The sequence below is a fragment of the Somniosus microcephalus genome, chromosome 3 (assembly GCF_052327205.1).
Source record: "Somniosus microcephalus isolate GS21.2 chromosome 3, FLI_Smic_1.0, whole genome shotgun sequence".
Classification (NCBI taxonomy): domain Eukaryota; kingdom Metazoa; phylum Chordata; class Chondrichthyes; order Squaliformes; family Somniosidae; genus Somniosus; species Somniosus microcephalus.
This window is the reverse complement of record NC_140989.1, coordinates 74,912,816-74,984,904: the sequence shown is the minus strand read 5'-3', so window position 1 is coordinate 74,984,904 and position 72,089 is coordinate 74,912,816.

The following is a 72,089-nucleotide window of genomic DNA, read 5'->3' as shown; positions in this document are numbered from 1 at the left end:
TATCCCAGTAAGTGTTTGGCTTTCACCAACTTAAAGGGAAACGTTTTCTGAGCTTTCACCCTTATACTTATCTTCCAAATTCTGCGTGAGATGGTTCTCCTAATCCCTAGTAGCTTCATAGTGAGCACAGAGGAAATGAGATGGCTGACAACATTTTATTTTAGTTGTAGAGGAACTCCAAATCAAGAATATAAAAAAAAGTAAAGGAAAACTGTGTCTCAAAATATTTAAATAAAGAAGCTTTAAATTGGAAACATTTCATATGTTTCTTATTTGTGCTTTCTCCCATTCCCTCCTGCCATGTCTATTGATCCTTTTTTTGGAGAATTTTTCCATGGGCATTAGGTGCCCTCTGTTATCTCACCGAAGTGGCCAATTTTCACGTAAGCCTCGACAGTGAGTGTTGGCAGACTGTTTTACTACAACTGACCTTAATCCTTGATCCTGTCTTTATTCAACATCCACTTGACTCCTTGCAGTAGGGGTGACTGGCTAGCAATTAGGAGCAGGAACCCTGGCTGATTTTTTACTTCCCTGATTTATGTATACTGAGACCAATTGTAACACCCCTCAGAAAACAATTAGGAAGTCAAAGAGGAACTATGAAATTAAATTATCAAGGAACTTAAAACAAAATAGTAAAATATTTTAAAGGCACGTAAATTAAAAAAAAAGGAAGGTCGGGATGGGAATAGGACCACTAAGGGATGGACAGAATAATACCACAGGCAGTGATAGAGAGATGGTAGAAATATTAAATAATTACTTTGCTTCAGAATTTACCTGGGAGATAGAACAGGTAGACATGACATCGGATGATGAGATTATGAATGAGATAACTGCATTTAAAATAAAAAGAGGAGATATGTTAAATAAACTAATCAAACTCAAAGAGGATAAAACCCCTGGTCTGGAAGGATTACATCTGCGCATTTTAAAAGAATCTAGGGAAGAGATAGCAGAGGCATTACTACACATATTTAATAATTCATTAGAACAAGGTGTAGTGCCAGAAGACTGGCGGAGAGCTAACATATAATACCTATATTTAAGAAGGGAGACAGAACATGTCCAGGGAACTATAGACCAGTCAGCTTAACATTGGTGGTAGGAAAAGTAATGGAATCCCTACTGAAGGAGAAAACAGAAGAACATCTAGAAACTAAAAATATAATAATGAATAGTCAGCAAGGATTTCAAAAGGGAAAGTCTTGCTTGACCAACCACATTGAATTTTTTGAAGAGGTAACAGAGAGAGGAAACAAGAGTAATGCAGTAGATATAATTTATCTAGATTTTCAAAAGGCCTTCGATAAGATACCACATAATAGACTAATGAATAAGGTAAGACAATGCAGAGTCAGGAGACAAGTAGTAGAATGGATAGCTAACTGGCTTCAAGACAGAAAGCAGAGAGTAGGGATAAAGGGTAGCTATTCACAGTGGCAGAAGGTGGGTAGTGGTGTTCCACAAGGATCAGTGCTGGGACCACTGTTGTTTACAATTTATATTAACAATTTAGACTTTGGAATCAAAAACACAATTTCTAAATTTGCGTATGACACCGAATTGGGAGGATAGTCAATACTGAGGAGGACTGCAACAAAATACAGGAAGACATTAATAAACTTGCCGAAAGGGTACAATCCTAAATGGGGTGCACGAACAGAGAGACCTGGGGGTATATGTGCACAAATTGTTGAAGGTGGCAGGGCAGGTTGAGAAAGTGGTTAAAAAAGCATACGGGATCCTGGGCTTCATAAATAGAGGTCTAGGGCTGGATTTTGTCAGTGTGGGCGGGCTGGAGCATGTCAGGTGGAAATTGTGCCAGGACCCCAACTCCTAATTGAAGTGCTCAAAAAGTGGGATTTTCCCCTAATTGGCCAATTGATTTCCAGCGTGTGCGAACCCCTGGCCCAATGAGTCTTTTCAGACAGAAAGTTGCCTCCGATAACATCATCAATGCTGCTGGATTTAAGGCCTGCAAGCAGCCTTGCTTATTCTGGAGACTGCAACCTTTATGGTTATTGCTGTCTTCGCCTTCTTCACCAATTATGTCCAGCAGTAGGCCAAAGTGTGCTCCACGCTTCGATGCGCCCTCCCTCCAAGCTCTGGTGGAGGGAGCGAGATCCAGGAAGGAGGTGCTGTTCCCTTCCTCAGGGAGAAAAAAGCCACCACAGCAGACAAATGCTGTGTGGCTGCAAGTGGCCCAGGAGGTCAGCTCCATCTTGCTGAGCCGCAGAACCTGGCTGCAATGCAGGAAGAGGTTTAATGATCTTCTCCGAACAGAAAAAGTGAATATGACTTTCCCATCACCCTCAATCTGATCCCCATCGCCTCTCCTCACCAGCACTCTGCTTTGCCAACCTCTTCCACCACATTCCACTTGACACTTACATGCCTACACCCTTACACATTCCCTCTCTCTCTAAGGTCACATTCACTTAACTATTTGACCATGCAGCCCTCACACTCCCTATCACTGTGATGCCATGACAACAACAACTTCCAACACACAGGGAGGGTCCTTTGTATCCTTCTAAGCATCTATGCTATGGATTCTCTACACTCACTCCTTCATTCTCACTCAAACTCCACTTCTGTCCCTCATTGCAGGAAAAGAGAGCCCACAATAAGAGGGAAAGAGCCATGACTGGAGGAGGGCCACCCTCAGTAGCCCAGCTCACCCGCTGGGAGGAGGCAGCCCTGGAGATCGCCAAAATCAAGGAGGATTCCCAAGTGGGGGGACAGACAGATGGGTGCATCGCAGCAAGCTGGTGACAGAATAGATTGGCATCTCTCTCATTGACATTGCATGAGTCACTGATAATGAATCTGATGCTCTAACAGATTGACTTATGATCATCTGCAGTTTTCAATGTTCATGTAACCTTGACCTCACATCTCTAACTCTTTCCTTTACTCCCCCACAGGACCATCGAGAGCCCCCTTCCCCACTGTCCAGGAGGAAGAGCCCGAGCTTCCAGACTCCTCAGAGGAAGCTGCAACCTCTGAGGGCGCAGCGTCAGCAGAATTCAGAGTACCCAGCACCAGCGCAGACACTCACACCTCGGGGGGACCTTCGCAAGATAGAGTAGTGTTGTCACCTGGTGTATCACAGCTCACAAGTGAGCATCAGCAGATGGTGGAGACAGGGACAGCAGTGGAGAGTCCTAGTCGGAGGGTGCAGGACTCTGCCAGCTCAGCTCAGCTGCATGTCGACCCTCTGCCTCTGGGTCCATCCAGAAGGAGAGCTGTGCTTGAACTCCAGGAACAGATGCAGGAGTCTCTGGCAGGTTTTGTCTCCAGGGTCGCTGCGAGTGTGGAGCGAATGGAGGAGTCCATCGCGAACATGAGCAGAGCCTTTGTGGAGGCATTGGCGCATGAACGCATCACCATGGAAAGGATGGCAACCTCCGTGGAAAGGATGGCTACCTCCGTGGAAAGGCTGGCTACCGTAGAGGAGAGGATGGCTACGGTAGAGGAGAGGAGGGCTATGGCCATGGAGGAGCTTAGTCGCCAGGGTATGGAAAACATGGTAATTGTTCAGAATAGACTGACATCTCTTGAGGAGCGATGGTCAGCTATTGAGCAAACAAACCAGACCTTCATGCAAGTCCTCTGGAGTAGGACTTCCAGTGCAGAAACGGGTCCTCATGGCCCCCCTGCAGTGCAGCAAGGTGCTGTCCAGCCACTTACTAGCTCTGAAGTGGGGCTGACCCATGAGAGGGATGTTGGTGGCATGCAACAAGGAAATGGGGACTCCTCTCCAAGCGCTCACACGACCATGCCACTGCAGAGCCCTCGGTCAGAGCCCGACCAGAGTCCCCACCTGTAGTGTCCGAGTATAAATAATACACGGACTGCAGGAGAACAATAAAACAGGTATTTACTTGAACAGAGGGTAACTTAAGACTGACGTACAGAAGCCTGCTATGGCTTTATAGACAAGAGTGGTCACTGCCGGTACTGCAGTATAGAATCAGTTCTTCTCTTAAAGGCACATACACAACAATTCCTCCCCTTTTAGATAAACAATACATAACATTCATTTAACAACTAAATAATAACTAATTACAATTACAATTTTCTCTGTACTATATACATCAACTGAAATAATCATTTATAAGTTCAGTCTTTGAGGAGGCTTCCTGATCCTGACTGGATAGCGCCTTTCTCGAGTATCCTGTTCTTGCGGCGGAGTTGATTCTGGCTCATTGTCATTGGTTGGCTCGTCAGCTTCCAATACCCCTGCTTCTGAGGTAGACGCAATCTGCACTTTGGGTTGATTACCAGGTGCACCTGCTCGTGGTATGGGTTTGGCTTGTTCCTGTGACTCTAGAATCTGGTCAGCATGGCGTCTCACGATGCTCTCTCCAACGTCCACTGTGTACATTAGTGGTGACTGCTGTGTGCATATCGTTCCTGGCTGCCATTTTTCTGTTCGGTAGTCGCGGGCCAAGACTGGTTGCCCTATCTTGAAGCTCCTGGTTGGCTTCTCATTTATGTGCTGGAATTGCTTATCCTCAACATCTCGTCTTATGTTTGGTTTGAGCAAATCCAGGCGACATCTTAGCCTTCGGTTGAAGAACATTATGGCTGGAGCTTGGTTGGTGACTGCATGTGTCGCATTCCAGTAAGCAAACAAGAAATTATCCACCTTGTGTTGTAGTGGTATGTCGTCATTATGCATTGCCTTTATGGCCTTTTTAAAGGTCTGAACAAACCTCTGAGCCAATCCATTTGTGGCTGGATGATATGGGGCAGATGTGTAATGCTTCACCCCATTATTCCTCAGAAACCTCCGGAAATCCTTGGACACAAACTGTGGCCCATTGTCGGAGCAAATCTGTTCTGGCAAGCCATTCCTGGCGAAGATGGTCCGTAGGACTGCAATAGTTTTCTCCGTGGTGGTGGAGGACATTTTGATGACCTCAGGCCATTTTGAATGGGCGTCCACAGCGATTAGGAACATTGAGTCCATAAATGGACCAGCAAAATCAATGTGTACCCGTTGCCATGGAGATGAGGGCCACTCCCATGGATGTAGCAGGGCTTGTGGTGGAGCGTTTTGGACCTTCTGGCATCCTGTGCATCTCTTGGTCATATCCTCGGTTTCTTTATCGATTCCCGGCCACCACACAAATGCCCTGGCTAGGCTCTTCATTTTTACCCCTCCCAGATGACCCTCATGAAGCTCATTGAGCACTCTATCTCTCAACTTGGGTGGAATTACCACTCGGGATCGACACATCAAGGTCCCCCGGCACACTGACAGCTGTTCTCTCCTTGGCGAGAATGCTGGCAACAGTGAGTCGCCATGTGCTGGCCATCCCTTCACCGTCAAATCATAGACCCGAGTGTGTGTCGGGTCATTTCGGGTTTCCTCCTCTATACTTGAGTTTGTAACAGGTAGACATTCGACTATGGTCGCATGGAATATCTCAACATGGTCCACTGCAGGTGCTTCCTCTACCGTAAGCAACGGTAGGCGCGACAGCCCATCAGCGTTTCCATGCTGTTTTGTACCCTTGTACTCTATGTCGTACTGATGTGCCCCTAGAAAAAGTGACCATCTTTGCAGCCGTTGCGCCGTCATCACCGGAACGCCCTTTTTGGGTTAAAAATGGAGACCAGGGGCTGATGATCAGTCAGTAGGGTGATTTTCTGCCCGTGCAGATAGTGATTGAACTTCTTCACCCCCCACACCAGGCTGAGGGCCTCCCTGTCAATCTGGGCGTAGTTACGCTCGGCTGAGGTTAACGAGCGCGACGCAAAGGATATTGGCCTCTCTGAACCGTCAGGGAATTTGTGTGACAGCACCGCTCCGATGCCGTAGGGAGACGCATCACATGCTACCCGAATCGGTAGTGTTGGATTGTAGTGGGCCAATACTTCTTTTGAAGTGATTAGGCATTTACATTTCTGAAAGGCACGCTTACACTCATCACTCCATTTCCATGTTACTCTAGTTTGCAGTAGGGCGTTCAGTGGGTGCAGAATTGTAGATAAATTCGGCAAGAACTTATGGTAGTAGTTCACCATCCCGAGGAACGACCTCAGTTGCGACACATTTTCCGGTGCTGGAGCCTTGACTACAGCCTCAATCTTGTCCGGCGACTTATGCAACCCTTTCTCATCAATCATGTGGCCACAATACGAGATTTGTCTCCTGAAGAACTCGCATTTGGGGCGGTTGGCTCGTAGCCCATATTCCTGTAATCTCGTGAGCACCTGCTCCAGGTTGGCAAGGTGTTCACTGTCATTTTCGCCCGTAACCAGGATGTCGTCCAAATAACACTGGGTCCCCGGGATCCCTTGCAGGACTTGTTCTATCGCCCTCTGCCAAATAGCCAGGACTGATGCTACCCCGAATACCAGTCGATTGTACTGGTAAAGGCCTTTGTGAGTGTTTATCGTGAGGTATTTCCTAGACGCTACTTCCACCTCCATTTGTAGATATGCTTGGGCCAGATCAATCTTTGTAAAGCGTTTCCCTCCAGATAGTGAGGCGAAAATATCTTCTATCCATGGAAGTGGATATTGCACTGTGTGCAGGACTGGGTTCACAGTTACCTTGAAGTCCCCACAGATGCAAACCTTCTTCGGTTCCCCAGGCGTGCTGCTCAATGATTTCTTCATTACAGGAACGATGGGTGTGGCCCACTCGCTCCAGTCCACCTTGGACAGCACACCCGAATACTCCAGACTCTCCAGCTCTGCTTCAACGGCTGGGCGGATCGCGTAAGGTACCGGTCTGGCCTTAAAAATTTTGGGTTTGCGTTATCTTCGATTTTTATCATTGCCATTACTCCTTTTAGAGTCCCAAGTCCTTGTTGGAACACCTCTTTCGCGTCAGTTAGAATTTTTGACAGTCGTCCAGGTGTGACGTCATCATCCTTTTTATCAGTCACAGTTAGCGCCTGAATGGAATGCCAATCCAATTGTATTTTTTGGATCCATTCACGTCCCAATATTGGAGGTCCTCCATCTGGTAGTATATATAGATACAGTTTCTGTGTTTCCTTGCCGTTGTATTCAACTGGCACCCTTATTTTTCCTCTGGGGTAGACTTTTTGCCCCATGTATGTCTTCAACACAATGGACGTGTCCTTCAAGGGTATGTGTGAGAATAGCCGCTCATAGTCTCGTCGATTCATGACAGTTAGGGCTGATCCTGTGTCCAATTCCATCTTTACTGGGGACCCTGCTATCATGAGGGTGACCCAAATGGTTCGGTGATCCTCCTTTGCGATCACGTTGTGTAACTTTAGACAACTTAGTCTCCTGCTCCCGGAGTCCTTATCACTCTCCTGATCTTCCGAACTACTGTCTGTCAATTTCTTTACTTTCTTGTACTTTTCCTTAATAGTTCTTGTAGTGTTGGTTTTCTTTCCCGACCTGCAGACTCTTGCTATGTGTCCCATTTTCCCACATTGCCTGCATACTTTGTCTTCAACCCAGCAGTCTTTCTGATCATGGGTTGTTCTGCCGCAGCGATAGCCCTTTTCTGCTCCATACGCCATTTCGTTAGCGCTGTATTCATGTGGTTTCTGTTGTATTTCCGCAGCTCCCCGTGCTGCTGCTTCGTAGGATACTGCCACACTGAAAGCCTGTTCTAGCGTCAAGTCCTTTTCCGAAAGTAGTCGTTTCTGGGTTCCTTCACTCTGGAGCCCGCAGACAAACTTATCCCGCAAGGTGTCTGCCAGTCCTGCTCCGAACTGGCAGTGCTTCGATAACTTGCGTAGTTCCGTAAGATAGTCAGCATTGCTCTCATCTTTGTGCTGGTTTCTTTTATGGAACTTGAATCTTTCTGCTATCAGCAGCAGTGTAGGGTTTAGGTGTTCCTGTAAGATATTAACAATCTCTTCAAAACTTTTCTCCATTGGCTTAGATGGGGTAATTAAATTCCGCAATAGGCCGTACGTTCTCGCGCCCATCAAATTTAATAATACCGACGCCTTCTTTCCATCGGCCACCTCATTTGCCTTGCAGTACACTTCAATTCTTTCCACATACGTGGTCCAGTCTTCTACCTCGTTGTCGAAAGCAGTGATACTGCCACTCTTCGGCATCTTGAGTGATTTTAAATGGCACCTCCCGCGCTTTTCCTTCTTCCCCAATGGAATAAAATGGCACCTCCCGCGCTTTTCCTTCTTCCCCAATGTAATAAAATGGCACCTCCCGCGCTTTTCCTTCTTCCCCTTGCTGCCACGCTGCTCCTAGCGTTCTACAGGGTAATGGCGGCGACCCGCGGCTTCGGCGCGTATCACTTTTCCTTCCCCGCGTTCTATACTCTCCACGCTGCCCTGTTCTTGAGCACCGACCGCGCCCTGTGCGCTCCACCCTCTCTCTCTCTCTTCCTCCCGACAACGCTGCACAGCCCCTTTGCAGAGCCGCTCGATCGAGCCCGAGCCCGCCGCAGTCCGGAAGGGTCAGCGCACTACCTGCTACCAGCACGACTTGCTGGAACACCTCGACTGGCGAGCCAGGCCCAGCTCTCCACAGCCTCCCCTGAAACTCTCCGATGGATCCCTGGGCGGTTGCCCGCGGTCGACGCCCGCCGTTCTGACTTCGACCTCCAAGAAGCTTCTCTTCAGGGAAAAGATCCCCGTGAGGTGATGCAGTACTGCAGGTGAGTTCGAACCTGCCCGTCGCCAGTGTAGTGTCCGAGTATAAATAATACACGGACTGCAGGAGAACAATAAAACAGGTATTTACTTGAACAGAGGGTACTAAGACTGAAATACAGAAGCCTGCTATGGCTTTATATACAGGGGTGGTCACTGCCGGTACTGCAGTATAGAATCAGTTCTTCTCTTAAAGGCACATACACAACACCACCCAACTGAGATCGGCATCTCAGCCCCTGCTCAGCCGCTGGAGGAACAGACTGTTGCCGAGCCCCCACAGGTTCACAACCCCAGAGGACGCCCGCCAAAGGTGTCGAGACAGGAGCAGCAAGAAAGTGAGCAAGGGGCCTCCACATCTGCTGACGCCACAGGGGAAGCACCATGTAGGAGCACGCGTAAGAGGAAGATAATGCACAGTAGTCACAAGGGTAGTCACTTGGGTGTAATGTTGTGTTTAATTTTGAGAAGCCATCAGTTGCTTATTGTCATAAAAAATTCTGATGGCAAACTGTTGCAGTTGTGGCGTGTGTCATTTCCACATTGAGGGCTTAGGGCGACTTGCAATTGTCAGTATGGTGGTCAGAGTGAGAGGAATCTGCAGGTTCTTGTCCATTGTCGATGCTCTGGTAAGAAGGTGTGAGGCTAAACTGTTTGATTTTGCAGGCTAAGCAAATCTGACCAACATGAGTGTGTCCCTTGCATCCCGGGTAGCAATATGGTGGCGCTCTGGCACCTTCTGGCCTGTGCATCTTCAGATGGGTGACTAGCAGCTTGGCACTCCTGTTGATTTTCCTGCTGTTGGTGCTGCTGTTGCTCATGGTTCTGCTGCTGCTGCGGCTGGTCTTCATCCGAATCTGATGTCCAGGAGGAAAGGAATTAAATGGTCGCCATGCTTTTGGTATATGCCTCAGTTGAGGAAGCGCTTAGTCAAGGTGGGGAGAGGGGTTTCCAAGGAGGTCACACTGGAGATGGGTGTCAGGCTCCAAACTTCCACAACACTGAGTATGCCTGTTCAAAGTTCCCCCAGACCTGAAATGAAACGACAAAGTTCTGCCACCTGCAAATGATCATCGGTGAAAACTCCTTTGTAATGGTGGAGCTGCAGCTGTTCGTAAGCAATCCACTAGTGAGGCTGCCAGGATTACCTGGCATGTTCCAGGGAAGGCGTGTAGGATGGGGGAAATGTGTTAAAATCGGAAAGGCCTCTCAAAATGGGATTATAGAGACAATTAAGTGGTTGTTAAGGGCCTTAAAGGCCTATCCCGCCTCTTGGAGGCGGGATGGAAAGTGGGTCAGAAAACATGCACTTGGGAAAATTGCTCGGAGGCGGGATGGAGGCGGGAATGGGCCCGCCCGCCAGTTTTGGCGATTTTAACAACTCGCACGCCTCCAAACCCGCCTCCTCAGGGCTGGGAAAATTGAGCCCCTAGAGTACAAAAGCAAGGAAGTTATGATGAACCTTTATAAAACACTGGTTCAGCCTCAACTGGAGCATTGTGTCTAGTTCTGGGCACCGCACTTTAGGACGGATGTGAAGGCCTTAGAGAGGGTGCAGAAAAAATTTACAAGAATGATTCCAGGGATGAGGAACTTCAGTTACATGGATAAACTAGAGAAACTGGGGTTGTTCTCCTTGTAGCAGAGAAGGTTGAGAGGAGATCTGATAGAGGTGTTCAAAATCATGATGGGTCTAGACAGAGTAGAGAAACTGTTCCCATTGGTGGAAGGGTCGAGAACCAGAGGACACAGATTTAAGGTGATTGGCAAAAGAACCAAAGGCGACATGAGGAAAAACTTTTTTACACAGCGAGTGTTTAGGATCTGGAATGTACTGCCTGAAAGGGTGGTGAAGGCAGACTCAACTGTGGCTTTCAAAAGGGAATTGGATAAGTACCTGAAGGAAAAAAAATTGCAGGGCTACGGGGCAAGGGTGGGGGAGTGGGGCTAGCTGAAGTGCTCTTGCAGCGAGCCGGCATGGACTCGATGGGCCAAATGGCCTCCTTCTGTGCTGTAACCATTCTATGATACTAAGAGTATAAGAAAAAAAATGAAAGAGGGGAAACGGTCTTTCAGTACATTAAGTTCATCCATCTAGTATAAAGCTCACCATAGCCTAGCATTCAACTGTATCTTGAGATCCCCTAACTTCTTTAGATCCAGTACCTTAGCTGACTCATACCAAACATTTATTACCCTTTTAGTAAAGAGATTGGCCTGGATATTGCAGCCCTCACCTACCTGAAAATTGGTGCAAGAGTGGTAGAGTGGATGGAAACTGGCCTAGGATCAAGCCCTTCCATCACCCTGCCAACTTTTCTGCACCCCCACCCCTGCCACCAACAGAAGAAACCCTCCCTAGTTGTACCTCGCAGGCTAGTGACTGACTCCTCCAGCAAAACAGACAGATAAAAGATAACATTTTGAGAGATATCCTATAATACCTGTACTTGGGTTCTTTGCTCCACTATCATCCTTCATCAGAAAGCAGGACCAGTGAGATCAAAGTCCCTATGTTCCAAATCCAGCAGCCAGAGAAAGCGATGCAGAAGTCTAGACTTACACTATCTCCCAACCCAAAACTTTCATCACCTAAATGTTTTGCTAAATGCATGTGCTTTAAAAATTATCTCTGAATATTCACCAGTTACATGCAAATAATTTATTTATCAGCACACAACCATCTACTTATTGTTTAAAACGTTATGTTCTGTCATTTTCCATTCAAAAGTCCTATGTCAATGTGTCTATGGATTTTTCCATATTAATTCACATCAGCTAACACTAGCCCTGACCTGGGCTAGTGCTGCTTCTAACTCCTCTTCCACTCTTAAATGCCATTCTGGCCTTGATGGCCTGGTTGGCCGTGAGCTCGATGCCAGTACACACACTGGCCATCAACTACTGCCTTTTCTGGGCCAGCACTGCTGCCCACTCCTGTTTCCCACTGCCTCTGTCTGCTTTACTGCATCCCCCATCCCACTATTCTCCCCGCCGATAGTTGTACTCTAATCTGCCAGCGCATTCTGGGCCAGCGGCAATTTCCCACCACTTTGTTGGCCTTTCCACCTCCCCATCAAAAGTGCAAATTATATAAAGCTCTGCAAGTGCTCAAACAAGAAAACATAATTTTATTAAATTAGAATAGTTATATCCCATATTAAAAGATTCTTCCTTCATACTCCGCCTCCTTATTCTCCCCATAACCCTATACTTCACCCTTCATTCCCCTTACATCCTCTCCCCCTTTCCTGTGCTATCTCCATCCTCCCCTCTCCCTTGTCCTCTCCCCTCCCATCCTTCCCATCCTGTCAACTCTCCTCTTCCCATCCTCTCCCACTTGTCCCTCACTCAGTCCATCCTCCCACTCTTTCTGTCCTTCTGTCCTACCCATCTTTCCATCCTCCCTCTATCCTTCCCTTCTCCCCACTCCATCACTCCTGTGCCCCATCACACCCCCAGCCATCCACTTTCCTCTTTCATTGTCCCCTCTCTCCCCTCTCCTGCCTTGTTAGAATCATAAAAGTTTATAGCACAGAAGGAGGCCATTCGGCCCATCCTGTCTGTGCTGGCCAAAAAAGAGCTATCCAAATTAATCTCACTTTCTAGCTCTTTGTCCGCAGCCTTGTAGGTTACAGCACTTCAAGTGCGTGTCTAAGTACTTTTTAAATGCGATGATGGTTTCTGCCTCTACCATCCTTTCAGGCAGTGAGTTCCAGACCCCCGACACGCTCTGGGTGAAAAAAATCTTCTCAACTCCCCTCTAATCCTTCTACCAATTACATCAAATCTATGCCCCCTGGCTATTGACCTCACTGCTAAGGGAAACAGGTCCTTCCTATCCACTTGATCTGGGACCTTCATAATTTTATACACCTCAATTAAATCTCCCCTCAGCCTATCTGTTCCAAAGAAAACAATCCCAGCCTATACAATCTTTCCTCTTAGCTAAAATTCTCCAGTCCTGGCAACATCTTTGTAAATCTCCTCTGAACCCTCTCTAGTGAAATCACATCTTTCCTGTAATGTGGTGACCAGAACTGTATGCAGTACTCTAGCTGTGGCCTAACTAATGTTTTATACCGTTCTAGCATAACCTCCCTATTCTTATATTTTATGCCTCAGCTAATAAAGGAAAGTATCCCATATGCCGCCTTAACCACCTGTCCTGCTACCTTCCAAGACCTGTGGACATGCACTGCAAGGTCCCTCTGTTCCTCTACACTTCAGTATCCTACCATTTATTGTGTATTCCCTTGCCTTGTTAGCCCCCCCCAAATACATTACCTCACATTTCTACGGATTGAATTCCATTTGCCATTTTCCTGTCCACCTGACTAATCCATTGATATTTTCCTGTAGTCTACAGCTTTCTTCCTCACTATTAACCACAAGGCCAATTTTTGTATCATCTGCAAACTTATTACTCATGCCCCCTACATTGAAGTCTAAATCATTGATATATACCACAAAAAGCAAGGGGCCTAGTACTGAGCCCTGCAGAACCCCACTGGAAACAGCCTTCCAGTCACAAAAGCACCTGTCGACCAGTACACTTTGCTTCCTGCCACTGAGCCAATTTTGGATCCAACTTGCCACTTTCCCTTGGATCCCATGCGCTTTTACTTTTCTGACCAGTCTGCCATGTGGGACCTTGTGAAAAACCTTGCTAAAATCCATGAAGACTACATCAAATGCGTTACCCTCATCAACACTCCTTGTTACCTCATCAAAAAATTCGATCAAGTTAGTCAGAAACGACCTTCCCTTAACAAATCAGTGCTGACTGTCCTTGATTAATCTGTGCCTTTCTAAATGACGATTAAAACTGTCCCACAGAATTTTTTCCAATAATTTGCCCACCACCGAAGTTAAGCTGACTGGCCTGTAATTACTCGGCCTATCCCTCTATCCCTTGTTATCCTCCTTTCCACCATCACTCTCCGTCTGTCCTGTTTCTCTCTCCAGTCCCATCTCTCCACTTTTCTACTTCCTTGACCTGTACCCATGCTCCCTGCTTCTGCCACTCCCACTTGACCCTATTCACCCATCCCCCTCCCCCAGATTCGCTATGCCCATGTTCTGGCATCACTGACTGCTTCCTTTAGCCTCCATCCGACATCTTCCAGTGGCCTTCGATTCTCTCCTCCTTTCTTGCCACCCACACCTGGGAATCAAGTTCTGCTCTGATATCATACTATGCTCGACATTCCCCTCCCCAACCTCTAACCTGCTCTACCTTCCACATTGGCCCCAACTTCCATCCTGTAGACCTCTAATGCCCCCTCCCCACACTATTCTAACTTTGACCTCTTCTGGGCTTCATCTTCATAGTCCTCCATTAGCTCTTGTCCAATTATACCCCACTGTCTAACTCCTCTCCACCTGAGGACTTCCCTGTGTACAATGCCATTCATAAATCAATAAAATAAGTTATTCTTATATATTTGATAGCACAGAGAAAAGTTGTTTTTCTTAACTGCACATTTATCAGATAAATGAAAGGAGCGTGCACAAGGGTTTTTAAATTAAGTACACATTATTGGATTGGTCTTAAGATATTATCAAAAGTATATTAATGTAAACTATACATTGGGCAGAGAATTGAGTGTAGAAAAGCATTAGTCGTTGGAATCAGACTGATTACCTGTAGTTTATCTGTTACAGGGACACGTTTGAACTTAAGCCAGTCAAAGCTTAAACAAACTGTTTCACTAGAAAAATAATGGCCCAGAAATTCGGGTCGGGGGCTTCCCGCGGGTGTGGGCGTGGAATTCCGATCCAGGGCCTGCTCCAACTGCCGGCGTGCAGTGCTTGCGTATCCCAGGGGCGCAGTTAGTTCGATGCGTCCCCTGGGATCACGTGGGCCATGGGGAGCCAATCAGAGCAGGGAATGTCCATTCATAAGTTTGACAGGAAGAGCTGTCAAAACTTATAAATACTACGGGCCCCAAAACATCACTAAATCTTCAAATAAATTTTTTTTTTAAATCACATTTTTTAAAAACTATACATTACACGAAATAACTATTTCAAACAATAATTTAAATTTTTGAAAAAAATAATTTTATTTTCTAACGGGGCTAAAAATAAACTTACCTTGCTTTAAAGTATTTAAAAATAATAAACCTGTGGAAAAAATGTTTTAATTTTAATTAATTCACCACTTACCTTGTAAAAAGCAGGCCTTACGCCTGCTTTTTATATGTGTAACTTCTGGAGACTTACACTCCTGGGAAAACCTGCAAAAAAAACGTAAGTTCGATGCGCACGCGCAGCCTCTCCTGCGCACGCGTTCGAACTCTGAACCCCTTCTTTCAGGGGAACGGAAGTGCCAGTTTCCCGCACATGCGCAGTGCATGCAGCAAACCGGCACTTCCTACGGGTGAGTACCCCGTGCGTACTCACCTGTAGAGACCTGAAGTTCTGGGCCATTGGCATTCTGCATCTATTTCACTGTTAAAATGGATCTCTGCCACTGAATTATTGATTAATTTAATTGTTTACTTTTGTGCAATCAGTCACCTGTAGTTTTTAAAAATCTAAAGAACACAAATTAGGTTTGGAGGAAGAATACCCTTTGGCCCATTTGATCACATTCATGAAAACTCTCAGCCCATTACAGCGTCTAGCTGTTTCTTACATAAGTATTGGCTTCAGCCAAACTTTGTATAAAGTAGTACTTCCTGAAGTCTATCCTAAACTTGTCTTTCAAATTTCTGAATCTGTGCCCCTGGAATATCTGATACTGCAACAAAGATGTGCATTTATATTGTGCTCCTCAGATTAGAAAAACATCCTAGAATTCTTTACAGATTGCCAAATAAAATGAACCTCGAGTGTAAGGGAAATAGATACAATGTGTAAAGTATGTGAGTTGTGCAGTTAATAAATACACAGACTTCAGAAGTAACAAACAAACAGGTCTTTACTATTCGAAGGTCCGGGCGAATCTGCCCCAGAAATCCTGCTACAACACTTATATACTGGTGTGGTCACTATCGGTATTACAGTATACAGAAGCCAAACAAATAGTGCCACACCTAAAGTAGTTCTCTTAAAGGTGAACGGTTACATTCAATAGTTCCCTTAAAGGTAGACGGGTACATACACTACAATCCTCCCTTTTTAGCTTATTACTTACAGAGTCTCCGTTAAACATACATATCTTCAACTTCCTATAAACAAATTACAGATATAATCTCGGTGGAGTCAATGTCATATAAAACAATTTACAGATATAATCTCGGTGGGAACAGTTCACAGGTTCAGTCTCTGCGGAAACAGTTCATAGATTCAGTCTCTGATCTTGACTCGTTCCGAACAACATTTCTTTGGTGTAGCCGGTTCACCTGGCTAGCGTGACTCCTCCATAGCCTTTTTCTTGACGTAACAGCTTGAACTTTCGTCCTGTTGAACCAGCAGTGCGGACTTTTACAACCAACTGGCTGTCTTGACATTTTCCAGTTTTTCAACTAATTTAGCTCCTTTCGTAGTGTCCCGCCTGAGATGGTAGAAGTGCTAATATTTTAGACAGTTATTATCTTCTGCTTCTTCTTTTTCTTTTTTGCCTTTTTGAAACTCTCGGAGCTCCTTTCTCGGCTGCCAGCTGTAGCGCCACCAACTCTCTATGTTCCTTAGACCTTAAGTGCTTCCTCCGGATTTCAGCACTTTGGGAGTTTTCATCACAAGCTGGGCAGACCACATCCTCGTAATATTCAGTGTCACTCAACAGGTCATGGTAATATTCGGGTTCATCCTGAGTTAGGCCAGCGAGAGAGCCTTCTTCTTCCTCCTCACCCGTCTGGACGTTAGCTGACGGTGGTTCCTTCCCTAGACATCTTTCTTGAAAAGACTTCTTCATGCATTCATATTCATCCCGCTCTTCCTGGGTTGTCTGCCATTCCTTCACTACTGACCTCATTTGTGAGTTCAATACCTTCCCTTCCACCGGGGATTGCGGTATCAGGCTATTTAATCCTTCTACTGAAGCAGCTGTTTCAACATTCTTCTGTTCACATTGACGTGATTCAACGAACTCTTCATAGAGTAAACTGTAACACAAAATCTGTGTTGCCACCTCAGTTATTTCCGTAACTTTTGGGAGCTCCGAATTCCTTCCCTTTGCAGATTGAAGCTCGTGTTCCCATTGTGGAGTCTTGTCTCTCAGCATGTGAAGGAGTTGGCTGACCGTTAACTCTTCCACAGGGACTCTGTGGATCAGAGTCTTCACCATTTCATCCACCTTACCCTCCAATGCTTTCACCTTCCTTTCCTCTTGTACTTTGGTTTCAAGCGCTCGAAGAAGTTGCGCCTTGATGCTCCCAAGCTCATGTTCAGAGCCCATTCTTACAGTCTCTGTGTTTCTTACAGTTTCCTTCCCTTCCACTGAAAGGATTCCCAGTTGACTCTGCTCTTCAAGTCGTTGAACCTCGGTCATTGCCGCCTCATATTTGTCTTGGGTTTCCTTCAATATTTTTATGAGTTCTTGGACATCTTGTCTTTCATGTTCTGCCATGTCTTTCACCTCTAAATTCTCATCTATGGATGGAACTTCTACCGATGAGTCTGTCTTGGCCTTGAGCTCATCAAGAATTTCCTGCAGCCTTTGGACTTCTTGCTCATGTTCAACCTTTAGTTGTTCATATGCTTCTACTGAAACTAGCTTTTCGGAGGTTGCCGAGTTAATCCCCTCCAGAATTGTAGCCTGGGCCTGTTCATACTGTTCTTTCCACTTCTCACACTCTGCTTGTAAGGAGTCGTAGAGAAGAACTGGAATAAAATCCCGGCTTCCTGAAGATTCCTCTTCATTTGCTTCTTTCGCAATTTCCTGTTGGAGTTCAGCCAAGGCTGCTATGCTATCTGCCTCTTGAAGTCTCACTGCCATCAAATCTTCTTTATTCTTGCAGTCTATCTCAGTCATTTTCCGTTTATTTTCATTTAACTGAGTGATAAGCTCCTCTTGCAACATGGCCACATTATTCACATCAGGTAAAGAAGCGTTTCTCTTTTCCATGTCCAAGATTTTTTTCTGCATCTCTTTAAGTGCACACTGCGATTCAGCTTCTCTTAACCTTGCCTGCACTAGCTCCGTCTCCAATTGCAGAACAAAATCCTCAGTGTAGCGTGGTTTGCCTTTATGCTGTATCTCTAGATCATGCAAATATTCTAACTCCTGAACATCATAAGGGAGGTGTGATCGGTAATTGGTCACGATGGCTCTATGGTCGCTCTCTGCTTGAGCCAGCAGGTTCTGTTGTCTTTCCAGACTCTCCCATTCGGTGTCATAGAACTTTTTCATTGTTTTCATCTCTTGTACGAGACGGTAACTTAATTGTTCGAATTGTTGTCGTACTTTGAAATAACGTTGAGTTCGAGCTCGGTGTTCTTCCGTAATGCATATGTCTGTGACTTGAACAGACTCAGAATTCTCTGTCTTTATGCACGCCATCGTTTTTCCAACCTTAGTCAGTGAGTTCATGTTAACCTTGTTTTTCATACGTGGGCTGGACTTATCGTCTTCCGGCTCAAAGTCTGAGCTGCTTGTCTGCACCGAGTCCTCACTCGTCATTGCTTGTAGGTAGTGCCATTCCATGTCTATTTTCTTGATCCACTCCCGTCCTAGAAGTGGTGGTCCTCCCTCATGTAGTACATACAAGTTCATTCTTGGGTGTTCTTTACCCCTATCTCTCACCTTGACTCTTATTTTTCCCATGGGGTATACTTTATGCCCCGTGTATGTCTGCAATACGAACTTGGTATATCTTAAGGGTATGTGTGAGAATAGCCGGTGGTAATCCCCTCGATTTATGACTGATACAGCTGATCCAGTGTCCAACTCCATTTTCACTTGGACTCCAGCTATTTTTAGCATGACCCAGATAGTTTGTAGGTCAGCTTCCTTACTCACATGGTGGATACTCAGACTACCCAGCTCCTGGCCGTTTGGATCTGAGTCTGGATTCTGTTCGTCTGAACTCTGCTCAGCCCCCTTGTATACCTTGTTGTACTTTTCTTGTGATGGCTTCCTTTGGTTGTTGGTCTTCTTCCCTGACCGGCATACCTTAGCGATGTGACCCAGTTTGCCACATTTCCTAAATTCTTGGTTCTTAAACCAGCATTGATTCTGGTCGTGTGTTGTCTTCCCACAACGATAGCATTTTGTTGTACTCGAGGTAATTTGGTCCACCCCGAGCGCCGCCGCCTTTAGTTGCATTTCCGCCGTTCCTTTCGTGGCGGCTTCGTGTGATGCGGCTATAAGGACAGCCCTGTCAAGTGCAAGGTCGTTCTCTTTGAGTAGGCGCTTTTGCGTCCCTTCCTTGGACAATCCGCCTACGAACTTGTCTCGCAGTGCCTCTGTCAGATTCCCTCCGAACTGGCAGTATTTCGCTAGCCTGCGCAGTTCGACCAAGTATTCTGCGTTGTTTTCGTCTTTCCGTTGCGTTCTTGCATAGAATTTGAATCGTTCAGCCAACATCAACGGTGTGGGGTTCAAGTGGTCCTTCAGAACAACCACAATCTCTTCGAAAGACTGATCCGCCGGTTTAGCTGGTGCTAGTAAATCCTTCAAGAGCCCGTATGTCTTTGCGCCCATCGAGTTTAACAATGCTATCGCCTTGTCGTCTTCCTCTATTTTGTTGGCTTCACAATAGATCTCGATGCGTTCCACGTACGTGGCCCAGTCTTCTATCTCAGAATTAAAATCATTAATATTCCCTCGCTTAGGCATCTTTCTTCCCTTGGGAGCAGCACCAGTATTTCTTTAAGTATTCTTATTTATTTGTTTGTTTCTAAGATGGCGGTTTTCCCGCGAAATCGGCGGTTTCCCGCTCTTTCCTTCTCTCCCCGCCCACTTCAATGGCGGTATGTCAATCAAGATGGCGGTTTTCCCGCGAAAATGGCGGTTTCCCGCTCTTCCTTTCTTGCCCCGCCCACTTCAATGGCGGTTTCCCGCTTCTGGCGTCTTCTCCGCCTAATGGCGGCTTCCCGCGTTTCTTCCCGGTGGAAGGGGTACGCTTCCCCCACAGCGGACAGGTTCAGCCGCTGGCTGGCTACCGCACAGCTCCTCTTACTCGGCTATGTCTTTTCCTCCCGCCCGCACGGCTCTACCGGCGCTGGGTACACCCCGTTAACGGAGGACAGTTCAGCCGCTGGACTGGCTCTCGCGCAGTCTCTCTCTCTGTACCCGGCTCTGTCGCTCTCTCACCCGCACGTTCGGTGCTACCGGCCCTGGGTACCCCGTTGGTGGAGAACAGCTCAGCCGCTGGACTGGCTCTCGCGCAGTCTCTCACCCCGTTTTCGGCTGTGTCTCTCACCCACTCCCGCACGTTCGGTTTTGCCGGCTCTGAGTACCCCGTTGGTGTAGAACAGCTCAGCCGCTGGACTGGCTCCTCGCAGTCTCTCTCTCCGCACCCGGCTCTCACCCGCACGGTTCCCGTTCGCCTCCCCAGCCCTCTCGCAGACTGGTGTTTCCCTCCCCGGCTGCGGCTGGGTTTCTCTTCCCGAGCCTACTCGCAGGCTCAGCGCTTCGTGGCTGGGGTCGCTGCCCGGAGTGTTCCCCCGATCGCGGTCCGGCTGTCACCCGACGCCGTTGGACCCGACTTTTGGCCGGCACAGCTCCCCCTCGACCGAGGTCGAGTGCTCTGCCCTTATCCTCCGGATACTTCTACACCTTCCCCTACTCACAGTCTCTTTGGCCGCCTTGTTTCTTGCTGGTTGGCTCACTCCGCACCGTGGCAGAAGGGTAGTCAGTGCCTGTTGCTGATACAGCTTTTGTTGTTAGTCTTCCTGCTTTCTGTTGTTGCAGCCTCGTGTTTTCTTTTGGTAGCACGACGAGGGCGGTTGTCTCTTTTTGACGCTCTTCGTTGCTTTTGGTAGTCTTGCCGCAGGGTACGATCGGACTCGTCGCCACTGTAAAGTATGTGGGTTGTGCAGTTAATAAATACACAGACTTCAGAAGTAACAAACAAACAGGTCTTTACTATTCGAAGGTCCGGGCGAATCTGCCCCAGAAATCCTGCTACAACACTTATATACTGGTGTGGTCACTATCGGTATTACAGTATACAGAAACCAAACAAATAGTGCCACACCTAAAGTAGTTCTCTTAAAGGTGAACGGTTACATTCAATAGTTCCCTTAAAGGTAGACGGGTACATACACTACACAATGGAGTTCAAGGATTGAACTAAAAGAGTGGTTGAAGAGAAGTGGTTAGTAGATTATTGAAAGCAGGCAGGGAATTCTGGGTGGGAGTTCTAGATGATGCGCCTGAATGAGCAGCTGTCAATAATGGTGAAGCAAAGAGGATGGCGAATGAAGACTAAACTAATGTTAGAGTAATGAATGGTGAAAGCAAGGGCATAGGCTGAAGGAGGTCACTGAGGTGGGGTGATGCAAGGCCATGGAAGCATTTGAGGATGAGAATTAAAATCTTGAAATTGAGTCATGAGGTCAAGGAGCCTGATAATGATCATGGTAATGGAAGTGCAGGGCTTTGATTGGGTAGCAACACAAGAAGAGCATTCTGAATGAGGTGAAGTTGTTGGAAGATGGAAGCAGGGATATTGGTTAGACATGCATTAGAGAAATCAAGCCTCAAGGTAATGAAGGCATGGATTACAGTCTCAAAGCCAATGGGGAACAGGTGGAAGAAAGCAGCCTTGTTGACAGTTAGGAAGCTAAACTTGGGAATTAGAAACACACCCAGATTCTGCACCAGTTTGCTAAAAACTCATTTACATATTATTCCACTCAAATTAATTTGATTTAATCATGTCCAATGCATGAAATTTAATGCAGTGAAGTGGGAAGTGATACATTTTGGTAGGAAGAATGAGGAGAGGCAATATGAACTAAATGGTACAATTTTAAAGCAGGAACAGAGAGACTTGGAGGTGATGTACACAAATCTTTGAAGGTGGCAGGACAAGTTGAGAAGGCTGTTAAAATAGCATACAGGATTCTTGGTTTTATAAATAGAGTCATAGACTACGAAAGCAAGGAAGTTATGCTAAACCTTTACAAAACACTTTAGGAAGGATGTCAAGGCCTTAGAGAGGGTGCAGAAGAGATTTACTAGAATGGTGAGCGAGGCTCAGTGCCGCCAGCAAAGTCCCTTTATGTGTATGCCATGGAACATAGTGTAGGAATGGTAGTTCCTATCTAAATAATTGCAGTTCGACTCAGTAAATCAAAACCACAAAGTTTAATAACAATGAAGTTAACTAGTAAGCTACAGGAGAAGATGCATACAGGTCTGTTCAGGCTGCGAGGCACTCGAAGACTGCTGGAAGGTTCTGGAAACCGACGTCATGACGTCATCGCGTTCTTCGCGCCACTGGCGGTCACGTGATCGGCGTCATGACGTCATCATGCAGAGTATAGGAAGGTACATACAGTATGGTTAACAAACAGTTTAAAGGTGCAGTACGTGGCTGCACTACAATGCAGTTAAAGAGATTATTCTCAAATGTTCTGAGTCTCTTAGTGGCTCCGCCACAGGTGCCCCCCCAGAATGCTCTTTAACAGACAGTGTCAAACGAACAGGAGGCTTGATAAGCCTGGTCGAGCGGCGGTGAAACTCAGGCAGCGGGAATGGAGCGTTGAAGGACGAGTCGGTTCTTGGCTGCGTCTGGAGCGGCACGACAGGCGTGGAGGAAACGAGAGGTGCTAGTGTAGGCGACGTGGAAACCGATGCAGGCGGTTCACTGGCGGGCTGGTGCCGAGCTGGTCCGGCGGTCAACGGAGGTCGACCACGGCGAGGCAGTTGAGCAGCAACAACTGATTCACTCCGATCGAGATGGGTCGGTTTAAGTCAGTCGATAGAGATGGTATCTGGTTTGCCACCAACGTCCACCGTGAAAAAATTTTCACCCGATGAGATGACACGAAACGGTCCAGCATAAGGTGGTTTTAACAGGCCTCTGTGAGCGTCCTGCCGAATAAAAACATACTCAGAGCTCATGAGCTCTGCCGGGACGTGAGGCCTCTGTAGGTTGTGATTCGAGGTTGGAATAGGCAGGAAATTCTTGGCCACCTCGTGATGCTGGAGGAGCTGCTGAGCCGCAGACCACGATTCCATGTGTGAAGGGATAAAGTCACCTGGTACCCGCAGTGGCTGGCCGTAGACTAACTCGGCCGATGAAGACTGGAGATCATCCTTGGGGGCTGTTCGAAGGCCTAGTAACACCCAAGGGAGCCTGTCCACCCAGTTGGAACCACGCAAGCTGGCCCGGAGTGACGCCTTGAGCGACCGATGGAACCGCTCGCACAGGCCATTCGCTTGCGGATGGTATGCGGTGGTGCGGTGCAGCTTGGCACCCAAACCTTGCACGACTGCTGTCCACAACTCTGACGTAAATTGTGGGCCTCTGTCAGAGGAGATGTCGGATGGTACCCCGAACCGAGTTACCCACGATGAAACGAACGCCCTGGAGACGTCTGATGCAGCAGTAGCACTCAATGGGATCGCCTCTGGCCACCTGGTGGTACAGTCCACTACCGTCAGGAGATGTGTGAAACCTCGCGAAACGGGAAGAGGACCCACTAGGTCCACGTGTACGTGGTCGAAACAGCGTTCTGGCACCGGAAATTCGGCCAGTGGAGCTTTGACATGGCGATTAACTTTTGCTTTTTGACAATCCACGCAATGGTTTGTCCAGTCCCGGACGTCCAAATGCATTCCTTTCCAGACAAATTTACGGGACATTAGCCATTGTGAAGCACGCATCCCTGGGTGCGATAAACCAGAGTATAGGAAGGTACATACAGTATAGTTAACAAACAGTTTAAAGGTGCAGTACGTGGCTGCACTACAATGCAGTTAAAGAGATTATTCTCAAATGTTCTGAGTCTCTTAGTGGTTCCGCCACAATAATCATAGAATGATACAGCACATTTGGCCCGCCGTGCCTGTGCTGGCTCTTTGGTAGAGCTATTCAATTAGTCCCACCACCCTGGTCTTTCCCCATAGCCCTGTAAATTTTTCTCCAAGTATTTATCCAATCCTCTTTTGAAAGTTATTATTGAATCTGCTTCCACCACCCTTTCAGGCAGTGCATTCCAGATCACAATACCTCACTGTGTAAAAACATGTTTCCTCATGTCCTTTGACAATCACCTTAAATTGGTGTCCTCTGGTTACCGATCCTTCTGCCACTTGGAACAGTTTCTCCTTATTTACTCTATCAAAACCGTTCATGATTCTGAACACCTCTATCAAATCTCCTCTTAAACTTAACAACCCCAGCTTCTTTAGTCTCTCTACATAACTGAAGTTCCTCATCCCTGATACCAATCTAGTAAATCTCTTCTGCACCCTCTCTAAGGCCTTGACATCCTTCCTCAAGTGTGGTGCCCAGAACTGAACACAATACTCCAGCTAAGGCCTAACCAGTGCTTTATAAAGCTTTAGCATGACTTCTTTGCTTTTGTACTCTATTCCTCTATTAATAAAGCCAAGGATCCTGTAAGCTTTTTTAACAGCCTTCTCAACTTGTCCTGCCACCTTCAAAGATTTGTGTACATACACCTCCAAGTCTCTCTGTTCCTGCACCTTCTTTAAAATTGTACCATTTAGTTCATCGTGGCCCAAAAATTCGGGTCGGAGGCTTCCCGCGGGTGCAAGCCTCCAACCTGCACTTACCTTGCGCGCCGACCATTGTGCTGTGGGTCCGCGTGGGATTCTGATCCTGGGCCTCCTCCTACTGCCGGCGTGCAGTGCTTGCATATCCTAGGGGCGCAGTTAGTTTGAAGCGTCCCCTGGGATCACGTGGGCCATGGAAAGCCAATGGTAGCAGGGAATGCCCATTCATAAAATTGACAGGAAGAGCTGCCAAAACTATAAATACTATAAGCCCCAAAACATAACTAAAACTTCAAATAATTTTTTTTTTAAATCACATTTTAAAAATAACTATAAATTACATAAATAACTATTTTAAACAATAACTTAAATTTTTGAAAAAATTAATTACATTTTCTAACAGGGCTAAAAATAAACTTACCTTTCTTTAAAGTATTTAAAAATAATAAACCTGTGGAAATGTTTATTTTATTTTAATTAATTCACCACTTGCCTTGTTAAAAGCAGGCCTTGCACCTGCTTTTTAAAAGCATAGCTGCTGGAGACTTATCCTCCCGGAGAAACCTGCAAAAAAAATGTAAGTTCGATGCACACTCTCCGGCGCGCGCGTTCGACCTCTAAACCCCTTCCTTTAAGGGAACGGAAGTTCCAGTTTCCCGCGCATGCGCAGTGCATGCACGAAACCAGCACTTTCATTGGGCCTACAGGTGAGTACCCAGCGCCTACTCACCTGTGGAGGCCCGAATTTCTGGGCCATTGCCTCTCCTCATTCTTCCTACCAAAATGTATCACTTCACACTTCACTGCATTAAATTTCATCTGCCATGTGTCTGCCTATTTCACCAATCTGTCTATGTCCTCCTGAAGTCTCTTACTATCCTCTTCATTGTTTACTACATTTCTGAGTTTCGTGGCACCTGCAAACTTTGAAATTACACTCTGTATAGCCAAGTCCAGGTCATTAATATAAATCAAAAAGAGCAGTGGTCTGTGTTATGTTCATTAATAACTAGACATTCTTATTATGAACACAGCTAGCTTCTAGCTAGTCATTTATTCAGTACACGTTCTCTAGGTACAACATCTGTAGAGATTCAGCATGTGTGCTCCTGTGTGCAGGCAGCCATCTTGACTACTGCCTTGTGGGTAGCCTAGTGCATCGTGGGTAGTGTAGTCTTAAACACATTCAACTAAATATACAGCTCTATACAGATCTACGGCTCCATCTAGTGTACCATTCTAGAATGACATGTTATTGATCATTACAGTCTGAATACTGACCCCTGGGGAATACCACTGTATACTTCCCTCAAGTCTGAAAAACAGCCGTTCACCATTACTCTCTGCTTTCTGTCCCTTAGCCAATTTTGTATCAATGTTGCCACTGTCCCTTTAATTCCATGGGGTTTAATTTTGCTAACAGTCTATTATGTAGTACTTTGTCAAATGCCTTTTGAAAGTCCATACGCACAACATCAACTGCACTACCCTCATCAACCCTCTCCGTTACATCATCTGAGACTTTGATCAAGTTAGTCAAAAATGATTTGCCTTTAACTAATCCATTCTGATTTTCATTTATTAGCCCATACTTTGCCAAATGCCAATTAATTTTGTCCCAGATTATTGTCTCTAAAAGTTTTCCCACCACCAATGTTAAGCTGACTGGCCTATAGTTGCCATGTTTGTCCCTCTCCCCTTTTTTAAACAGGGATGTAACAATTGCAATCCTCCAGTACTGTTGCACCGCCCCCATATCCAAGAAGGATTGGAAGATCATGGCCAGAGCTATCACAATTTGCTTGCTTCCCTCAGTAACCTAGGATGCAGCCCATCTGGTACTTAAAAGTACTTTGAGGACTGCCTACCTTTTAAGTACCTCCCCTTTATCTATTTTCATCCTATCCAATATCGCCACTGCCTTCTCCTTTACAGCTACATTTGCAGCATCCTTTTCTCTAGTGAAGACTGATGCAAAGTACTCATTTAGTACCTCAGCCATGTCCTCTGCCGCCACAAGAATATCTCATTTTTGGTTCCTAATTGACCCCATACTTCCTTTGACTACCCTTTTACCATTTTATGTGTTTATAAAAGATTTTTGGGTTCCCTTTTATGTTAGCCACTAATCTATTCTTACACTCTCTCTTTGCCACTCTTGCTCCCTTTTTAAGATCTCCTCTGTACTTTCTATATTCAGCTTGGTTCTCTACTGTACTATGAAACTTACATTTGTCATAAGCCCCCTCTTTCTGTCTCATTTTAATCTCTATATCTTTAGTCATCCAGGGAACTCTAGCTTTGAGTGCCCTTCCTTTCCCCCTCATGGGAATGTGTGTACTCTGTACACGAACCACCTCCACTCTGAAGACCTCCCAGTGTTCAATTACTGTGTCGACTACCAAATTTTTATTCCAATTCACCTGGGTCAGATCCTTTTTCAACTCACTGAAGTTAGCCCTCCTTCAGTTAAGTATTTTTATGCTTGATTGTACCTTGTCCATTTCCATAACTATTCTAAACCTGATGATATTATGATCACTGTCCCCCAAATGCTCTCCCACTGAAGCATGCTCCACTTGCCTCACTTCATTCCCCAGAACTAGATCCAGCATTGCGTCCTTTCTCATTGGGCTAGAAGCACACTGATCAAGAAAGTTCTCTTGTGCACATTTGAGGAATTCCTCCCCCTCTATACCCTTTACACTGTTACTATCCCAGTCTTTATTAGGATAATTTAAGTCCCCCATTATCACTACTCTGTAGTTCTTTCATCTTTCTGTAACTTGAAATTTTGCTCCTCTATCTCCTTCCCACTATTTGATGGCCTACAATATATGCCCAGCAGCATAATAGCTCCTTTATTGTTCCTTAATTCTAATTAAATAGATTCTGTCTGCGAAATCTCAACTACATCATCCCTTTCCAGCACTATAATAGTTTCTTTGATCAATACTGCCACCCCCTCCCTTTTTTCCTTCCCTATCTTTCCTGAATGCCTTGTAGCCAGGAATATTAAGTTCCCAATCTGCCCCTTCTTTGAGCTAGGTCTTTGATTTTGCCACTATATCATAGTCCCATGTGACGACTTGTGCCTGCAGCTCATCAGCCTTAATTACCAAGCTACACGCATTTAGTAAAAATAGCAATGAATCATGTTTTATGTTTACCTCAGCACACAGTTCAATTCATCCTTATTTGAACATTATTATAAACATGCACTCCAAACCCAGCTTAGACTGCCTCGCATTTACTCCCTTTCTGATCCCTCCTATTTCTGAACTATTCTTTACTCTAGTGCTATTTGTTTCTCCCAGTCCTCTGTGCACCTTGTTTCTCCTCTCTAATGGTTCATCCTGTGCCCATCCTCCTGCTAAATTAGTTTGAACCCTCCCCCCAGCATTAGTTAACCTTCCCGTGAGGACATTCACCCCAGCTCTGTTGAGGCGCAACGCATCCACCTTGAACAGGTCCCTCCTGCCCCAGAACTGGTCCCAATGAATACTTGAAAGCTATAGCAAGAACAAGATATTCCACAACAACACAGGACATAATTCCTTAGATTAATAGGGCTAAAAATTCGAGTAGGCCTGAAAACGAGCGCGGGGATGACGATGTGCGATCAGCCTGCAACCGTTGAAAATAGTGCAGGCAGCACGTTACACTCGTGCTGCCTGCTAATCAACATTATTAATGCGTGCAGCCCAGCGTTGAGAGTGCTGCTGAGTGGCTGAGCGCTCAGCAGGGGGCCCAATTTCATGGGAGGCTAACTCTATTTATCGCAAGCCTCCAGCTTTAAACGCAGTCTGCACTTCTTAAAGGGGAGGTACATGCTGCATTCAGTACCTCATTGTACTTTTTGTCAAGGTAACTGTCAGGCAGTTATAGCTCAACAGGGCAGAGAAAGAGCACCTAGGTTCTCAGATGCAGCACTGGAGGCCTTAGAGCAGGGGTAGAACGGAGGAGACAGGTCCTCTATCCGCAGGGGGCCAGGAGGCCCTCCAGACTCACAGTAAGAAGGCAGTGGGAGCAGATAGCTGAAGCGGTCACTGTGAGCAGTCTTGCCCTGAGGAACTGGATCCATTGCCGAAAGAAGTTTAATGACCTCACACGAGTGATCAAGGTCAATGAATGCATCTTCAAATGCCATATCCCACCAACTGCTCCACTAGCCTTATGCACTTATCAATGCACCACACTCCCATCACTCACCTGCCAACAATCTCTATCAATCACGATTCATACCTCACATTCATAGCTTCACCTCACCTTCACACACTTACCACTGCTGCAAGCCTCACACCCACATCTCACACCTTGCACACACTGCCAGCTATTCCACCATGACAGGCAATCACCCAAACACATTGCACCACACTCACTGACACGCTTCCCTTTCTCTTGCAGGTATTGAAGATGACAGCATGCTCTTACCTAATCCTTCTTCTCCCATCCCACTCTCCCCTCATCCCACAATCTCCTCTCACTTACAAGCTGCTGCTGGTGTAAGCATGCACATCTTGTTTTCCGCCCTCCCCTCACCACAATCCTACCCTTCTGCCTTTCTCCTTTCAGATACCCAAAAACTCCAAGCTTCCCAGCAAGTGCAGGAAGAACAAGAGGAGCGTGATGGAGAAGAAGAGACACTGTCACTCGATGTGACACTCACAGGCACCAGCTCAGAAACTGCCACTGTGCATAATTTAGAGGGTAATATAGAGGCGAGATCTGCATATGGTGAGTCACCGGGCATGAGTGGCCTGCAGCTAGGACAGAGGGAAAGGGTACCACAGGTACCAGTTTCCCGGAGGGCGAGGTCGCACATGAGTTCTGCTGCAGAGGACTCAGATGAGGACTTTGATGGGGCGGCCTTCAGAAGAAGGGTGATGGGCATGCACACAGAAGTGCTTGGTACATTGGCAGGCCTGCTGTCACTGTCAAGGAGCATGGAGGAGTCCGGCTCCAACCTTGTACAGAGCTTTGTGCAGAGCTTGGAGCCCATGATTTCCAGGATGGAAGTGATGGGCAACTCCATTAGAGCACTTGTGGAGGCAACCATATGTAGGGTCCGATGGGTGATTTCTCAGCTTCCATTACAGCACAAGCGGAAGTGATCTAACATCTGCGCAGTGGAAGCTCAGACTCCTGCCACACAAGCTCAGACTGCTCTCATGCAGGCTCAGCTTGCTAGAATGCAAGCTCAGACTGCTGCCATCGTGGCTGCGTTTACCAGTGTGGAAAGTGACTTGCAGGGTGTCACAGCAGTCCAGCAATCTGTCCTCCAACAGATTACTAGGATTGCTGAGGCGCTGTCCTGAGGGAGTGGCAGTGGATTCGTGGAGCACCACTCAGCTGTCCTTTCTCAGGATGACAGCATTCGTACTTCCACTGCTGCCATGCCGCCAGTGCCCTTGCTGTTGCCTGTCAACAAGCCAGCCCTGACTGCTGCCACCCATGCCAATGTGGTGCAGTCTACAGCCAGGCCTTCTAGGCCAAGAGCTGCTTGAGGTCGTTCTGCAAGACCATCTGCAATCTCCCCCGCTGAAAGTCAGCAGCCTTCCACCAGCTGTGCTGCAGCCATTGGGGTAGTACTTCGTAGGAGCACTAGGACAGGCAAAGGCACATGGAAGACAGGCACTAAGGGAATACACAAGGGTGATTCGTTGACTTCATTATGTAGTGCTGGATTTCATTATTTATAAATGTGGTTTGGAATGTTTGCTTTGTGGTTGCTTTCATTTCAGCATTGTGGCCAAGAGGACGCTGTGATGTTCTGAGATAAAGGGATGGTAAGGTGGAGAAGTGTTGAGCAACGGGGATCTGGGGTTTCATTCAGTTGGAACCGGAGTCTGATGATGAGCTCAAGGGCAGCCCATCCAGAACGTGGATTTTCATGCTGCCTCCTTCCTTCCTCCTCCTCCTTGCCCTCCTCCTCCACCTCCTGAGGTGGTCATGGAACCCGTAGTGGCAAGGGCTGTGCCCTCATGATGAGCAAGTTGTGAAGGATGCAGAAGACCACCACGAATTGGGACACCTGCTCCAGCAAGTACTAGAGGGCTCCTCCTGAGTGGTCAAGGCAGCGGAATCGTTGCTTCAGCACCCCGATGGTCTGCTCGATGACATCCCTCGTGGCAGCATGCCTGTTATTATATGATTGCTGGCCATGAGTGGTGGGGTTGCAGAAGAGAGTCATCAGCCAGGTGTAGAGCGGATAGCCCTTGTCGCCTGGCAGCCACCCTCGGGTTCGACGTGGTGGCTGGAAGGTTGCTGGCACAGTGGACTGGCGCAGGATGAAGGCATCATGAATGCTGCCAGGATAGTGGGAATTCACCAGCATGATGTGCTGGGCATGGTCACACACCAACAGCACATTGGGCCAGAAATTAGGTTCGGGGGCTTGCCACGTGTGCAAGCCCCCGATGTGCACTTACCCGACGCGCTGACATTTCAATCCTGGCCCGCATTGCATTTCCTCTCACTGGCCCGCTTCAGGTCCTGCCGCGCTGTGCGTGTGTGACCCAGCGGCGTACTTAGTGCGACGAGTCGGCTGGGATCACGTGAGCACTGGGCAACCAATGGGAGGTTGCAAAAGTTCATTCATGAGTTTGATAGTAAGAACTGTCAAACTCATGAAAACTCCTGGCCCCAAAACACTACTTAAACTTGAAAGAAAATTTAAAAAATCATCGCACTACTTAAATAAACTATAAATAACTGTAAAAAAACTATTTTAAACAATAATTTTAAATTTTGAAAAAAATTATTATATAAAAAATCGGGGCTAAAAATACACTTACCTTACTGTAAAGTCTTCAAAAAAAATGAACCTGTTGAAAATTTTTCTAATTTTACTTAATAGACCACTTACCTGTTAAAAGTAAGTAAAACTTACGGCTGCTTTTTCCACGCGTAAAAACCGGAGTCTTTTCCCCACGGGCAACTCTAATAAAAAAAGGGAAGTTCAGCGCGCACGCGCTACCTGATACCTCGCACGCGTTCCGCCTCTTAACCCCTTGGGTCAGAGGAGAGGAAATGCTGGTTTTCCCCGCATGCGTTGTGCATGCTGAAAACCGGCAATTCCTCCGGGCCCACGCGTGAGTACCCCATCCGTACTCACGCGTTGGGACAGGATTTACTGGCCCATTAAGTGAGTGGTAGCCTTTGAGGTTGCGGAACATCTCACCTTTGAGACGCGGCGCCGCAAAGCCACGTGTGTGCAGTCGATGGCACCCTGCACCATGGGGAAGCCCAATATCCTGGCAAAGCCACGTGCCCACTCCTCCTACTTCTCCCTGTTTAAAGAGAAGACAATGAAGTCCCCTCTCCTAGTGTACAGAGCCTCTGTGACCTCCCGGATGCAGTGATGGATGGCGAACTGTAAGATGTTTGCTTTGTCTCCTGTTCCAGCCTGGAAAGATCCACTGGCAAAAAACTCCAGGGCCACGGTAACCTTGAGGACCACTGGCAGAGCCGTCAACACCCTGCTCTCAGACTGCAGGTCTGGTTGCAAGAGGTGGCACTTCCTTGGTGAAGCGGAGCTGCCGAACATACTCCTCCTGGCTTATGTGCAGGTAGAAGTGCTCCCTGAAGACTCTAGGTGGGTAAGGCCTCCTGCTGAGAGCTCTCCTCACCCTCCCCCTCCTCCTCCCTCTGTAAGCAGCTTGTCTTCTTTGCTGCCTCTGCTCCATCTCCCTGTCATGCTGCAGCGTGAGGGGGGCTGTAACTAGAGCCCCCAGGACTGGGAGCAAGTGGTGTAGCCAGAGGCCTTCCAGTTACAGCCAACGCCTTCCCAACATCCAGCAGCACTCCCTGCACAATTTAACAACTTTTTAAATGTCTTCCAGCAACCCAGTACTCCTACAAACTCTGCAACAGCCGCTACAAAAGCAATAATCAACTTACCTGCAGGTTAGATGTATCCCTTTAAGTAGTGCTGGTGGGGGGGTCCCTCGTGCAGCTGAACACACATTCAGCTGTGCCTGTTTAGGAGAAGACGTTGAATGGAGCAGCGACGTCGGAAATGGCAGGTCGTGCATCAAATCAGCATTACACGCTGACCGATGTCACAATCTGCCTGCTCCACATACTGCCGCCGCACGCATGTACCGCCCACGCTGTTACCCTTACCAAGATGGAGAAAGTGCGGACCACGCCGGAAGTGAGTGGAAGCGAGTTGGACGCCATTTAAAAAAAAACTGGCCATAACTACCGGCGTGAGGATGCCAAATTTCACGGCCATAGGCTTTTCTATTTAATAAAAAAATCTTCAGATAATAAAAATAGCAATGAATCATGTTTTATGTTTACCTCAGCACACAGTTCAATTCATCCTTATTTGAACATTATATTAAACAGTGCTAGATGCTTGTTACAGCAATAAAGTTTGTCCGTAGGCATGTAATAAATCTAATTGCTTCAAGGACCTTGGTAAACATTTTGAATCCAGCAGAAAACATTAGGGATAAAAAATCTAATTGCAAGTTTTGCATATTTCTTGCCTGGGGAGCATGCAACCTAATTTTCCTATTGAATGTTGGTTAGGTACCTAGTTCCTGAGCTCCTGCCATTGCTACTCTTGAACCTCACTCTAACGGTGTTGGTAATATCAAGTTTTTGCCACATGAAAAATGGTAGAAATAAACCTGTATTTTATCACTCGGTGGCAGCACAGTGCTGAATGAATACAATGCACCACTCTAACACTCACATTGATTCATCAAAAACAGCAAGCCTTATTATTACATGGGTTACAACTTAGATATGAGTGCACTGATGTGAGGAGCATTTCCAATTACATTCCATTTTCAAATGGTTTTCTTTCCGAGCATAAATTAAGAACAAGGAGGAAGATAATGAGGATGAGACAACAGAACTGGGTAAGACACGCTGTGTAATTTGTAAAACATACTGCCGCATTCGATACATGTGTCTTATTGAAGTCCTGTTCAATTTATCATGAACACTTGCAGGTGAATATTGAGCAGTTTTCAAAAGCACTTTACACTAGTACCAAAAATGCTTTTTGAATGAAATTAGCTATATTTAACTGATCAAAATGTTTACTTTGTGGCCTATCTATGTTTAAGTATATTTATAATCTTGTTGAAATTTTTGAACGTATTACAACGCTTTACAACTCTGAACAATGGATCCGAATTTAGCTTCAGGCAAAGAAACTGAAGGTCTTTGTTCAATAGCAAAATACTGCAGATGCTGGAAATCTAAATAAAAACAGAAAATGCTGGAAACACTCAGCAGGTCAGGCAGCATCATGGAGAGAGAAACAAAGTTAACGTTTCAGATCGATGACCCTTCGTCAGAACTGGAAAAAGTTGGAGAAGTAACAGATTTTTAAGCAAGAGTGGGGCAAGGAAAGGGGGTGGGGAAGGTGCCGTGGGAATGGGGGGGAAGGTGTTGGGATGTTTGTTGACATGGCCCTCGACCATGCCTGTTCCATTTCCTGAACTTCTGCTCTCACCCCTTCACCTCCCTCCCAGACCCACGGTAGGGTTCCCCTTGTCCTCACCTTTCACCCCACCAGCCTTCACATTTAATGGACCATCCTTCTCTATTTCCACCACCTCCAGCGTGATCCCACAACCAAACACATCTTCCCCTCCCCCCTTTCAGCCTTCCGAAGGGACCACTCCCTCCGCAACACCCTGGTCCCACTCCTCAATCACCCCCAACACCCCTTCCCCTTTCTACGGCACCTTCCCAAGCAAGCACAGGAGATGCAACACCTGCCCTTTTACCTCCTCCCTTCCCACTGTCCAGAGCCCCAAACTCTGATTCCAGTTGAAACAGTGATTTACTTGTACTTCTTGCAATTTAGTATACTGTATTCGCTGCTCATGATGCGGTCTCCTCTACATTGGGGAGACCAAACACAGATTGGGTGACCGCTTTGTGGAACACCTCCATTCAGTCAGTAAGCGTGACCCCGAGCTTCCGGTCACCTGTCACTTTAATTCTCCGTTCCACTCTGACCTCTCTGTTCTCGGCCTCTTACACTGTTCCAACAAAGCTCAACGTAAGCTCAAGGAACAGCACCTCATCTTTCAATTAGGCACTTTACAGCCTTCTGGACTCAACATCGAGTTCAACAATTTCAGACCATAACCTCAACCCCTATGATTTCTTTTCTCTCTCACATGGCAGCTGTTGATGATTCTGCCATTGCCATTTACACCTCATTTAGAGTCATCTTTTGTTTCTTAACTTGTCCCATTCCCATCTCCTTTTGCCCTGCACCATCATCCCTTTTGTCTTTTAATCTCTCCTGCCTTCTATCCTCTCACAGACCTTCCCTTTGTTCTTTCCTCCCCTCCTCCCTTTCTCTGCCCCACACTTGCTTAAACGTTGGGCCAGAAATTCGCGGCCAAAGGCGTGAGTGCGCTCGGGGTACTCACGCATCTGGCCGTTGGAAATGCCGGCGTTCAGCATGAACAGCGCATGCGGGGAACGCCGGCATTTCCAGACCTCGAGCGCGTGCGACTGCACAGGCAGCGCTTGCGCAGTGAACTTCGTAGATTTCATTCATGAAATCCGTGAGGGTAAGTCCTCAGAAGTTACACTTGAAAAAAGCAAGTGTAAAGTGGTTCATTGGCTGCGGAGGAAGAAACATTTTATCGTGGAGCTTCTGAAATGCAATGGGCCAGAAATTCGCGGCCAAAGGCGTGAGTGCGCTCGGGGTACTCATGCATCTGGCCGTTGGAAATGCCGGCGTTCAGCATGAACAGCGCATGCGGGGAACGCCGGCATTTCCAGACCTCGAGCGCGTGCGACTGCACAGGCAGCGCTTGCGCAGTGAACTTCGTAGATTTCATTCATGAAATCCGTGAGGGTAAGTCCTCAGAAGTTACACTTGAAAAAAGCAAGTGTAAAGTGGTTCATTGGCTGCGGAGGAAGAAACATTTTATCGTGGAGCTTCTGAAATGCAATATTTTTGTTTGGGAAAGGGAGGGAAGTTATTTTAAGAAATTTTAAGTAAGTTTTAAAGTTAAAAATTTTTTTTTTTAAAAGGGTTTTCAGAACGGTAGGCAGAAGGAGCAATTGTGGCTGTGTGAATGGAATGTGAGAATGAGTTATGTATGTATATCCACATATATTCCTTTACGTATATGTATGTATGTTTTATATTCCTTTACTAATGTGTATGAATGTATGTTTTTAATTATGATTTTCAAATAAGTTACTTTCTCTGAAAGTCATAATTAAATAATACATTCACACACATAAGTAAAGGAATATATACATAACACGCAAAGGAATATATACAGACATACATACTTTCAGAAGCTCCACGATAAGAAATATCTTCCTCCGCAGCCTCTGGAGCAACTGTACCCATGCTTTTTTCATGTGTAAGTTGTAAGGACTTGACCTCACTGAAAGCAGTAATGAAAGCGGCGAATTATACTGCGCACGCGCTGCCTGTGCAGTCGCACGCGTTCTGTCTCTGAACCCCTTCGTTCAGAGGACAGGAAATGCCGGTTTTCCCCAAAAGCACTGTGCATGCTGAAAACCGGCATTTCATCCGGCCAGATGCGTAAGTACCCCGACCGTACTCGCGCAGTTGGAAGGGAATTACTGGGCCAACATTTTACATGTCAATAAAATGAAAAATTTAACAATTGCACGACTTGCCCCCTCGCATCTGCGACTGAGGGTCCAAGGAGGTGCATTGCGCAAGAGGTCATCATCGTACGTATCCTCACACTGTTCCCTTTGGGGAACTGTATGAAGTGGTGGAAGGATTTATGGCCGTGATTAACGCTCATTCCGTGACCGTAACCATCTTTGAGCCAGCCATTAGGGTGGTTAGTCCTATGGCGGGAGGGTTTTACGGGCTCCCACAACCCATCTGGGCGGGGGGGCCACCAACACCCACGGACGCAAGTATCCCGCTGGATGTCCACCCAGAATTTAAAGTTGGAACTCCGACTCCACTTGCCGGGACTGTCTGGAGTGGGGTTCAAAACCCTACTCCTTCTGGCCCAGCGGCGGGGATGCTTACTGCTACGCAAAAGGCCCACTCCGCACAAAAGGTGACACCCATACGTTTCCTGCGCCTTTTCCCTCCCCGTGACTGGAGCCCTATGCTGCCATTTCACGTTGCTAATCGGATTGGGCCTTTGTCATAGCGGTAGGATCCCCGCCGCTGGGCCAGATCAGGGTAGGGTTTCGAACCCCGCTCCAGACAGTCCCGGCAAGTGGAGTCGGAGCTCCGGCTCTAAATTCTGGGTTGACATCCAGTGGGATATTTGCGTCCGTGGCTGTGGGTGGCCCCCCCTCCTTGTATAGCTTGTGGGAGCCCGTAAAACCCTCCCGCCATAGGACTAACCGCCCTAATGGCTGGTTCAAAGATGGTTACGGTCACGGAATGAGCATTAATCACGGCCATAAATCCTTCCACCACTTCATACAGTTCCCCAAAGGGAACAGTGTGAAGACACGTATGACGACGACATTGCTAAATAAATAAATGGAATTAAAAAAATTCTTTTAGGGCTTTTAAAAGTCTTTAAATTGCTTTAATTCTCTTTAAAACTACTTCAGATTACTCAAAATAATGTAAACATTTTAAAAAGTTTATAAAAGTTACCAAAATCTTCAAAAAACTTCCAAAAACCTATTTAAACTGCTGCTTTGCATGTAAAAATCCTTAGCAGCTTGACAGAAACATTGGGGACGTGTCCAGTGAAACTGAGACCTCAAGGGGCGTGTCTCACTTACACTGCACGCTCCTGGCTTCGCGCTGGCTGCACTCCTGGGCGGCGTGACGTCATACGCTGCCCGGGATTCTTCTTTTTCATTCACCAAGTCCAGGCGTCCCTGGAGCTGATCGTCAGTAGCGCGGGGTAAGTGCAAATACGGGGCTTGCACGTGCTGCAAGCCCCGTTCTGGAATTTCTGGGCCGTTAACTCTGTTTCTCTCTCCACGGATGCTGCCCTGGCCTGCTGAGTTTTTCCAGCTTTTTCTGCTGCTTAAAAATCTGTTACTTCTCCAACTTTTTTCAGTTCTGATGAAGGGTTATCGACCTGAACCGTTAACTGTGTTTCTCTCTCCATGAAGCTGCCTGACCTGCTGAGTGTTTCCAGCATTTTCTATTGAAGGTCTTTGTTGTCTGACTACTGTTGGGAATGGATAAACTAAATTGATTTTGGCCATGTTTCCCAGTTTTCTCATCTCCCCATCGGAAGGCTGTGCCTTACCCTTCAATACTTTCTCCATGTGTGAGCCAAGAGAGTCAGTGTGGGCAAACAATTCAACTGTAGGCACATTAGAACAGAGCCTAATTTCTATACACTTACACAGCAAGGGCCACTGAATAATAATGAGGAGTGGGAACTCTGACTGATTTTGTTGCTTTCTAGCCTGAGGGCACTGAAGCCAATAAAATTACCTGCACACTTCTCCTACTGAGATCAGTTGATTCAGCACAGGCCAGGGAATAAATGCAAACATTTTAAAACGTGAGCAAAGACCATCAGGCCTGTCAATCCTCACCCTATCCAATAGAGCAACACCCTCCCCAGCTGCTAGCAATACTGGGGAAGGCAAAAAGACAACCAGAAAAAATCTACGACCAATTTTAGGAAAAACTCTAGGAAAATCCTCCCAACTTCCTAAGGCAATCACACAAGCTCCATGGTTAGCCATGATGCATCATTATGTATCTCAAATCTGGGACTTTCCAAATCTATATGGCCCAGTACCACACCTGTTAAGTCCGTGAATGATTGAGACATGGACCAGCAGGAGTGAAAACAAACAAGTCTTTACTGGTGGAAGTCAATAGTGAAACTAACAAACAGAGGCTCTCTAGCGCCTTTTATACAGGGGTGGTCACTGCCGGTACTGCAGCCTGAGACCAGTTATTCTCTTAAAGGTACATACACAACAATTCCTCCCCTTTTAGATAAACAGTACATAACATTCATTTAACAACTAAATGATAACTAATTACAATCACAATTACGGTTGCTAGATACATTGGTTAAGTTTAAGCAATTATAAGTTCAGTCTTTGAGGAGGCTTCCTGATTCTGTCTGGATAACGCCTCTTTGGGGTATCAGGTTCTTCTGGCAATGTTGAGTCGAGATCAATGTCGTTGTTTGGTTCATCTGCTTCCAGTATCACCGATTCTGCGATAGCTGCAATTGGTACGTCGATTTCATTGCCAGGTGTATCAGATCGTGGTGTGGAGTTGACGTTTTCCAGTGACTCTAGAATCTGGTCAGCATGGCGTCTTACAATGCTCTCTCCAACGTCCACGGTATACATGAGAGGTCCTTGCTGTGTACAAATCATTCCTGGCTGCCATTTCTCAGTGTGGTAGTCCCGGGCCAAAACTGGTTGACCTATCTTAAAACTCCTGGTCGGCCTTTCATTCATATTCTGAAACTGCCTGTTCTCCACATCTCTTCGGACGTTTGGCTTAACCAAATCCAAGCGTTATCGTAGTCTTCGATTGAAGAACATCATGGCTGGGGATTGGTTGGTAACCGCATGTGTCGCATTCCGGTAGGCAAACAAGAAGTTGTCCACCTTGTGTTGTAGGGGTATATCTTCATTACACATTGCCTTGATAGCCTTCTTGAATGTTTGGACAAACCTCTCGGCCAATCCATTAGTGGCTGGATGATATGGGGCAGATGTGTAAAGCTTAACGCCATTGTTCTTTAAGAACCTCCGGAACTCTTCAGACACAAACTGTGGTCCATTGTCAGAGCAAATCTGTTCAGGCAGCCCATTCCTGGCGAATATGGTTCGCAAAACTGTGATAGTTTTTTCCGTGGTGGTTGAGGACATTTTTATTACCTCTGGCCACTTTGAATGTGCATCCACCGCAATTAAAAACATCGAGTCCATGAAGGGACCAGCAAAATCAATGTGCACCCTTTGCCATGGAGATGAGGGCCACTCCCATGGATGCAGAGGAGCTTGTGGTGGGGCGTTTTGGACCTTCTGGCATCCTGCACAGCTCTTGGTCATCTCTTCAATTTCTCTATCGATTCCCGGCCACCACACAAACGCTCTGGCTAAGTTCTTCATTTTTACCCCACCCAGATGACCCTCATGAAGCTCATTGAACACTCTATCCGTCAACTTAGGTGGAATTACTACTCTGGATCCACACATCAAGGTTCCTCTGCACACTGACAGCTGTTCTCTTCTCAGCGAGAATGCTGGCAGCAGTGGTTCGCCATGTGCTGGCCATCCCTTCACCGTTAAATCATAGACCCGTGATAGTGTCGGGTCATTCCGTGTTTCCTTTTCTATGTTTGCATTCGTCACAGGGAGACATTCGACTATGGTCGAGTGGAATAACTCCATTGGATCCACTGCAAGGTCTTCTTCTTCCACCGTCGGCAACGGTAGGCGTGACAATCCATCAGCATTTCCATGCTGTTTAGTTCCTTTGTACTCGATGTCATATTGGTGTGCCCCTAGGAAAAGGGACCATCTCTGCAGCCGTTGTGCCGTCATTATCGGTACGCCCTTCTGAGGGTTGAAAATGGAGACAAGAGGTTGATGATCGGTTAGTAGAGTAAATGTTTGACCGTGCAGATAGTGATTGAAGTTCTTCACCCCCCACACTAGGCTGAGGGCCTCTCTGTCAATCTGGGCGTAGTTACGCTCGGCAGAAGTTAACGAGCGTGACGCAAAAGCTATCGGCCTCTCTAAACCATCAAGGAATTTATGTGACAGTACCGCCCCAATGCCGTAGGGAGACGCATCACACGCCAGCCTGATTGGCAGTGCTGGGTTGTAGTGAGCCAATACTTCCCTTGAAGTGATTAAGTCCTTACTCTTCTGAGAAGCACGCTTACAATCATCGTTCCATTTCCATGCTACCCCCATTCGTAGCAGGGCGTTCAGTGGGTGCAGAATTGTCAACAAATTCGGCAAAAACTTATGATAGTAATTCACCAATCCAAGGAATGACCTCAGTTGCGACACATTTTCAGGCGCTGGGGCCTTAACAACCGCTTCAATTTTGTCAGGGGACTTATGTAACCCCTCTTCATCAATCACGTGGCCACAATACGATATCTGTTTCTTAAAAAATTCGCACTTGGGGCGGTTGGCTCGCAGCCCATGTTCCCGTAGTCTAGTGAGCACCTGTTCTAGGTTGTTACGGTGTTCACTGTCATCTTCACCTGTTACAAGGATGTCGTCCAAGTAACACTGAGTCCCCGGAATCCCTTGCAGGACTTGTTCCATCGCTCTTTGCCATATTGCCGGAGCCGATGCTACTCCGAATACCAATCGATGATACTGGTAAAGACCTTTGTGAGTGTTTATCGTGAGATACTTCCTAGAGGACTCTTCAACCTCCATCTGCAAATATGCTTGTGCTAGGTCAATTTTTGTAAAACGCTTCCCTCCAGACAGTGAGGCGAAGATGTCTTCTATCCTTGGAAGAGGATATTGTACTGTGTGAAGGACAGGGTTCACCGTCACCTTGAAATCCCCACAGATGCGAATCTTCCTTGGCTCTCCGGACTTATTGCTTAACGTTTTCTTCATGACAGGAACAATGGGTGTCGCCCACTCGCTCCAGTCGACCTTAGACAACACGCCCGCCTTCTCCAGATTCTCCAGCTCTGCCTCGACGGCTGAGCGAATTGCATATGGTACCGGTCTTGCTTTGAAAAACTTGGGAACTGCATTCTCTTCTATTTTTATCGAGGCGGTTACGCCTTTAAGAGTGCCCAGTTCTTGTTGAAATACCTCTTTGGCGTTAACTAAGATTGTTGACAATCGTCCAGGAGTGACGTCTTCATCTTTTTTACCATCCACCGTCATTGCATGAATGGAATGCCAATCTAAGTTTATCTTCCTGATCCATTCCCGTCCCAATAACGGTGGTCCACCATTTGGCAGTATGTAGAGATACAATTTCCGTATTTTCTTGCCATTGTATTCGACAGGCACCCTTATTTTTCCTCTGGGGTATACTTTTTGCCCCGTATACGTCGTCAAGATGATGGATGTGTCTCTCAAGGGTATGTGTGAAAATAGCCGCTCGTAGTCTCATCGATTCATGACGGTTAGCGCTGATCCTGTATCCAATTCCATTTTAACTTGGGACCCTGCTATCGTGAGGGTGACCCAAATGGTTCGGTGATCCTCTTTTGCGATTACATTGTGAAGTTTGAGACAGCTTAGTCTCCTGTTTCCGGATTCACTATCGCTCATCTGGTCTTCGGAACTACTGTCTGTCATCTTTTGTACTTTCTTGTACGGTTCCTTAGTAGCCTTTTTGTTGTCGCTGGTCTTCTTCCCAGACCTGCAAACTCGTGCAATGTGTCCAATCTTCCCGCATTGTCTGCATATTTTGTCTTTGGACCAGCAGTCCTTCTGGTCATGGTTAGTTCTGCCGCAGCGATAACATTTTGCAAATCCACGTGTCATTTCGTGGGTGCCGTATTCCTGTGGTTTTTGTTGAATTTCTGCAGCTCCCCTGGCTGCTGCTTCATACGATACTGCCACGCTGAAAGCCTTATCTAGCGTCAGCTCTTTTTCTGAGAGTAACTTCTTCTGTGTTCCTTCACTCAGGAGTCCACAGACAAATTTGTCCCGTAGGGTATCTGCCAGTTCTGCTCTGAACTGGCAGTGCTTTGATAGCTTGTGTAGTTCCGTAAGATACTCAACATTGCTCTCATCTTTGTGCTGAGTTCTCCTGTGGAATTTAAATCTTTCTGCTATCAACAGCGATGCAGGGTTTAAGTGTTCCTGTAGGACAGCAACAATTTCGTTAAAACTCTTCGCCTTCGGTTTGGCTGGAGTAATCAGGTCCCGCAATAGGCCGTACGTTCTAGCGCCCATTAAGTTTAGCAATATCGATGCCTTTTTCCCCTCCGCTATTTCGTTTGCCTCGAAATATACCTCGACTCTTTCCACATACGTGGTCCAGTCCTCTAATGTATTATCAAAAGCAGTGATACAGCCAGTCTTTGGCATCTTGCAAATCTACAATGGCGCCTCCCGCGCTTTGCCTTCTTCCCTGCTGTTGTTAGCGCTGCTTTCCATGGTTTCTTGCGCGTTAAATATTGATTCTTTTTCTTTTATTATTTTCCCGTCATGGAGCGGACCCTCTGGGACACTTCCCTGCCTCTTCTTAGGTCCGAACGCTGTCCGGATTCGAAGCACCGGCCGTGCCCTGTGTGCTCCACCCTCTCTCTCTCTCTTTGCTTCCCGACTCGCTGCCCGGCCCCGTTGAAAAGCCACCCGATCGAGCTTCAGCCCGCCGCAGCCCAGGAAGGATCAGAGCACTACCTGCCACCAGCCCGATTAGCTGGGAAACCACAGACCGAGGAACCCAGCCTGGCTCTGGACAGTCTCTCCTGCAAGTTTTCAAACCGATGATTGACGGTCGACGCCCGTTTCCCGAGTTTCTTTGGACTCTATTTTTTTTTTACTTCTGGCTCCGACCTTCAACAACGTCGTCTGAGGTGCTGCCGAGTTGCAGGTAAGTTCGTTTCTTGCTCGTCGCCAGTGTTAAGTCCGTGAATGATTGAGACACGGACCAGCAGGAGTGAAAACAAACAAGTCTTTACTGGTGGAAGTCAATAGTGAAACTAACAAACAGAGGCTCTCTAGCGCCTTTTATACAGGGGTGGTCACTGCCGGTACTGCAGTCTGAGACCAGTTATTCTCTTAAAGGTACATACACAACAATACCAGTCAGTGCACTTACCCACTGAATCCTCCAGATAGCTCCTAATTTTGGGCAGTTTCATTCTGGGGACCATTAGCCTGGAGTTCAGAGCAGAACATTGTTTTCAAGTTCAACAATAATTGTTACAGATTTACTTGGTCTCTTTCACTTGAATATTTTAAGCATTATCCCACTTTGTGCTGATCGGCACTTTACTCATAAGGCTGAGACAACTTGCACTATCAAAATCTGCACAGCTCCTTCAATATTGAATTTTGATCAATTGATTGAAAGTGCAGTTCATGTGGAAAAAAACATATTTTTCCAGTCCCCAAGATAAAACACCTCACTACCACAAGAGGCCTCAAGCAGTTCTTTCAAGCAAGTTCTTTCTTCTTTTAACAGCATGCCTGAGACCTGGTGAAACTTATCCAATTGAGGCAAGCAAGTTGAAGCAACAAACAGCCCCATAACTCAAACTCACACCTATAGGTTGGGATTCAAGCATTGAACTACCAGCTAGTCTGATTTACCTATGTAGCCCAGTGAGGTCAAAAATATACAAAATAAAATGTCACACTGGTATAGTAAGGAGTGTTTTTCTGAGGTTGGTCAGAAATTTTAACTTTTCAAAACTGGCAAGAGTGAGATCTTTTGCTGTTGAGAATTTGTAATGATCCGAATGGATGAAATCTTTCTCTAAGGCTTAATGGAGCAGTTTCAGGTACACGAACAGCTACTATTATTTCAGCAGAAGCGTCATTTTCTCCTTAGCACAGGTAACAACCATTTCATTATCGAGCACCATGAGTAAGAATTTTCATAATTTTAGTGTGAAATCAAACCCCATGTGAAAATGAACTTAAATTGGGTTATGATACCATGGGATATATGTGGCATGTGTGAGGGATGAAATATCTGACTGGGATCTGACAGTATAAATGGCATCCTGCATTGAATCAGGCCTGTTCTGTACTTAATCATGTTTTGCACTGTCTCTAGTTAGAAATGCTCTAATGTTATAATACTATAATGCCACACATTGAGCACATAAAATAAATTGGACAATTGCTATACCATAGTGACACCTATTGCTAAGTGACTGAACTTATAATAGTCTATTCCTCAGTGCAAAACTGATGATTTGTTAAAGGTAAAAAGAAACAGAAAATACTTTCAAAGAGTCAGCACAGGCAAGATGGGCCGAATGACCTCCTTCTGTGCCGTATCATTCTATTATTCTATGATTTTAAAATACTCAGCAGATCAGGTAACATCTGTGGAGAGAGAAACAGAGTTAACATTTCAGGTCAATGACCTTTTATCAGAACTAATGATACACTTCATTGATTTCTGCATTGAAGAAATGAAGGCTGCAGTCACAGCGGTCAGTTGTCGCACTTCCTCAGCGATTGTCCTTAGACAATGTGATGTTCCTTGAATATCCTTCTCTTCAGACGAATACCAATGAGATCTTGGTCCTACTACTCCAAAGTCAGTGGCAGCCTTCTTCTTTGCCTTCGCTGAGAAAGTGGCACATCCTCACCCATCCCTAACTCCTTCAGCTCCTGTGAAGCACCAATTCCACATCCTCAGTAACTATCTCATTTCCCGAGAGCCAGTATCTGAGCTGATGCGTGTGAATGAGAAAGTAACTGAGGCAGGGGTGTTGTGGCAGTGGAAAATGGGGCAGGATCTTGTTCCAGGGTTTCCACTGTGGCCTTTTCCTCAGTATATTGTTTCTCAACATCATCGTATTTGATCAAAAATACATTTCTGCCTTCCTGTAGCTTCACTCCTTATCACCATCTATCTCCTTTTCATCTTCCTCTTGCACCTGCTGCGGTGGTGGATCTGCAGAAAAAAAGGACATAAGTTAAGAATGGGTAAGAATAACCCCCTTGGAAGTAATAAGAATATTAAAGCTTCTAGCTGTCTGCTACTTCACAGGGATGCTATGGTAATGTCTGAGTTTGCACCCACTAACCTGCAGACTGCATTGTCCCACCAATCTTGCCATTTCCCACAGCTAGAGTAGAGTGCCTCCCCAGCAGCTCTACGGCCTACCCCTCATAGGGTGTCAGATCTCTGATGTCAGGGATTCCTCCCACCACCCTCGTCTCACCACCACCACCCCACCACCCGCCCCCCTCCCCCTCCGCACCCCCCAGTTCCTTGCCTTTCACGAGCATTGATGCAAATTTCTCCTGTAACAAGATTGAGTGAACGAGGTTAAAACTAACATTTGAGGGATGCCTCTCAGTTGGCATCAGAACACTGATGTAATAGATCTGCTAGTGCCATCATTTTAAAGTGGAGAAAGGGGTTTTAAGGTTCTATATGCAAGCAATTGTTATTAATGGAAATGATGGCATATATTGTATGATCCCAAGTTATGACCCCCTTAGCCACAGTGCAGTATGAAGAGTTACTTATGCAGTTATTAATTTGAGAGGGCCAACTGTGTGTTGACACCCATGATGCCTCCCTCCACTTGGCATGCAAAACACTTTTCTGTAGTCTCCTCCCATGGACGGCCTTTATCTCCTCTTTTGCATTTCATCCAGCAGTGTCCGAAGGTTGTCTTCATTAAAATGTTGGGCAAAACTAGCCAAAAGTGCACTGAGGTGACTGTATGCTATTTTGCAGGGACAGGTCTCTTTAATAATTGACGTAAGCACTTAGATTAGCTTTAGCCTTGTACTGACAGCTAGCATGGGGATGAGAAGGAGGAAAGAAAAGGAAAAATCTCTCTCCCAAGTCACTCACAATTACACTTTCAAGCTGTCTGATTTTGGCACTCCATTCACCACAATACTTCTGCAGAGGCCCATAGTTTGAATCTGGAACTGGGAGGAGCACTCCTGCACCTCTCAACTCCACCTTCTGGTAAGTATATTTTAAAAACTTACCTTTTTGGTGGTGGCTTGCAGTGGTTCCTTTAAGGACCACTGGTTAGGCCACATGCAGACCTGACTTTCCTCAATGCAGCATGTCTGTGCTCTTCCGACTCCGGCCCTTTGAGCACCTCCCCTTCACCCCACCATTGTCGGCCATGCCTTCGGCTGTCTAGGCCCTATGCTCTGGAATTCTCTCTTTCAACCTTTCCATCTCTAAAGATCCTTTAAGATCTCCTTTAAGATCGTCCTTAAACCCCACCTCTCTTAATGTTGCCTTCTTTGGCTGACCATTTATTTGTGTCTTATTATGTTCCTGTGAACCGCCATGGGATGTTCTTCTACATAAATGCAATTTGTTGTTTTTCTTGTTCTTCTGTTGATGCTTTTTTCCCAATCTCAGGGGTTCGGAGGTCAATTGTAATGTCCATGCTGCTACCCCAGCTGAGATCAGCTGAATGAGCACAGATTTGGAATTGAACCAGTGATCCTCTGGTCTGTATGGCTCAGTTACGGACTATGTGGGTAAAATTCAACTTCCGCTGCGACGCAAAACAGGTGGTATTGAATAGGCTGCCCGTAATACATCCCCACCGACCAATGGAAAGGAAAATCAGGTGAGGTGTATAACGAACGTCTGCCCACTACCGCCCGTTTAGTGCCGCCGCCGAGTTGAATCTTACCCACTATGTTTTACCAAATGGAAAGCCCAAACAGGAACTTCATACCAATTAGCACAAGTATAGTACAAAAGCAAAATACTGCGGTTGCTGGAAAGGTCATAGACCTGAAAGGTTAACTCTGTTTCACTCTACACAGATGCTGCCTGACCTGCTGACTATTTCCAGCATTTTCTGTTTTTTTATTAAGCACAAGTATAGTGATCAGCATTTTGAGTGTTAATTTAAATAGCTGCTTCTTGCTTCAAACTAGTTCATTATCAAAGATTCTAAATGCACCTATCCTTTGTTTCTGGTTCTCTTGATGGCAATAAAAAAGATATTTTAATTTCCTGTCAGGTGATTCAACACGTTAAGTACCTGTTATTTGCAAAGGTCAACTACGACAGCAAAAGATGAGCAGTACAGGAGAGAGGGTTATTAATGATTATTATATTATAATTAAGTTCACAGAGTTAAGAAAAAAGCTCAATATATATTGGAATCTAGACCGAAGACATTTATTATGAGACAAAATGGTGAATGGTTATTGTAACATGTAATAAAACTGAAGCTCACATATCTTCCTTCTCAAGGGTTGAAGGGAATAGAATCCTAATGAAGTTTATCCTTTTTATTATATTATTTTTTTAAATAATTTTTCATGCTTATCGAGGTGAGGGATGTCAATGCTAGGAATGGACATTGCTTTATTGATACCAGCCAGTAAAAGCATCAAGCACTGCCAGATAGGTATAATAACAACAACAATTTGCATTTATATAGTATATTCAATATAGAAAAAGTCCCAACGCACTTCACAGAATGTACTGCTGTAGCGTGAATTGCATGCAGGATAAAGCTGTGGCCCCCTTTTATTTTAATCTGTTTTTCTTGCTGTCAATAAAATATCTATTTTAATTCCCTATATGGTGATTCAGCACATCAAGTATTCATTATTTGAAAAGATCAACTACATCACCAAATGATGAAGCCATACAGAAGAGAGGTTTATTCATGGTTAACATTATTTTACACTTTAGTTCACAGAATTAAGAAAAAACATCTTCTTTTCTTCTCTTTCTTTCTAAACAATTCCCAGACTTCAGTAATTTTAATGGACCCAAATTAAATTGGCAGCTGCATGGATTTTTTATGCAGATGACTTTGTGCAGAAGTACAAAGAATCAAAAGAAAACTGGCTAATCACAATGTACCTGAGGTTGCAATATTGCTCTTATCACACTTGTCAAGCAGTTAAATTACCACTTAGTTAACATAAATGAATAGTATTTTATTTCACAAAGCCCATTTCACATTTTAAAAGAATTGCTCTCCCATTTTCCACTTTACCCTTCCCCTCCTGCTCTCCTCCTTTGCCATTCTCCCCAATCTCTCCTCTCCCAGTCCCTAACCCTGCTCTACCTTCCCTCTCGAGCCTCTTCTAGCATCAAATGCCACACTCCTCTCTTGCCCTGCACCTCTAACTTTGCTCAAACTAAGGACTGCAGTTGACTCCCTGTGTGCAACACCAGGGGAGGTTGACGAGAAATGTATTAAAATTCATCGTCAACACCTTCACCGAAGCGTACGAGAGCATGGGCCTTACACTAAACATCCATAAGACAAAGGTCCTCTACCAACCTGCCCCCGCCACACAGTACTGCCCCCCGATTATCAAAATCCACGACAAGGCCTTGGACAACGTGGACCACTTTCCATACCTTGGGAGCCTACTGTCAACAAGGGCAGATGTCGACGACAAAGTCCAACACCGCCTTCAGTGTGCCAGTGCAGCCTTCGGTCGCCTGAGGAAGAGAGTGTTTGAAGACCAGGACCTCAAACCCGGCACTAAGCTCATGGTCTACAGGGCAGCAGTGATACCCGTCCTGCTGTATGCCTCAGAGACATGGACCATGTACAGCAGGCACCTCAAAGCACTGGAGAGGTACCACCAACGCTGCCTCCGCAAGATCCTGCAAATCCATTGGCAGGATAGGTGCACCAACGTCAGTGTTCTCGCTCAGGCCAACATCCCCAGCATCGAAGCTGTGACCACGCTCGATCAGCTCCGATGGATGGGTCACATTGTCCGCATGCCCGATACGAGACTCCCAAAACAAGCGCTCTATTCGGAGCTCCGGCACGGCAAGAGAGCCCCAGGTGGGCAGAGGAAACGCTTCAAGGACACCCTCAAAGCCTCCTTGAAAAAGTGTAACATCCCCACCGACACCTGGGAATCCCTGGCCCAAGACCGCACAAAGTGGAGGAGAAGCATCCGGGAAGGTGCCGAACACCTCGAGTCTCTTTGCCGGGAGCAAGCGGAAGCCAAGCGCAGGCAGCGCAAGGAGCGCACGTCAACCCAAGCACCCCACCCACCCGCCCCTTCAACCACCATCTGCCCCACCTGTGACAGAGACTGTAGGTCCCGCTTTGGACTCATCGGTCACCTGCGAACTAATTTTTAATGTGGAAGCAAGTCATCCTCGGTTCCAAGGGACTGCCTAAGAAGAAGGAGTGGTCAATGCCTGCATGCAAACTTCGTCCGTTGGTGGCACTGTTGCTCTCCTTTCTTTGAAGTGATTCCTGCTGCACCCCTACTATCTTCAGTGCAAGTCCTGAACATCTCATGTTTACTGACTCTGCTCACTACAAAAAGTTTGAATTTAAAGGTATTTTCCACTCCTGCTCACTGTACTTTCCACTTAAAGATCAATGTTTCAATCTTTGTCTCAATGTATAGATTATAAAAATTAATATTTCCCATGCTTGGTCCGCACTAAAGTAAGATAAATACATTTCCTATCACCCTCTGATGTTAAGATAAATAAATCACCTTGAAAATTTTTCTTACTGGCCTTCCCCACTGTTTTCCCTTAGCCTTCTGGTGGAAAAATAAATTAACAAATGAGTGCTGACGTTCTGGTAACCTTTATGGAAAATGAATAAATAAATCATTCCAGTTTAATGACAACTTTATGGCTTTCCTCCCACTACTGACATTAAGAAAAAAATGATAAATTAATGGGCATTGTTGCCTGTTGCCTACATTTAAATGGATGGCTTGGTTCTAATTTAAGAAGTTGATGTTTCCTGTGCTCTGCACGTTTCTTGAAAATTAATATTTTCTGCCTTGAGGGATGTTAATATAAACAAATACATTTCACCTGCTAGCCACTTTAAAAATCAATGGGCCAGAATTTGCTGTAGCAGGGCATCTAACGGCATCTGCCGTTAGTTAGACTTCGGCCCCTGCACCCTTCACCTCAAAATATTTTGCCTACAAAGTTGCTGAAAGTGCAAGCTGATAATGTCGCAGTGAGGGGAACAGGGCATCTGGGATCTGAATGAACAGGGAAACCAACAGGATATTTCCTTAACTAATGAGATTTAAGGATTGGGAAATAAACACAGGAAGGACTGAGAAGGAGGGTGAATTAAAGGGGGTTAATTACATGTCAAATCAGGTACAGAAAGAGAAAGAAAGAGAGCTGTGTGCACAGAAGTGGGAGAATCTGCTAAATAGCGTGCCAACAAGAATTTGGTGAGAGTGGAAACTCGGTGCCGAGTGAGAAAGAGCTGCTTATTAATTTAAACCACGGGGCAACAGTAAATAAGTAAAAATATAAATAAATAAATAGAATAATTAATTAGATCTCAGGGGATAAAATTAAAATGAACTAAATAGAGGACACCAACATTAAAGGAATCTGAATTGCATTAAATAAAAATCTGCCATGCATAATTAATAAGTAGGAGGTAAAGTGATACTAAAATAAAGAAGTTAATAAACAAAAAACAAGACTGGTTCCAAATGAACATGCAATCAAGCTAAATCCATCTACTAAATATAATCTAGATCTCAAGTAATTCTATTACATCTAGACTTAAATTACTACTAACAAATAAATAAGAACTAGAAATGGCAGTGTGTCAGGTCTGTGATATGTGGGAGTTTGTGGACACTGAGAATGTCCCGGATTGCCACATCTGAGGAAATATCTCTGCCTTCAGATTATGCCAGCTCAGAGTCCTTGGGGGAAAAATTTGGTTGATTTGCGCCTCCCGTTAATGCCCTAAGAGGGTGCTAACGGGGCACAAAGCAAATAGCGCCTGGGCTCGGCGCTACTAACGCCTCCTGCGAAATTCAGCAGGAGGTTAGCGGCGGCGGAAACCGTTAGCGCCCTGCTCACGCCCCGGTTGCGATCTTCGGTAGCGCCCCCTGACTTACCGCCTGAGACTATGTCCGACAGGGTCAGGGGGGCCTACCTGCGGCCGGGCCGGCTCAAATTAAAGGGAAGGTGCCGGGCGGCCATTTTTGTTGCTGGCCATCTGCCAGCACCTGCCCCCGTTGCTGTCCTCAGCCTTCTGTGCAGTCCCCACCACGGGGTGCTGGCTGCACTCCGTGAGCCCAGCACTTCTCTTGAGTGCCGGGCTCTTTTGCCGGCACTCCGATCCCTGGTGGCCCAGCTGGGCCCTGGGTCGCGCTGTGCTAGGCCCCTCCCCTTTAATAAGGGGAGGAAGGCCTGCAGTACCATGGCGCAACATGCCGCAGAGTGCGGGGGCGCTAACTTTTTCGGGGCGCTAAAAGTAGCACCCCGGCAAAGTTAGCGCCCCAAAGGGGACGCGATCCAATTTTTCCCCCTTGAGTTGGAGTGCAAGTTAGAAACACTATGACACATAAGGGAGGTAAGGGAATTTTTTGATAGTTTTGTCCAGAATAGTCACATCTCAGAGGAAAGCACAGGTGCAGGAAGGGGAGATTGTAATTGTCAGTCATCAGGGTAGAGACAACAAGGGGAGATAGAGGAGGAGGTCCCACAGATACTGGTCCTGTCCAACAGGTACAATCTACTTGATACCTGTGAGGATAAGGAGAAAGACTACGGGGAGGACAGCCACAATGCTGACCTAGGCACCGTGGATCAGGAGGCTGTCCAAAGTGGGGAGGAGCAGAATAGAAATGTAGTAGTTATAGGGGATTCAGTAATTAGGGGGATAATCCTCTTCAGCCACAATTGAGAGTCCCGAAGGGTGTGTTGCCTACTTGGTGCCAGGGTAAGGGATATCTCAATGTGGCTGGAAAGGAATTTGGAAAGGGAGGGGGAAGATCCAGTTGCCATGGTCCATGTCAGGACCAATGACATAGTGAAGAAAAATGAGAAGGTCCTGCTGAGGGAGCATTTGGAGTTAGGTGTTAAAATAAAAAGCGGGATCTCTAGGGTGGTAACTCAGAATTATTACCCGAGCCACGTGCTAATTGACATAGGGGCAAACAGATCAGGAAGGTGAACGTGTGGCTAAAGGAGTGGTGTGAGACGGAGGGGTTGCATTTCAAGGGACACTAGCACCAATAATGGGACAGGAGGGAGTTGTACCATTGGGACAGGCTGCACCTCAACCGGGCTGGGACCAAGGTCTTAGTGGAAAGGATAAATAGGGTGGTAAAAATGACTTTAAACTAATAAATGGAGGGATGGCTCAATCAGAAACAATAGTTAAAATGATAGTTTAAAGATGAAAAAAAAAAGACCAGAGTTCAGGTCACAAACAGCGGTATAGATACTCAAGGTGACGGGAATACTAAAATAACTAGAGTAGTTACAGCAGGAGTAACAAATAAGAAACGCGTTAAGTTAAACGGTGTGAGAAAGGGAGCATCAGGGCCAAAGGACGGGTTAGGCTCTCTTGGCCAAATAAGAGTTTTATATACTAACGCACGGTATATAAGAAATAAATTGAGTGAATTAGAGGCTCAAATACGGCTTAGAGGGTATGACATGGTGGCCATTAGAGACATGGCTGCAAACTGGTCATGATGGGAGTTAAATATTCCAGGTTATAAGGTCTTTAGATTAAGAGAGAGAGAGACAAGAGACAGAAAGGGAAAGTAAGATTTTTTTTTAATTTTAAATTTTTAAAATCTCCCTGAAAATGTCAAAACCTGAGACTCCACACTTGTAACAGTTAATTTTCAGTGGCAGAAAGGTTGATTGGCAGTCATTAAAACTTATCGTATCGTTAAAAGGGTACTTATGTCATCAACTCCATCCCACAGCATGCTACCCGCCACCACCTCAGTACAACCCCAGCCCAGCATGAGGTTGAAAAGGCCATCTGACAACTGAAGAACAACACGGCCTCAGGAGCAGACAGAATCCCCACCGAGGCACTAAAGCATGGCGGAGAAGCACTATTGGTGCGAATACATGAACTAATTTCTCTTATTTGGAAGGAGGAGAGCATGCCAGGAGATCTCAGAGATGCCGTAATCATGGCCATCTTCAAGAAAGGTGACAAATCCGATTGCGGTAATTACAGAGGAGTTTCCCTGCTGTCTGCCACAGGGAAAGTCATCACAAGAATTCTCCTCAATTGCCTTCTCCCAGTGGGTGAAGAGCTCCTCCCATAGTCGCAATGCGGATTCCGCCCACTAAGAGGCACAATGCATATGATATTCACCGCGTGTCAACTACAAGAGAAATGCAGGGAACAGCACCAACCGCTGTACATGGCCTTCTTTGACCTCACAAAGACACTGTCAACCATGAGGAATTATGGAGTGTCCTCCTCAAATTCGGCTGCCCTCAAAAGTTTGTCACCATCCTCCGCCTGCTTGACAACGACCTGCAAGCCGTGATCCTGGCCAACAAATCCACCACAGGCCCAATTCACGTATGGACCAGGGTCAAGCAAGGCTGTGTCATCGCACCAACGCTCTTCTCGATCTTCCTTGCTGCAATGCTCCATCTCACCCTCAGTAAGCTCCCCGCAGAAGTGGAGCTAATCTACAGAACAAACGGGAAACTGTTCAACCATCGTCGTCTCCAGTCCAGATCCAAGGTCGTCCCATCCTCTGTCATCGAATTACAGTATGCAGATGACGCTTGCATCTGCGCACACTCGGAGGTCAAACTCCAAACCATCATCAACACCTTCACCGAAGCGTACGAGAGCATGGGCCTTACACTAAACATCCATACGACAAAGGTCCTCTACCAACCTGCACCCACCACACAGTACTACCCCCCGATTATCAAAATCCACGACGAGGCCTTGGACAACATGGACCACTTTCCATACCTTGGGAGCCTACTGTCAACAAGGGCAAATGTCGATGACGAAGTCCAACACCGCCTTCAGTGTGCCAGTGCAGCCTTCGGTCACCTGAGGAAGAGAGTGTTTGAAGACCAGGACCTTAAACCCGGCACTAAGCTCATGGTCTACAGAGCAGTAGTGATACCCGCCCTCCTGTATGTTTCAGAGACATGGACCATGCACAGCAGGCACCTCAAAGCACTGGAGAGGTACCACCAATGCTGTCTCCACAAGATCCTGCAAATCCATTGGCAGGATAGGCGCACCAATGTCAGTGTTCTTGCTCAGGCCAACATCTCCAGCATCGAAGCTCTGACCACGCTCGCTCAGCTCCAATGGACAGGTCACATTGTCCGCATGCCCGATATGAGACTCCCAAAACAAGTGCTCTACTCGGAGCTCCGACACAGTAAAAGAGCCCCAGGTGGGCAGAGGAAATGCTTCAAGGATACCCTCAAAGTCTCCTTGAAAAAGTGCAACATCCCCACCGACACCTGGGAATCCCTGGCCCAAGACTGCACAAAGTGGAGGAGAAGCATCCAGGAAGGCGCCGAACACCTCGAGTCTCTTTGCCAGGAGCAAGCTGAAGCCAAGCACAAACAGTGGAAGGAGTACACATCAACCCAAGTACCCCATCCACCTGCCCCTTCAACCACCGTCTGCCCCACCTGTGACAGAGATTTAGGTCCCACATTGGACTCATCAGTCACCTGAGAACTCATTTTTAGTGTGGAAGCAAGTCATCCTCGGTTCCAAGAGACTACCTAAGAAGAAGATTTATGCTTGTAATGGCAAGACTTAAATTTCTGTGGTGAGTTTAATGGGCAATTAATAGGCAAATACAGCAATTCCTAAAAAAATCAGAGAAGCTAAGGGCGAAATGCTGTTTTCACGAAGCTAATGGCAGAACATGGACAGCAACTTTTGGATATTCACATTTAACCATGCATCTGCTCCTCGCCTGAATTTGTTGTACCATTTACCCCTAAATAACGATGAGCGGCATTAGCCTTGCTGTTATTTTGACAGCAAATTCTCCCCCCCTCCCCCCCTTTAGATGCCTTACTTAATGATGTAATAAAACTCACTACGCACTTGGTTCGAGTATAAAGCAAGGCTTTAATCAACTTGTTTCAATACATGGAGGTCTAGTTATCTTTCACTAGTTCCTGTTTACAAAATGTCCTGGGAAAGCTGGGCCCACGCCCGAGTATTTATACTCCTTGGACGGTGCCACCAGCTGGCCGTCCAGTGTTATTTCATGAGTCTTTCTTCATGGATCATAAGATTCATAACACTTAAAAAATTTATACAGGCTAAATTTCATAGCCCTGCACTCAGAAACGATCAGTTCCCATGTTTAAAACAGAAAGAAATGAGCTGGAGGCCTGTTATGCCTAATATCCAGCCCTTTGCATTGCCCAATTATATTGTGGGGATCTTCTAAGGGCAGACAGAGGGACTCCAGCCACATAAGGTGCAATGTTATTGAGATGGGATTAGGCGTAACCAGCCCTCCCGTTTCATTTGCCTGTTGGATCGTTGGTCAAGCAGCTTTCTAAACGTAATTTATTTACCTATTCATTGAGTATTAATACTTTGGACTAGAAATTCATTACAGCCCAGCAATGGGCAGTGTCAGTAGAAAATTTGGAGAATTAGCGCCAGGTGCTAATGCTTTAGAATGCATGAAAAATTCGTGCTCACTGCTAAAAAAAATGGTTGGTGTCCTAATTCAAAACTTAAAACCCAAGCTCATTGGCGTTACACTCAAAGGGTGGACCAATACCAGATGCAGTGTAATCGCAGGCTTTTTTCACTACTTAAAGGGGAGGTTCATTGATGCTGCAACACCTCATTCTCAGCATTGCTGGCCATGCAGCTGTCTCAGCAAGCAGAAGCAAGACAAGGAGAAGGAGCCGAAGGACTGAACCAGTTGTGCTCATGGCAGATCCACGCCCCAGGGAGAGAGCCCGCAGATTCTGCGATGATGCATTGGAGGCGTTGGTTTTTGCTGTGGAGTGATGAAGGGCGGTGCTCTACTCGGCAAGTGGCAGGAGGCCCTCGCAACAAGTCTTCTGCACCATGTGGCGGGTTGTAGCGCAGCACATCTCGGGCAGCACTGTGGTCCCCAGGACCCACACACAGCGCAGGAAGAAATGTAATGACCTCACTCGGGTAGTCAGGGTGAGCAAATGCTTTAACAAATGTTACATACCACCATCTGTACCACAATCTTCACACGCTGCCTAAAGCACCACACCCCCAGCACTCACCCATTAACAATCTCTACCTACCAACACTCACACCCACATCACATACCTTCCACACAATGACAGCTATTCAACTATGGTGGGCACATCACCCAAACACATTGCTCCACACTCACTCACACACTTTCCTTCCTCTTGCAGGCCAAGGTGGCTCACAACAGGAGGGAGCAGGAGCAGAATCATGGTAGTAGATTATAGCTTTTAACACGCCATTTTGCCTTTTTTATTTTTGCAATCTTTGTATATGTTCTGAAATTGTTTTCTTCTGTAATATCTTAAGAAGTTATTAAAAATATAAAGAATGTCTTGGAGAAATGGGAAATGTTTTCTTTTGCTGGGAGCTAGTTTATTATGCTGGCCTTTATAATGCACCATTTTGATTATGCCAACTACCTTGGAACTGGAAGGATACATTTAATCACATGGAAATCTTTCAACAGTATGTCATTTAAAAAGTCACTAAAAGCCTTTTTACTTTTTTCATCAAAGACATTCATTTTTATTATTCAGATAATGCATTTTGAAATGCATTTAATAAGCCAAAGACACTGTATTAATGTGTTGATCGGGCAGTACATCATTTAAGTAACAGCAGCCTACAACAACAACAACTTGTATTTATATAGCACCTTTAACATAGTAAAATGTCCCAAGGCGCTTCACAGGAGTGTTAAGACAAAAAAAATGACACCGAGCCACATAAGAAATTAGGGCAGATGACCAAAAGCTTGGTCAAACAGGTAGGTTTTAAGGCGCGTCTTAAAGGAGGAAAGAGAGGTAGAGAGGTGGAGAGGTGGAGAGGTTTAGGGAGGAAGTTCCAGAGCTTAGGTCCTAGGCAGCTGAAGGCACGGCCACCAATGGTTGAGCGATGCTTAAGAGGGCAGAATTTGAGGAGCGCAGATATCTCGGGGGGTTGTGGGGCTGGAGGAGATTACAGAGATAGGGAGAGGTGAGGCCATGGAGGAATTTGAAAACATGGATGAGAATTTTGAAATCAAGGCGCTGCTTAACCAGGAGCCGATGTAGGTCAGCGAGCATCAGGGGCAATGGGTGAATGGGACTTGATCCGAGTTAGGACATGGGCAGCCAAAATTTGGATGACCTCAAATTTACGTAGGGTAGAATGTGGGAGGTCAGCCAGGAGTGCATTGGGATAGTCAAGTCTAGAGGTAACAAAGGCATGGATGAGGGTTTCAGCAGCGGATAAGCTGAGGCAAGGGCGGAGACGGGCGATGTTACGGAGGTGGAAGTAGGCAGTCTTAGTTATGCCACGGATATGTGGTCGGAAGCTCATTTCAGGGTCAAATATGAAACCAAGGATCCGAACAGTGTGGTTTAGCCTCAGACAGATGCTAGGGAGAGGGATGGATTCGGTGGCTAGGGAACAGAGTTTGTGGCGGGGCCCGAAGACAATGGCTTCAGTCTTCCCAATATTTAATTGGAGAAAATTTCTGCTCATCCATTACTGGATGTCGGACAAGCAGTGTGTCAATTTAGAGACTGTGGAGGGGTCGAGAGAAGTGGTGCTGAGGTAGAGCTGGGTGTTGTCAGCGTACATGTGGAAACTGATGCCGTGTTTTTGGATGATGTCGGCAAGGGGCAGCATCTGGATGAGAAATAGGAGGGGGGCCAACGATAGATCCTTGGGGGAACCCAGAGGTAACAATGCGGAAGTGGGAAGAGAAGCCATTGCAGGTGATTTTCTGGCTATGATTAGATAGATAAGAATGGAACCAGGCGAGTGCATTCCCACCCAGCTGGACGACGGTGGAGAGGCATTGGAAGAGGACGGAGTGGTCAACCAGGTCAAAGGCTGCAGACAGGTTGAGAAGGACAAGGAGGGATAGTTTACCTTTGTCACAGTCACAAGGGATGGAAAGGCAGGGGTGGAAACTGGATTGGAGAGATTCAAACATGGAGTTCTGGGAAAGATGCACACGGATTTGGGAGGCGATAACATGTTCAAGGACTTTGGAGGGGAAGGGGAGGTTGGAGATGGGGTGGTAGTTTGCAAGGACGGAGGGGTCAAATGTTGATTTTTTTGATGAGAGGGGTGATGACTGCAGATTTGAAGGAGAGGGGGACAGTACCTGAGGAGAACGAACCGTTAACAATGTCAGCTAACATGGGAGCCAGAAAAGGAAGTTGGGTGATCAGCAGTTTAGTGGGAATAGGGTCGAGGGAGCAGGAAGTGGGTCTCATGGACAGGATGAGCGTCGAGAGGTCAAGAGGGGAGATTGGAGAGAAACTGGAGAAAGATGCAAGTTCAGGGCTAAGGCAGGGCGAAACCTTAGAGGAAGTTTGGCCCGGTGGGCTAGGGAAAGGAAGGGAAGTGGCAGAGGCAGCTGATTGGATGGCCTCAATCTTTGAGACAAAGAAATCTATGAGCTCCTCGGACTTGTTGTTGGAAGTGAGTGTGGAGGAGACGGTTAGCAGTAGAAAATAGTAACCGGGGGTTATCTTTGCATTCCAGAATGATCCTGGAATAGTGAGCAGTTTTGGCAGACAACAGTAGGACCCGATAATGCTTTATGTGGTCCAGCCAGATCTGGTGGTGAATGGCTGAACCAGTTGTCTGCCATATCCTGTACAGCATAAAAGTTAACTTACATGAAAAAACTACATTTTCAGCCTTATTGAAATATAATGCCCCATGTTGGGGAATATAACCAGTTCTATAAATATTGGAATTTTATTTGTTGCCATTATAACAATTATTTAAATATTATACTCTGAGCATTTTTTGGGAGAAACTTCTGCTCAACATTTTAAGTGGAATTTCATAGAATTATAGAGGGGGATGGGGGAGTACAATACTGTCAGCTCCGGGATACAGATTTCCTCTCAGTAATGGTTATTAAGGTTAATTCGTTCAATGAAGCTGGACAGTGAATCCAATTCCTAATAGGCATAAGTTCACAGCATAACGTTACCCATAACTGCATATATATTTGGGCAATTACTCAACTAGGCAATGAACAGTGAAGGAAACAGAAAGATCATGTTGGTGGAGTAGAGACATTCCAACCCAGCTGGCTGTGTGGCATTAAAAAGGGTATTGGTGGAGTGATTGGCAGGGGAGCAGGTATGCTGTCATCCTGACAGAGGACAGCAGGTGCCTCTCCCATGGAGCCAAGGCCACTCTCCAGGGGTTGAGCCTCAGCACTCATATGGCTCTGTTCGAGAACAGAGTACAGGAGTGATGTGACACTCTGGAAGCCCCTGTCAACACTGGCCCCCAGAACAAAGGTGGCAGCCACCTGAGCTTCCATGGCATCAGCGTGAGCTGCCATGGAAGCTGTCAGACCTGTCAGCAGAAGCCCCATTATAGTGGACCCCACTGTTATGTTCATGGAGCTGACCACTTGCTCCATGTTGGACAGAATGATATCCATGCTCTGCGCAAAGCCCTGTCACAAGTTGGAGCTGGGCTCTTACATGCTCTCAGCCATTGCGCACGAGCTCGCTGGTAGCCTGCTTAGTGCACCTAGCATTTCCTGATGTATGCCCATGAGCCTTCTTCGGTAGCCTGGTCTCTCGAAGTCTGCGTCTGAGTCCTCTGTGGTAGAGCTAATATGTGATATTGCCCTCTGACGAACGGGCACGTGTGTCGCTCTATCCCTCTGCCCTAGCTCCTGCACACTTGTGTCCAGTGATTCACAATGTGAAGACCCCTCTTCTAGACTACCCTCTAAATTACACGTGGTGCCAGTCTCTGAGCTGGTGCTTTCTCGGGTCATATCGAGTGACACTGCATCTTCAGGGAGAGTGGCCTCCTCTTTCTGAAGTGGCACAGGGGCCTCAACAATTACAGCACCTGAAAGAAAAGAGAGCAACAAGGGTTAACTTTTAGTGTGATGGGAGAGTAGAGAAAGAAGTGGCTGGTGAAAGCAGCTGCCGTTTGTCATGCAGAGTGGGTAGAGTGAGGTAAAAGTAAGAAGGGGAAAAGAAGATAGGGTGTGAAGAAGCGCCGCACGACGTCTCCCCCAGCATGCCACTCGCCATGGCCATGGCTCTCCCCTTGCCTGTGAGGACCAGCACATTTTCTTCCAGAGAGGACACGGTGTGCAGAATGTTACCAGGGCTCCAAGGGTTAGATTATTCGGTGAGATTACATAAACTGTATTCCCTGGAATCTAGAAGATTATGGAGTGATTTGATTGAGGTTTTAAGGATTTTGAAAGAAATTGAAAGGGTAGATAGAGAGAAACTTTTTCCACTTGTGGGCAAATCTAGGCCAAAGGAACATAATCTTAAAATCAGAGCCAGGCTATTCAGGGCAGAAGTTCGGAAACACTTCTTCATGCAAATGGTGGGAGAATTGTGGAACTCTCTCCTACAAAAAGCAATAGGTGCTAGCTCAATTAATAATTTTAAATCTGAGATCAATAGATTTTTGCTGGCCAAGGGTATTACGAGATATAGAGCCAAGGTGGGTGGATGGGGTTAGGATACAGAGCAGTCATGATCTCCCTGAATGGCAGAACAGACTCGAGGCACTGAATGGCCTACTCCTGTTCCGATGTTCCTAGCTCGGTCTCCTCTAGTCGTGGCCTCCTGCCTCATGTTGCGTACGACCTTCTCATGCAAGAAAGAAGTGTGCTAGTGATAGCATTGTGAGGTGTTTTGAGAATGTTCCTGTCACAGTTGAATAGTTTGTATGTTGTGCGGAAGATGTGAGGTGTTGGGAAGTAAAGGTTACAATGGTGGTGAGAGTAGGAGATGCAGCGTGTGTGAGTAGGAGTTGGAGTGAATTATGGTGCAGTGTTTGCAAGAGAGTGAAGGGAAGTGGGGGAGGGGAGTGTTGTGAGTAGTGAGGCTGCAGGTGATGGAGGTATGAGGAAAGAATAATTGAGGTGAGAAGTAAGATCCTTACCTTGAGAACTCAGGTTAGGCCATTGAACTTGTTCCAGCATTGCAGCCATGTTCTGGGAGTTAAGCTTCTGGCATTAACCTCCTCTGCAACCTTTTCCCACTGATGGCTGAGGTGTTGCCTAGAGAGCTTTCTTCCCACCTGAGGTGATTAGCATAGTAGGTGATTCACTTGTATAAAAAAAGGGCAAATGTACATCAGTTTTAATTTGAACTCATTCTCCAGTGACCCTTTGCTACGGTCATGATCAATTTGAAATCTAACCTTGAAATTTGACCTTGAAACTTGAAGATGATCCTGGCTACTTACTGAATCCAGGAGGCTGCCATTCAGTTCCTCATATTATATGTCTCCCTTCCCATCTGTACTAAGACCTAGCTCCCCTTTATCAACATAAAATTATGAATTCAATTACTAACTTTTAAGTTTTAGACCCAGTATAGTCTTCACCTTTTTTTTAAACTTATAGGGGGAGAAAGTCAGTATCGCCCCATTTGGGGCACAATTATCGGCCGGGCGCAAAGATTAGCGCCTAACGCTAATTATTGCCTCCGACTGCAAACTTGGCTTTTATCGCCCCTGGAGGTGATTAGAGCACTAAATCAGGCGCTAAACACCTGTCTTAAGGCGCAAAGGCCGAAGAGCGAGGCGTTACCTCAGAGCGCTGGCGAAGCTCATGTGATGTCAGTCAGCAATGGAACACAGACACACTGGTGCTGGCCAGTTCTTAAAGGGGAGGGTTGGTCTTGCTCTCCATCCACATCCAGCTCATTGCAGCCTTGAATCTCGGCCTGGAGAGACCTGTACATCAAATCTGCTGGAAAGAACAATGGAGAGGCCCAGGGAAAGAGCTCAGAGTGCAGCCCCTACAGTCTCTTCTAAATCGATACAAGGAAGGGCAAATCAAAATGAACCTGCAAAGTGCTGCTCAGTACCCAAAACTCCTTCACACAGCGTTGAATCTCTCCAGAAGTCTCTCTCTCTCTCAGAATGCGTGGTACAAAAATGTCACCAACAAAAAAAGTCAGGAAGCAGTTACCTTTAAATAGCGCTCCCCCAGTTCCTTCCTAACTGCAAAACGCTCCCCTCAACCTGTCGTTGTTAGCGGCAGGCGGTAAGGCAGGGGCGCCACTCAATATCTGGTCCGGGGCGCTACCGGGGCATTGCACACTCAACTGACGTCACGATCTGCCGGCGCAGGAGATCGTGGCGGTAGTGTTTAATGCCACCACAAAATGTCTAGTTAATTTTGTGAGCAGTGCAAACATCACCGCGCACGGGCGCTAGTTGCTTTGCGCCCCATTAGCGCCCTCTTAAAGCGTTAACGGGAGGCGCAAACCAACTGAATTTTCCCCCATAGAGTGAAAACATAATTGTGCACTAGTTTCATGGATATTTCTTTTAGCAACATTTTGCCTTCTGCCTGCTTTCCCATGATTAATATCCATCCTTTCACAGACTCCCACATCAATTTCTGTAAACCATTCCATAACAATGTCACCTTGCCCTGGTTACATATTGTGCTTTCACTTAATTCATTAAGTTTACAAAATAACTTCCACTCCTATTGGTCTCTTTTACTCAGCCATAAGAAGAACTATCGATACTTTGCCCTAGTTTTAAGTGTATTCTTCTTTACGCCCACTTTCATTAGTAATTTGTCAAGTTTCATTTTTGAAAGAATGTACAAATCCACCATTTTCTGGCTTTAAATGTCACCTTATTCCACAAATTGACAACTCTATATGGGGATAATCCTAGTTTTTTTATACACATGGCTCTATGGCCAGAAATCATCCTTTACCTCTATAGCCATTCTAATGCATTTGGAACTGTACAATAAAATGGATTCTAAGTGCGGCCTCCCTAAAATATTAACTTTCTGCAACAGATACAACATGTTCAGACTAAGAAATGTCTGCTTTTAGGAGCACACCATAACTTATTGGTTGTCTTCTCACATGACTGATAGCTTTCAAAGGCTGTTCTCTCTTGTCTTTAGCAATGAATCTCCAAATGATATGCTGCAGCAGCTTGTAACAGCAGCCAATCATTTGTATGACCATGGGTGTGTTGTTACAGAAACTGAATGCTGCATCTTTTAAAACATGAAACTCAATTTTATTGGCATCCACTTCAAAGAACTCTTTGATATATTCTATTTTAAAGAAATTTTACGTTCTTGTGGTACAGGAAACTCTTTTTTATCCGGCACCGACGGGACCGACGTGCTGCTGGTTTATCAAAAAGTCCGGATTACAGAGAGGTATAGTAAAAGGTACGAGAGCCCAGTACATGGCCACAGCTCCAGGAACAGCCACTAATATGAAGTAAAACTTACCTGAACCTACTCCTGAATTTTGCCGGTTAACAGAGATTTCCGGTTATTTGGGTGCCGGTAAATCGAGAGTTTCCTGTACATCTCTATTATGCACTAGATGTTGACATTTTCATTAAATATTTAACAGAATAGTTCAGGCTTTAAAAACTGTAAAGCTTAATAAAAATGTTACAACTTCTTATATTTTTGGGCACTTAAAAGTCAATTTTTGTTTATCTTGATGTTTAACCGAATTTGGAATTCATGAATCTAAAATTATAGTCACAGCACAGGGAAATTGCAGAAGGATATCAGAAGCAGTCAACTTTTCAGGGGTAGGAGAAACATTGAATGGAAGTATACCCGAAGCAGTGAAGGGCCCACCTGTGCTCTGATAGGGGCAACACTTCTACTGCATTGGTCCTGTCCAGGAGTGTTGTGTTTCCATTAAGATGATTCAGGGGCACCAATGCTACCCACTGGCATGAGGGCCAGCTGCAGGGCATAGAATACCAGGAGAACAGTAGTACTCAGCAAACACCAGCCTCAGACCAGCCACAGCTGGTAGGGAAACAGTTATGGAAGCATTTAATTGTCCAGTTCTTCCACTGAGCACCGCAACTGGGACCTGTTACTTTCAATAGCACATATTTATAATCAGAGAAATTGATTTTTGCTTCATCTGTACTTTTTTGCAGAGATCTCATCCTTGTTTTCAAATCCCTCCATGGCCTCTCCCCTCGCTATCTCTGTAACCTCCTCCAGATCTGCAACTGTCTGAGATCTCTGCACTCCTCCAATTCTGGCCTCTTGAGCATCCCTGATTTTCATCGCTCCACTAGTGGCGGCTGTGCCTTCAGTGGCCTAGGCCTTAAGCTCTGGAATTCCCTCCCTAAACCTCTCTGCCTTTCTACCTCCCTCTCCTCCTTTAAGACACTCCTTAAAACCTACCACCTGTCCTAATATCTCCTTATATGGCTCAATGTCAAATTTTTGTTTGCTAATGCTCCTGTGAAGCACCTTGGGATGTTTTACTACATTAAAGGTGCTTTATAAATGCAAGTGGTTGTTGTTCTTTTGAAGCCATTTGCAGTTTTATTCACTTGTAACCGCACTCTCTATTTTTTTGTTGCCTGCAGGGTGTAAATCGGACGTCCCACCCAAACACGCTCCGTTTTCGCTGGGTGTGTTAAGTTAAAATCGGGGATGTTATGGGAGTGCACTCTGCCCAGTTTACTTTTCTTGCTGAGATATTTACCATTACATTTTGCGGGGCTTTTCCCAATCGACTACCCTAACTTCTGCAGAAGATCTATGGAAACCCCATTATGCTGTTTCTCTGGGTTTTGTGCTGATCTTCCGTGAAGGTTAGGGTGGTTGATCAGGAGAAATCAGGTGAGATCCAGAACTTATACAGGCCTTGTTGCCCAATCCTCTGACCTCAATTGCCCAATCGGTGCCTATACTGCTGGTGCACCTAATCGGAAAATCTACCTAAGTATGCTCATATGGAATCTGAACTAGCTGAATATTTTCTGCTAATTCATTGGAAACATAACTGTAACTGAATTATTTACAAGAGGAAGAGCCGAAATAAAGGAGACATGAAGAGAAAAATCTTACAATACAAACTTTTGTGGAAGTATAGGGAGTTATAAGTCATCTAAGTAAAGAATCTCTAACGATCAGCAAGTTAAGTTCAAATTAGTGACAATGCTTGGTTGTGAAGTGCCCAAGCACAATATTTAATGTTTGAAGTGGTACAAAATGAAAGAAGGCATGCCAGGGAGATCAGTAGACGCTAGACTCAGAATAACAACAGAAAACGCTGGAAATACTCAGCAGGCCAGGGCAGCATCCGTGGAGAGAGAAACGGAGTTAACGTTTCAGGTCGAAGACCCTTCATCAGAACTGGAAAAAAAGCAGGAAAAGGGATAGATTTTAAAGCAAGTGGAGGCTGGGGAAAGGGGGAGGGGATGAAAGAACAAAGGCGAAGGTCAGAGATAGGATGGAAAGCAGGAGAGATTAAGAGACATTGAGAATGTCCATTAAGCCCACACCAACCATATCTACAGGCCCTGACATACCTCTCTGGCAAAGACTGAGAATAACGGTTTCGGCAGCAGCATGGAGCATGTTGATCTGTGACATCTGCTGCAAGGACACCTGCAGCCAACCTGCAGTATAAGGATGCCACTGCCAGTGACAGTCAAGGCATCCACCATCCTTAACTTTTTGCAGCCATCTTCAGCGAAGCAGGCTGCACTGCTGTCCTTCAGGGAGCAGGAAACAGGGACAATCCTCCTCGCACCAACCTCATGCAACAACATCCTCACTTCTCTAGAATTAAAAAGAAGGTTCAGATATTGTAGTTCTCTGACATTTGCCCACAGACTCCATTTCGCATTTGCTTGAAAATCGAATTGGATGGGCATCAGGCAGCAGGTGACCAGTATGCTTTAAAATAAAATTGTTATCATCCCACTATCAGACCCTTCATGGCCACCCCACCCCAAACCAGGATTGCCTCCCCCACCTCCCCTACCCCTGCCATTAAAGGATCTATTTCCAACTCAGCCTTGCGGAAAAGCCACTGATTTCCACCTCTCCCTATCACACCCACCCCACCACCGATCAACGAGCTTCCTGTCAGCTGTAGCTCAGTTGGTAGCACTTGCATCTCTAAGTCACAAGGTTGTGAGTTCAAGTTCCACTCCAGAGACTTGAGTACAAAAATCTAGGCTAACACTCCAGTGCAGTACTGAGGGAGTGCTGCACTGTTGGAGGTGCCATCTTTCAGATGAGACGTTAAACCGATGTCTGCTCTCTCAGGTGGACGTAAAATATTCCACGACACTATTTCGAGGAAGAGCAGCTGAGTTATCCCCTGTGTCCTAGCTAATATTTATTCCTCAGTCAACATCACTAAAACAGATTGCCTGGTCATTATCACATTGCTGTTTGCGGGAGCTTGCTGTGTGCAAATTCAAAAAGTACTTAATTGGCTGTAAAGCACTTTGGGACGTCCTGAGGTAGTGAAAGGCGCTATATAAATGTAAGTCTGTCTTTTCTTTTTTGCCCCATTCATGCTGAAAAACAGGCCCTGCAAGCCACCCACCAGCGGCCCCCCCCGCACCGCCGCCCACCCCGGCCCCCTGCATTAAAGGATCTATTTCCAACTCGGCCTTACGGAAAAGCCACCGATTTCCACCCACTGATCAGCGAGTTTCCTGTCAGCTTTTGTTCAGCAATGGCAGCTTGTCAATGTTATCATAACAAAATTGCTTTAGCCGAGCTTAATTGATGCACAGCTGAATGGTGAATGAAAGATCAATGGAAGCAGATTTACTCAGATTATCGGTGACAGGTTCTTAGTCCAACACATGAAACAGATTTCTAGAATGGATAATGTATAAGGTTAGAATCTAACGAGGTGCAATGAAAATAGGGAAGAAGTTTGCAATTTTTCCAATAAATGCTATGGGGGAGAAATTTGGTATGGGTAATTGTTTGGGGCGCAATTATCGGCTGGGTGCAAAGTTTAGTGCCTGGCGCTAATTGTTGAATCCATGATACTTTAAGTATGATGTTTTCCAATAACTACACGGAGGCTGTAACTTAACAATCAACAGGTGTTTACTGGAGGAGGGTAGTCTAAAGACTGACAGTACAGAGGCATGCTCAAGGCTTATATACAGGTGTGGTCACTGCCGGTACTACAGTATACAGGAGCTGTAAAAGTAGTTCTCTCTTAAAGGTACATACATTACAATTCCTCCCCTTTTAGATTAGCAGTACCCATAATGTTCAAATAACAATGAACACTTTAACATGCACATTAAACTGAAATAGTCCATTTATAGAATCAGTCTTTGGGGCGGCTTCCTGATCCTTTCTGGATAGCACCTTTCCTGAGGTTCTTGTTCTTGGTGCGGAGGCGATTCTGGCCCCTTTTCGTCGGTTATTTCATCAGTTTCCACTGCTACTGTTTCTGAGGTAGATGCTACCGGTATGTCGGGTTCATCCCCAGGGACGCGAGACATGGGGTTGACTCGTTCCTGTGACGCTAAGATCTGGTCGACGTGGCGTCTCACAATGTTCTCCCCGACATCCACTGTGTACATTAATGGCCCCTGCCGTGTGCATATCGTTCCGGGTTACCATTTCTCTGTTCGGTAGTCACGGGCCAAGACTGGTTGTCCTACATTGAAGCTCCTTGTTGGCTTCTCATTGATGTGCTGGAATTATTTATCCTCAACATTCCTTCGCACATTTGGTCTGAGCAAATCCAGACGAGATCTCAACCTTCGGTTAAAGAACATCATGTCCGGGGTCTGGTTGGTAACTGCATGTGTCACATTTCTGTAGGCTAACAGGAAATTGTCCACCTTATGCTGTAGTGGAATTTCATCATCGCACATGACCTTTATCGCCTTTTTAAAGGTTTGTACGAACCTCTCAGCCAATCCATTTGTGGCTGGATGATACGGGGCGGATGTGTAATGCCTTACCCCATTCCTTCACATAAATTTCCGAAACTCTTCGGAGACAAACTGTGGTCCATTATCAGAGCAAATCTGCTCTGGCAAGCCGTTCCTGGCAAATATGGTCCATAGGACTGCAATTGTTTTCTCTGTAGTGGTTGAGGACATTTTTATCACCTCAGGCCATTTCGAGTGAGCATCCACTGCTATTAAGAACATTGAGTCCATGAATGGACCAGCAAAATCAATATGCACCCATTGCCATGGAGAGGAGGGCCACTCCCATGGGTGCAGAGGGGCATGTGGTGGTGCATTTTGGACCTTCTGGCATCCTGAGCAGCTCTTGGTTAGGTCCTCGATTTGTTGATTGATCCCCGGCCACCACACATAAGCCCTAGCAAGGCTTTTCATTTTCACCCCTCCCAGATGACCTTCGTGAAGCTCATTGAGCACTCTCTCCCTTAACTTGGGTAGAATTACCATTCGGGATCCACATATCACTGTCCCCTGGCATACTGACAGCTGTTCTCTTCTGGATGAGAATGCTGGCAACAGTGCAGTGAGTCGCCATGTGTTAGCCATCCCCTCACCGTCAAATCATATACCCGAGAGAGTGTCGGATCATTGCGGGTCTCCTTCTCTATATCCGCGTTAGTTACTGGCAATCGTTCAATTATTGACGAATAAAATATCTCGATAGGGTCCACTGCTGGTGCTTCCTCCACAGTAGGCAGTGGCAGGCGTGATAGCCCATCAGCGTTTCCATGCTGTTTCGTGCCTTTATATTCTACTAGCTGAAGTGCCCGGCGGTGCCGAGGCTTTTTCGAGGGAATGTTGTTGTTGGAAGAGAGAGAGAGAGCGACTGGGGGGAAGAGAGAGAGCGACTGGGGGGAAGAGAGAGCGCGACTGGGGGGAAGAGAGGGAGGGGAGGGGGGGAGTGAAGAGGGGGAGGGGAGGGGGGAGGGAAGAGGGGGAGGGGAGGGGGGAGGGGGGAGGGGGAGGGGGGAGGGAGGGGGAGGGCGGGGAAGGGAGGGCGGGGGGGAGGGGAGGGGGGGAGGAAGGGAGGGAGGGAGGGGAAGGGCGGGAGGGGAGGGAGAGGGAGGGGGAGGGGGGAGGGGGAGGGGGAGGGCGGGGGAAGGGAGGGAGGGGGGAGGGGGGAGGGGGAGAGCGGGGAAGGGAGGGCGGGGGGGAGGAAGGGAGGGGGAAGGGAGGGCAGGGGGGAAGGGAGGGGGGAAGGGCGGGGGGAAGGGGGGGGAGGGCGGGGGGGGGGAAAGGGGCGGAAGGGAGGGCAGGGGGGGAAGGGAGGGCGGGGGGCGCCCCCCCCCGAGGGTCGCGGCCCCGAGGGTCGCGGACCCCCCCCCCCCCCCCGAGATGAAGACCGCCGATTGCGCGCGCAGCAGGAGCTGAGACGCGGCGTCTCTCTCGGCCGGCGGGCCCGGTTGCCAGGGCAACCGTGACGCTGACCAAGCCAGAGAGAGAGACGCCGCGTCTCAGCTGCTCCTGCTGCGCGCGCGGCACCCCCCCCCGAGGGTCGCGGCCCCCCCCCCCCCCCAGGTGAAGACCGCCGATTGCGGCTGTGCGAGACGTCCGGCGGGCCCGGTTGCCAGGGTAACGCTGGACGCTCAGCAAGCCCCGCCCCCCGGCCGAGCCAGAGACGTCTCAGCTCCTGCTGCGCGCGCACTCTAGCGGCGCTGGGCTGAGGCTCGGCCCTCCAGCCTTCGAGTGGGGCTGGGAGGTGCCTAGCTCGGGCGTGGGTGCGGAGGAGACGCCGAGGCTTCTAGGCCTACCTGGAAAAACGGGGAAAGGTAGGAAAATTAATGAGATTAGATAAGTTAATTACTTTCTAAACCATTTTTTTAAAAAACAATATGTGTTTTAAAAGCAACGTTTTTTTTTAAAGACGCAGAAAGCGGGAAAAAGAAAGGAAAAGTTTGGAATCAAGATGGCGGCGACTCACCTCGGTTCAGAACGATAAAGCCCGGCCACACGCACACCGATTGGCCCGGCGGCACACGCCAGCAACCCGGCGTACGATTGGTCGAGCTCGAGGTCACTCTGTCGCTAATGAGCGGATAATGAGATGCTAATGAGCGGAATGTTGAAGGTTTTTGGGATACCGCGGGCGCAATTTTAGCCCGGCCGAAACGTAAATACGCTTAAAACCGTCTCGGAAGCGTAAGCTTTCTTTGGAGGTAATGCGCACATAGATACGCCCTGTAACTTTCAAGTGCATACCCGCAACGCACACGCGATGACAGACAGATAGACAGATAGACAGATAGACAGATAGAAAGACAGAATGACAGAAGTACCGATTTATATATATAGATTACATATTGGTTCGCCCCTAGAAACAGGGACCATCTTTGTAACCGTTGTGCAGTCATCACCGTAACGGCCTTCTTTGGATTGAAGATGGAGACAAGTGGTTGGTGGTCAGTCAGCAAGGTGAACTTCTGCCCATGCAGATAGTGGTTGAATTTTTTTACTCCCCATACTAGGCTGAGGGCCTCCCTGTCAATCTGGGCGTAGTTGCGCTCGGCTGAGGTTAGTGACCGAGACGCAAAGGCTACTGGCCTCTCCAACCCGTCTGGGAATTTGTGTGACAGCACCGTTCCAATACCATAGGGTGATGCATCACATGCCAACCGAATTGGTAGTGCTGGGTTGAAATGGGCCAACACCTCTTTTGATGTGATCAATTCTTTGCACTTCTGGAAAGCTCGTTTACATTCGTCATTCCACTTCCATGGTACCCCCGTTTGCAGCAGGGTGTTCAGTGGGTGTAATACTGTAGACAAATTTGGTAAGAACTTATGGTAGTAGTTTACCAGCCCGAGGAACGACCTCAGTTGTGACACATTTTCCGGTGCTGGAGCCTTGACTACTGCCTCAATCTTTTCAGGGGACTTATGTAACCCCTCTTCATCAATAACGTGGCCACAATACGAGATCTGCTTCTGGAAAAACTCGCACTTGTGGCAATTAGCTCGTAGCCCATATTCCTTTAATCTAGTGAGCACCTGCTCCAGGTTGGCGAGGTGATCACTGTCATTTTCGCCCGTGACCAGGATGTCGTCCAAATAACGCTGGGTCCCTGGAATCCCTTGCAGGACTTGATCCATTGCCCTTTGCCAAATAGCCGGAGCCGATGCTACCCCGAACACCAGCCGGTTGTATTGGTAGAGACCTTTATGAATGTTGATCGTGAGGTATTGTTTCGAGGCTTCTTCTACCTCCATTTGCAAGTACGCCTGGGCCAGATCAACTTTGGTGAAGCGTTTACCTCCAGATAGCGAGGCGAAAATATCCTCAATCCGTGGAAGCGGATATTGTACCGTGTGAAGGACTGGGTTCACTGTCACCTTAAAATCCCCACAGATGCGGACCTTCTTTGGTTCCCCAGTCGTATTACTCAACGACCTCTTCATTACAGGAACGATGGGTGTAGCCCACTCACTCCAGTCTACTTTGGACAGTACTCCTGAATGTTCCAACCCTTCCAGCTCTGCTTCGACGGCTGGTCGGATCGCATAAGGCACCGGTCTGGCCTTAAAAAACTTTGGGCTTGCATTTTCCTCTATTTTAATCATTGCTGTTATGCCTTTTAGTGTTCCGAGTCCCTCCTGGAACACTTCTTGTGCGTCAGTTAGCATTTTTGACAGTTGTCCAGGTGTGACATCGTCATCCTTTTTGGCCTCAACCTTCAGTGCCTGTATGGAATGCCAATCTAATTGTATCTTCCGGATCCATTCATGTCCTAGTAGTGGTGGTCCTCCATCTGGCAATACATATAGGACCATTTTAGGTATTTCCTGGCCTTTGTATATCACTTTCACCCTTATTTTTCCTTTGGGGTAGACTTTTTGCCCCGTGTACGTCTTCAATCTCTGTAGCTTTCAAGGGTATTTGTGAAAATAGCCGCTTGTAGTCCCTTTGGTTTATGACTGTTAGGGCTGATCCTGTGTCCAATTCCATTTTCACTTGGACTCCGCCTATCTTGAGTGTGACCCAGATAGTCTGGTGATCCTCCATTTTGGTTACCTTATGTAGTTTCAGACAACCCAGCTCCTTGCTTCCGGAGTCTATATCACTTTTCTGTTCGTCTGAACTACTGTCCATCACCTTATGTACCTTTTTGTACTTCTCCTGTGGAGATTTCTTGCTGTTGGTTTTCTTCCCTGACCTGCAGACTCTTGCTATGTGTCCTGTTTTTCCACACTGTCTGCACACTTGGTCCTTGAACCAACAATCCTTCTGGTCGTGTGTTGTTCTGCCGCAGCGAAAACACTTCCCTGCTCCATATGACATTTCATTGGTGCCATATTCTTGCTGTCTCCGTTGTATCTCTGCAGCGCCCCGTGCGGCTGCTTCGTGTGATACTGCCATGCTGAAAACCTTGTCCAGCGTAAGATCCTTTTCTGATAGAAGCCGTTTCTGGGTTCTTTCACTTTGAAGCCCACACACAAACTTGTCCCTTAACGTATCTGCTAGTCCCACTCCAAACTGGAAGTGTTTCGATAGATTGCGCAGTTCCGTTAAGTACTCAGCATTACTTTCGTTTTTATGCTGGTTCCTTTTGTGGAACTTAAATCT